General features: G+C 31.3%; 3 protein-coding genes across 4 annotated transcripts; 1 reads left to right on the plus strand and 2 right to left on the minus strand.

Moving 5' to 3' along the window:
* The first annotated feature begins 26,478 nt into the window (after nucleotides 1–26,478).
* LOC11416301 (uncharacterized protein At3g28850) lies at nucleotides 26,479–28,662 on the plus strand. Its single transcript, XM_003621128.4, has one exon. It carries the CDS (start codon nucleotides 26,964–26,966, stop codon nucleotides 28,263–28,265), a length of 1,302 nt encoding a protein of 433 aa, XP_003621176.1. The 5' UTR covers nucleotides 26,479–26,963; the 3' UTR covers nucleotides 28,266–28,662.
* A 5,221-nt stretch (nucleotides 28,663–33,883) lies between these two features.
* On the minus strand, nucleotides 33,884–38,527 carry LOC11422399 (binding partner of ACD11 1). Of its 2 annotated transcripts, XM_024769634.2 has the most exons (6): nucleotides 38,374–38,527; nucleotides 37,503–37,672; nucleotides 36,657–36,732; nucleotides 35,610–35,726; nucleotides 34,205–34,685; nucleotides 33,884–34,169 (listed from the first exon to the last, which is right to left on the minus strand). In XM_024769634.2, exons 2-5 carry the CDS (start codon nucleotides 37,616–37,618, stop codon nucleotides 34,227–34,229), a joined length of 768 nt encoding a protein of 255 aa, XP_024625402.1. In that variant the 5' UTR covers nucleotides 37,619–37,672; nucleotides 38,374–38,527; the 3' UTR covers nucleotides 33,884–34,169; nucleotides 34,205–34,226. The 2 variants fall into 2 exon arrangements, with proteins under 2 accessions (XP_024625402.1, XP_003621177.1); XM_003621129.4 differs by having other exon boundaries at nucleotides 33,884–34,685.
* A 14,570-nt stretch (nucleotides 38,528–53,097) lies between these two features.
* Nucleotides 53,098–56,155, minus strand: LOC11414165 (transcription factor PRE6). Its single transcript, XM_003621131.3, has 2 exons — nucleotides 55,710–56,155; nucleotides 53,098–53,487 (listed from the first exon to the last, which is right to left on the minus strand). The coding sequence occupies exons 1-2, from the start codon at nucleotides 55,833–55,835 to the stop codon at nucleotides 53,332–53,334; spliced, it is 282 nt and encodes a 93-aa protein (XP_003621179.1). The 5' UTR covers nucleotides 55,836–56,155; the 3' UTR covers nucleotides 53,098–53,331.
* Nucleotides 56,156–60,206: the final 4,051 nt, after the last annotated feature.

A 60,206-nucleotide genomic window follows, 5' to 3' on the forward strand; every position in this document is an offset into this window, starting at 1 on the left:
ATTATTTGATGGTATAATAGAAAAATAATATTTAGTGTTTCATTAATATTGTAAAGCGAGTTATAGTTTGAAACAAATTTTTCTCTAAAATGATCACTTATAATTTAGGATGAAGGAAATACTATATAATAAATGGGCTTTGTATGGGAAATGATTATGATGGGTTGTTTATCCATTGATGAAAAAATCATTGGGTGCACTCCCTTTTCCAATGCTGACATAAATCATTTGCAATTTCACGTTGGCTTATACGGTGGTCATGATCATCTGTAAGGATCCTCTTCATTTATAAAAATAAAAATAAATAGAGATTGTCATTTAAAAAAGAGACACACACAATAAATACTACCTCCGTTTCTAAATATAGGAGCTTTTTGCCAAAATTACGGAGATTAAGAAAGTTGGTTGTAGTATTAAATTTGTATATAATTAATATTGTTTTTACAATTTTATCCTTAAGAAAAAGAATTAATTTATGTTTTCAACATAATATTTATTATTGATTGAAGAAAAAGGTGCAAAATAAATAAGGGTATGTTTGTAAATAAATAATTAATGTATTTGGAAATATCAAATGAGTCTTTTAAAAAGGAACAAATTATTTTTTCAAAAGAGTCTTATAATTAGGGACGGATGTAGTAGATTGTAAGTCTTACTAGCAAGTGGATACTACCGTCATTAATTATTTAAATTTTATTGTGTTTTTATCTTTCTAAATAGAAGAATCTGAGAAGATTCGTAATAGAGAGGATCAAAACACCGTGATCATAATCATGAGTATAGCTAGTCTTGCATACTCACAAGATCTAATGTATAGGAAATACTAAAATATACGTTAAAAAATTTAATGTGTAAGTTTTGTCTTTAAAATTGTGTCAATTTATTTCTCAAGAAGTTGAAATTAATGTTTATCAATGAATATTTTCTATTTGTAGAAACTTTAATATGTGTACTTAAACGCATGTTAGCATTAACTAAAACAAAATTATCAAGAAAAAGTTAAATCAAATTTTATAAAAAAAAAATTAAAAACCGTTTGTTTTTTTTTTTGTTTTTGTGTTATAGTGAGTATTTTGATCCTGTGACCATGCAAAACTATGGTGGTGGAAAACTGGAAATGGTGGGGTACGAATCTATAAGAAGTTTCATTTTGTACGGGACCCATCATGTGTATTGTTTTAGCCTGGCTCTACAACAACAAAACTCTTAAAAATTGTTCACCTCACTTATGAAATTGCTCAAAAATTACGCCAGCTGCAGTAAACTTTAACTTAGCTTTTTCAAAGACGGTTAATTGCCGTTTGAGATTTTTAAAACCGATTTTAAAATTATTCATCGATAGTTAATAGTTGTTGAAAAAGTAACGTCAGTTAACTACCGCTGATGTAATTTTTGTACAAATTCAAAAATGAGATGAGCAATTTTCAAAACTCTTATAAAAAATTTGGAGTGTGACCATGTTATATTCTTTGTTTCCGATTTTTCGCTAAAATCAATTCATGAAATGAAACTGCTCTGAATCTATTCCACATGCTCCACTGCTCCCATGTGCTTATGCTTCGAATTGCATCACATCTTCTCTTCTCTTTTTATTTTAAAAGAAAATTATAGATATATTTGTCCAGATGAAATTTTGTAATATCTAATATATGTATATTGTATGATAAATTACTACCAAAATACTCAAGCTAACCGATGACTGCCTAATTGAACGATTTTAAATACTTGGGAATTTAATTATGTTTGTTTAGATGATAATATATGTGAAAATTATGAATAGAAAGATATGAAAATAGTAACGAATAAGAGATAAGAAAAAGTTATAAACCTTTTGTCAAAAAAAAAAAAAAGTTATAAACCTTCATAAAAAACAAAAAGTTAAATTTCTAGATAAATTGAAATAGGTATTTTATTACAAAGAAAAATATAATATTTTAAAAATAAAAAACATTTCTCATACAAATGGTTGTGGTAAAGTGGAACACAAGAATCATACAAATGGTTTTGGAGCAATGATATTTGTACATTCATTTTATGACAACTTTAGTGACAACCTTATTTTTCTTTCTTGTTATTGGTCAAAAGCAATGGAGAGAGAAAAAAGAAGAGAGAGGATAAAACTATCATGTGAGTATGAGAGAGAAAGTTGTACCAAAGTTGTCACAAAATGGTTGTACAAATATCATTTCTCATGGAATATAATCGAACCAACAAAAGAAAAACGAAAAGAGAGTTATTAACCAATGTACAAACACGAGAACGTGCTAAGCCACCTACCAAGATAGCCAAAAGTTTAATTGATGTATTTAGAAGAGGTCAAGCAAACACAAATCCTTTCGAAGAAATGTCCTTATGCCAAATAAGATCTTAAACGAGAGAATGAGAATGAGAAACCAAATTGACTAGCACCTGATAAGTTCCATTTACATAATAACCAAAATTGGATATAATTGTTAACGAGTGCCCCTAGGATACTCTTAAAGGATTCCAAATTTAGTAAATATTCCTCAAAAAAATCAAATATTACAAATTTCAATGCATTGATTACATAAATTTTAATAAAAATTTACTATTAAAGGTGCTTAAAGAGTACCCCGGAAGCACTCTTTAACATTTCCATTGTTCTATTGCTAAGATCACCATTGTTAACTGGAAAAATAACATTGTTAATTACACTGAAATAAGTGACATGACATAAATAAGTTAAACCTGAACGATTGAGTCGATGCATAAGCTCAATATAACACTCTTAGCACGCAAGTTTTAAGGGACAAAGCGGATTCGAGGGCTTTGATCTTTACAGACTAACCTTTACAAAGACATAATACTTAACTGCAATATTACATATTTATACCTAAATTATAATTTTCACATCTTTTTTAACAAAAAAAATAGAAACTATAGTTATAGATTGGACCGCTTGGCCCTTCCAACCTTAAGGGGTAGATATAAAACTGTAATTCTCCATTTCACTGCTCTTATTATATGCGAAATTTACCACTATAGGTTCTTTGAAAATAATTAAACACTTCGCCACATGGAATTTGATTCTCTCAAGTATACACTAAACATCCTTTTTTCTAAAAATAAGGCCTTCTAAATGCTCCAAGCAAACAATGCTCCAAGCTTGGAGATTGATGTTCCAATGCTCCAAACTTAGATACTTAGGTTATGACAGGACTTAATATTGATATTACAATCCTAATGCTTATATCTTGATATTCATATCGTGCTATTAATATCTATCTATCTAGGAAATAATTAATTAATGCTAGCGAAAGATACCGAAAGCGAGTTGACCCTAATAGTAAGTACATAGGAGGTAAGATTATTAATATTGAGTAAAATATGCTAAACATATAAGGTCACTAGTTAATAATTAAGAAAACAAGTGTCTGCTTGAAGGAAATAAGTCATAGCCTAATAGAACCATTCTCTTAGACCATTGGTAAGGTAGACGCTGATAGGGTTGCCCGTTTGTAGAACTACTAAGAGTGAGAGGGTGCGCTATGAGTGTCCTAAGATTCATAGATGAGTAAACCTATAGGAACCTTGGCCTTCATTGCCTTGGGAAATATTGGAAAGCCAATATAAATTCTATGCTTTCAATTACCTTTGAGGTGGTAAGACCCCACACGTAAGGATCATCGTGTGACCTACAGGTGTGATGACTGTGCATCAACACTAATTTTTAGCTATGTTTATGACGTTTTTATGGCATTTAGAGAGACAACTGCTTGTAAATCATGGTGAAATCAGACCAAAACAGGAACAAGAGCTCAAAGAGAAGAAACTGAGAAAAAGATGAAAAATTCTTAAGAGTGAAGCATCGTGCCACGTTGAAGGTACTTCGTGTCACGATATGAGAACGTGGGACAAAGGATTCAGCACTGGAAATTTCGTGGCACGAAGCAATATGCAATGTGTCGCGATGCGAGATTTTGTCTGCTGCCACGTAGAATTAATGAAGCCATCACGCCACGATGGGATCGTAACGTGGCACGGAGGTGGGCTTTTTGAAACCCTAAAATTCTTTCTATATAAAGCCAGCTGCGGCTAAGGATTAAGGTACCAATTTTGATTGCGATTTTGAGCATAGAAGACACCAGGAGACCGAAGAACTAGCTCTGAATCTCATACCAACTCATAGTTGGTCCGGATTTATGTATGTTCACTCTTGTTTATGCTTATAATTGTTAGCTATAATTAGTTGAACTCTTAGTCTGATTGAGCCATGATAAACCTATTGTAATATGTAAATCAGTAGTTGATACTCTCTTTATTATTAATGTTATTCAGTCTTTATTCAGAATTACTTGTGTTCATTTCTTTTTATATTGTTTTGTATGACTATTAACCCTAGCTTCTTGCAATTACATGAATTGATATTAGAAATTGAATGACTATTAACCCTAGCTTTTAATCCTGATTGATTCAACATAGGAACCTAGAGATAGGAAATTGAGGATTATGACACATGAATTAACGTTCTTTTATCGCTTCCGCGGTTATTCAATCGGTTTAAGAGATTAAAAAGTTATAACTTAGGAAAGGGTTTTGAGTCGAGAGATTGATCAAAACTACTTAGTTAATTTGTTGTAAAGATTGAATAGTAATTAGGAATAAAGGGAGGTAAACTATTCATATAAAGCAATAACGGATTCATCGGCTTAATCATTCATCTCCAATCATCTTTCGAACAAACTTATACTTACTTTTGTTACACTCAAATCTAATGCCTAGGGCAACCAAAATAACTTTTACATATCCTAAACTAATAACGTATTTGCTATAATTGGAATTAGTACAGTCATTGTGGAACAATATTTATTACTACTTCGATAGTTATTGGTACACTTGTCAATTATCTATCAAGGTGCAACCAAACATTGGAGGAATAGACATAGGTAACTAAGATAGTATAGACCCCACATGTAAGGATCATCATGTGATCTGCAGGTGCAGCTTGACGACTGGCTGGGTTAGTAACGTTTCCTCTACTGCTCTTTCTTCTGGATGTGGAGGAATTTTTAGGAACAATGATGCACATTTTCTTCTTTGCTTTGCTGAGAACACAGGTAATTCTGATGTCGTCCATGCTGAACTTCATGGAGCAATGCGTGCCATTGAGCTAGCAAGTCAATTTCATTGGAATAATTTATGGTTGGAGTGTGATTCTCCTTTGGTTATTAATGCTATTAAGAATCTATCCATTGTTCCCTAGAGATTGCGTAATAGATGGGAAAATTGCTTGCGTATCACCAGATCTATGAATTTCATTGCTACTCATGTATACAGGGAAGGAAACACTTGTGCAGATGTTTTGGCCAATTTTGGTTTAAGTGTTGCCCATCTTAGAGTTTGGCTAAACATTCCTGATTGTATTAGAGAAACTTTTGGAAAGAACAAATTAGGGTTACCTTTCTATAGGTTTTGTTAATCTTCTTGGAGGTTTAGGTTCTTGCCCCCCTCCTTTGTTTTCTTTTATCTTATTAATACATTTTGGTAGCCTAGCTCTTTGCTAGCTACTCTCCTTTTGTCTAAAAAGAAAAAAAAAATGTCCCAACGACCTCATCACTTGTATAGTCTACCTAAGATAAATAATTGTGACATTACTGTTATTTAATATCCAACAATATAAATATGGGGGATTCGAAGAATCCTAATTGATGAGATCAAGAGCTCTTGATCTCATCACTAATCGTTGCTTACTTTTTTGCAACCAAAACAGGTAATTTGATGTGTTGTAAACAGATAAAAATTGAAAATCTCTAACCCTTTAACTATTTTATTTTATCTTCAAACTAAAAATATTTAACGCGGATTATTTGGACAAAACGACAATCCATGTGGATACGATAATCTACTTAGCAGTTTATTACTTGGTAAATGATTTGGTACACTTGCCTAATCCGCACATCAAATATGTTCATAGCATCCCTATACATCTTGTCTCTACTACACTTAAGCAAACTGTTTTCAGAGGGTTCATGCATTTAAAGATTACTTGCTAGATGTTGTACTTGAAGACATGTGTGTTTATTTATAGACAATAAATTGAAAGATAATTAGAGGAGTTGTTCATGGTTTGAGAAACATTTTGTATTGTTTTCATTCCAGTTATTGTAATTCAATTTCTTCCATAATCATGCGACTTTATAGGTGTCTTAAGTCTTTTTATTGATAAATCGTGTAATTCAGAAAAAGAAGACAACAAATGAAAGATGAATGGATTTGAAGAATGAATATCAATGGAACTTAAAAAGCTTTTAAGAAAATACAAGTTAGGAAAAATTCTTCCCAAGTTCTCAGATATTTCAAGATAGAAGAACTCTCGAAAAAGAACGAAAAATGCATAATTCGCCCCCTGGATGTTGCCCAATACGCCCTTGTGCATGACAAGACTCCATAAGCTTCCTAATGTGCCCCTGCACATGCTATGGTTCACGTCGTGAATCCATGTGAAGTAAATTGCACTATTTTCTTGTTTTTGAAGCTCGGTCGGATGAAAAATCCTAGAAATCATAACTTAACCTGAAAGAAAATATACCTATAAAAAGAGGTTCTTTCACACATTTTTATTCATTCCAGGAAATAGTCAAGCATCTGGAGCTTCAAGTTAGGGTTTCTTCCTCCTCTTGTTCTCTAAGAGTATGTTTTGCTTTTCTTCTGAGAAGATGTATGTTACTATGAGTAATTAAATCTCTATTGATTAGGGATCCATGATGAACCTCTATTTCTTTGTTGGATTCAATTAATAAAATTATTTATTCAGTTTATGATCAGTCTTATATGATTAATATTTGTTGCGAGCATTGTAATGTTCTTTAACCAGGGCCGACACTATGCATAGGTCGGGGGTGCGGCGGTCTAGGGCTTATAGACTAGTGGGCCCAATTTTTTCTTATAGAGGGCGTATATATCAAGAATTGGTTTAGAGGGAGGGGGTATATATAGAAATAAGTTCAAAGAGGGCCTAAACATTTGCTTGATTTCAGCCCATCAGCCATTTCACCCATTGTTTTATAACCCAACAACATTTCATTTTCACACCCCCAACCCAATAATAGTTTTTATGGATACGATAACTTACTAATTTATTATTTGTTACAGTTTGGTGCACTCGCTAATTCATCCATCGGTTCTGATACAACATGATAACGTAAATGACACTTTGTAAGCTTTGTAGATATTTGATTGACGAATTGACAAGTGCATCAAATCGTAACAAGTAATAAAGTAGTAAGTTATCATCTCCACATGGATTGTCGTTCAACTCGGCAATTTACTAAACTTATTGATTCAAAATTATTAAAAGAGAATATAGGTTTGCAAGTTTTTAATTGTCTTTTACAATGCGAGATTAAGTTTCATTGATTCATATAAGTAACAGGATTAAGGTTACCTTATATCCCCTCCATATTTTTTGTTGGATTAATTCAAAGTACGTATTAATTAAGACATAAAGATTATATAATAAATAGTTTATTCATAGGGAGAATATCCCTACAGATGTCGGATTGCTCCATAAACTCCATAACTAAAATATGAAAGCCGTAGATATTACCTTTGAAGTCAACATCTCGTGTGCCTCCTTAATTATCATCTAAAAGAATTACACTCCATGAAGATGTCTAACCCTCATACCCTAAGGGTCGCTAATAAATTAAAGACTCTTGAAGAAAAGTCATATGTAACGATTCGGTTAATGTGCAAGAATTAGTTTATAAACCCTAACCTAGTTCGTAAAAGATTTAAATGGCTAAACATATGAAAAGCAAATATAACTCAAATCATAATGAATAAAGAAATTAATTTAATCCAACAAATCAATAGAGGTTCATATTAGAACCCTAATCTCAGAGGTTTAGTTACTTATGGTAACCGACATATATAATAAAAGAAAAGAAAAACATTCTCTAAACAACAAGAAGAGAAAGAAACCTTCCTTGAAGCTATTGATGTTTGATCCTTGCCTTGTACTACCAACTTTTTGAATGAATAAAAGTGTATTCAATGGTCTCTATTTATAGGCATCATGAAAAACAAGCTAAAAGTGAATTCTGCCCGTAAAAAAAAGCGAAGGGCGCATGGGCAGTAGCCTGGATGCAAAATCTACAGCTTTTCATCCTTTTTCGAGCGATCTTCCGTCTTGAAAAGCCTTAGAACTTGAGATGAATTTTTCTCATCATGTATTGTCTATAAACACCTTCTAATAACCATTGATCTTCATTTTTCACATCCATTGATCCATCATGAGATGTCTTGCTTTGTCGATTTACATGATTAATTTCTCACTAAAAAGGCCCAAAACACCTATGGAGTTGCATGATTTAGGATGTGAATTACAACGTCTCGAATGAATACAATACAAAATGTTCCCCAAAGCATGTACAACTCCTCTAAATGACCTCTTATTGTCTTCAAATGCAAAGAAAACAACTAAAAACATAGCCTAAAATATCATACGATGCTCCGTCATTAATGTGTCGGAAAGTTAGAAACGTAACTTTGGAAGCGATGGATAGTTGTGGAGAATACATTGATCTATATTCTAATCTCAAGGGGATTGTGACTGAAACAGATCCTGCCATCCATTATCGATTAAGGCTTAGATGGAAGAATTACGTAGGTATTGCAGACCAAGCGACTCAGTATTTAGGGTTTTATATACATATTTTGATGTTTTCATGTCATGTTTTTGTATATTGTTATTTTAAACTCTCGACACTGATATTTTGAAGGCTCAGGATCATATTAATTTGATGTTGTTTACATAATTTTATGCTATCTTCTGCAAATTTTTATGTTTCCTTCTGTCAATTTCGTTATTCTGATAATAGATTGAAGACTAACTCTTGATAGCATCGAAGACTAAATCCTAAGAGGTTTGACTCATACCTCCAGATGCTATAAAGCAAGGGAAATTTAGACTACTTGAGAGGTCTATAAACCTTAGTCACATAATTCGTGATTCGTCTTGATACGCGGTAAGGGTATGGGTTCGCGGTACGCTACATTAGAAGAATTTGGTACGTATGAGGATATAGAGCTTCGGTACGCTTCGGTTTGTAGTACTAATAATACCTAATTAAATATAATTAGATTTTTGACCCGTGCTCCGCTTGGGTTTATTGTAAAGGGATTGACATACGAATAATAAAATGCAATATATAATAGGTAACGGTGAAAAAATAACATGTGATAATCCATAGTAGACAAAATAAAACACTTCATAAAATGTATGAAATCTGAAAATATTATAAAAGAAAATTTGGTAAGCATATCAATAATTCGGGTATATATAACCAAGTTTATATGGAAATTAGGGTAGCCGAGTTTGCATGAAAATTAGGGTATTCTGTTTTTAAAACGTATTAAATAAGTGTAGAAAATATTGTAAAAAAAAAAAAAAAAAAAAAAAAAAAAAAAGGCAACATGATAGGAATGAAATAAAGGCATGAAATTGGTTTTAAAAAAAAAGTGTACAAAATATTGTAAAAAAAAATTCAAAAAAAAAAAGTATAAAATAGAAGGCGTCAAACGTGATCACTGATGTGATCATAGTTTCTAAAACAGAAAAGTATAAAATAGAAGACATCAAACGTGATCATTGATATGCTCATAGTTTTTAGAACAAACGTGCAAAATCAAATAAGTGTAGAAAATATTTTCTTCAAAAAAAACAAGGCAAGATGATAGAATAAAATTGGTGCAATGCATTTTTTTTAGATGGAATTTGTTATATTAAATAATTGCAAACCTAATAAAGCAAATGAGCTGGAAAACATTACGTTAAATTGCTGCAGACCTAACAAAATTAATAAATAAGAATAAGTTTTTTTTTTTTTTTTGGTAGATAGACGAAATGGCAAAGCCATTATAAACTCACACACACACAAGTGGAGGTATCGGGGTTCGAACTCCGGTCATGACATCCGGCCTAACAATTTCGGCATTTTGCCAGTTGAGCTAGGACTTCTGGATAATAAGGATAAGTTATCGATAAAGTTTTAACAAGAGTATTTTTTTTTACTAGAATTTTTAAACAAAACTTAAAATTTATTAGTAAAATCACTAAATATTTATAAAAGTTTATTATCCCAATAAGAGTTTTTCTCAACACTATTTCCGTTCAAATACTCAACATTTTTACATTTAAATTAATTAATTTATAGTGAGTAATAATATTTTTTTTATTAACATGCCGATAAAACTATTTTGGGAGTAGATATAGATTAGAGGTTTTTTCAAAACTTTAGTATTCAAAAAATATTATAGTAAAATGATGAAATACTTAGAATGATATTGTAATTTTTAAGATAAGTTATTATTTTTCATTTAAAGCTTACTTTTAAAAAATTCTTGTTAAAAAAATTATAGCAAAAGTATTACACTATAAAATCTATTTCTAGAACAATTGTAACTTATGGTTAAGATTGTAATTTTTTTATAAAGGGGGGAAGATTAGCAATTATAACTTCATTATATTTCCAAAAAAAGGCCCGTATATTGTCAGGCCCAATGAAAAACCAAATTTCAGAAGAATTATGCTCTTTACCCCAATCGTTTCGCTCATTCCTAAAGTAAATGTCACAAATGCCTCTGCACAACTTAACTCATGTTGCGCAAGTTATGTCACGTTGTGTGACTTAAGTCACGCTACGTGCTGCTCTTAGCCAGGCAGAACCTCATTCTGCCTCATCTTCAACCAACATTCTCAAATTATCCAACTCCAAAATTCCTTCAACTTCAAATCAAACAACACTCCAACAACAACATCAAGTAAGCTTTCACTTAAATTATGTTGGTATGCTAGATTTTTTCACTTAAGCTATAATTTTTTAGGTTTAGTGTTTTGTTAAAATTTTATTTTTTTTGCAAGAAATGATAGAATGTTACATGCAAATGACTTATAGTGCTTAATTGTTATGATGTTTAGATGTTTGCATGATTATGTTAGATTTTTACACTTAGATTAGATTTTTTTAGATATAGGGTTTGTTTAAATTTTGAATTTTTTTGCAATATGCGATTCAATGTTTCATGCAAATGACTTATATTATTTAATTATTTAGATGTTTGCATGTTTATGTTGTAGTTATCATTTTTAGGGTTTATGTATAATTTGCACTCCAAGTATTTGATGAAATGTTTGAATGAGTTTTTCATTGATTGCTTTTAATTTCTTATGGTGTAGATTTGAAGCAATGGCCGGGTGGATCGACGTTCATGCACAATTCAACGGCGGAGAACCGCAGAGGTTGAAGGTTTGATGCCTTGGTGTAATGCTAAGAGGTCTAAAGGATGAACTCACCGAATTCAACCAAGGAGTCAACCCTAGAGACACAAGGAGGGTGGAACACGTTCGGTATAAACATCCAACGCTCGAAGAGGGGAGAGTATCATTCACTTGGATGGAATTAACGAACGACAAAAATGTGACGAGCATGTTTTGGGAGAACAGCATGTTCCAATGGATCGATATGCGAGTAACGTTGTTGAGATCAACTGAAGATATCATCAAAAATTTGATTCCGCTATAAGACCGTGATTAGGTAGGGAAATGCATCTTCCAACTACAACAATTGTCTTACCTCTGAAATGGAAATTCAAACTTGCTAAACGCCAGGTCCCCAGCATTCGCCCATCATTCATTTTTTTCCTTTGAAAAAATTAAATTCTTGTTAGGCTGGTTTAGATGAATGTATTAAAGTGACAAGGAATGAACCTCATTTCATTGGCACTTGAATACCATCATCTAAAGCAAGCCTAACAAAAATTTATTCTTTTCAAAGGAAAAACATGAGTGTTGGGCGAACGTTGGAGTCCTAGCGTTTAGCAAGTTTGAATTTGTCATTTCAGAGGTAAGACAATTATATTGTTGTAGTTTGAAGGTGCAACCCGAATGTAATGTAATGATAGGACATGTTTAGGAACATGTATTATTAAGAATCATCTATATTCGAATTTATTCAAGACACTATTTTTAATCGAACTCACGTTGTCGCAATTTTTATTTGAATTCACGCCGTCGCAATTTTTATTCCAATTCACGCGGAATTTATTCTAATTTATTTATTGACTTTATTCAAATTTTTAATTCAATACACAATCATAAAATAAAGGCTAAATTGCATTTTTGATCTCTTAACTATTTAAATAGTATCACTTTGGTCCCTTAATTAAAATTTGATTTATTTTGATCCCTTAACTTCTCTCCATTACACATTTTGGTCCTTTCTGTTAGTTTTAATTCAAAAACGTTAGGTTTTCTTCATCTTCTTCTCCTCTTTTTCATCTTCATCAACCTTCAACAACAAGAATTCCTGAAAAATTCCGGAAGAAAATGAAAAAATGTAACATTTTTGAATTAAAACTAACAAAAAGGACCAAAATGTGTAACAGAGAGAAGTTAAGGGACCAAAATAAATTGAATTTTAGTTAAGGGCCCAAAACGATACTACCTAAATAGTTAAGGGACCAGAAATACAATTTAGTCTAAACTAAATGCAAAAAGTTAACAACGGCGTCTAAAAACCATTTACAATGCATTAAAATGCATGAACAACCGGCCAAAGTAGCGTGAGTCAGGTTTAACACTAGCCTGAGTTAACACACGCAAGGTTTAACACTAGCGTGAGTTAACCCACGCCCAGGTTAACACTGGCTTGAGTTAACTCACGCCAATTTGGCGGGTGGTCACAACTCAAGAACACGTTTTTTAGACTTTAGTCAAATTTAGTCAATAGACAAATTTTATTCTGATTCACGCTAAGTTAAGTGGCGCATAGTGGCTACTTTTTCAAAATTTATTTACTATATTCAAATTATTTTATTTACTTTATTCTAAATTATTTTATTTACTTTATTCTAATTATTTTATTTATACTTTTTTTTAAATTATTTTATTTACTTTATTAAAATTAATTAATTTACGTATTTACTGTATTTTAATTGTCTAATGAACTGAAAAATAAATATTGATTCGATATTATTCATTAAATAAATACAAATATAAATAAAATAAAAATGAACTAAATTGAAATGAAATGAACTAAATAAATACAAAATCACGTTAACCAATGTTCATGAGGTACCAATTAAAAATACAAAAGAAGAACATTTTGCATTGAATTTTTTTTATACTTATAGAAATTTATTTATACAAGTTTTAAGTTTTTTTTTACTATATTTATCTCCTTAACTAGTTAATATTTTCCTTAAATAATATACAGTTGAACTTTGAAGATGATCAAATGCATCACTAGTGGCCGCAATTTCAGGCCATGTGGACAAGCTGAAGACAATCACAGCTTGCAGAATTTCATCCCAAAAATTAGATTAGCTAGAGAGAATGAACCGTTGGATGTCAAATATAGATATAGTATATGTCCCACATTTCCACCAATAGTTAATTTATCTTAATATCCTACATTATCACAACGTATAATAAATTGAGTCTATAACTTTATACATATAGCAAGAGGCAGACAAACATACCGTCCAAGAATAAAATGCCACTAAACTAATTCTACCTTTTTCCAAGCATTCATGAATTATTAGTTACATAATTTCATGACATATTTTATCTGTATTTTTTCCTGTTTTGTTGGCACTGAATCATATATTAATCAGAAGATTTAGTTAAACTAATAAGGATTATGTTATGGCTATATGGGTTTCTTCTATTATCTTATATGATATTAAAATGAATAGAGACCTAAGTCTTGTCCATTTTTGAGGTCAACAAAAATGCCATTCACGTTGATATATAATAAAGCAGTAGTACTAGCGTCAGCATTATGATCGGCGCCGCAACCAAAAACAATAGTAATAGATAAATAAATTTAATTAAACTAATATCATGTCGTGTCTCTAGATAATATTTATCATTTTCCTTTCTTTATATATAGTATAGATTAATAAACTTAAAAGACTATGCACTATATAAAAAAAATTATGAAATATAGATAAGTTCTATAGTATGGTAAATTTATTGAAGAATAATTACGTGAATGGTGGTGTAGAGTCCATGGTAGCAATGACGGTTGATGATGGTGTATCTGTATATACTACGACGTTCGAGTCCATAAATAAATGAGGTTAGTGAGAGGTAAGAATGAAGCATACATTGAGGAGTATGACATAGCACTTACACAACTTCAAACACATAATAATTTTCGTTACCAAGGAGATAGTAATAGGCTTGGATCAACCCAAAATTTCACTGATAAAGGGATGCCCCCAAGTCGATTATTTGTGATGGCATGAGTAAACGACTTTTAAGCATAGTCAAAGGGGTGTTATTTTAAGATACTCATTGGCGATGAGTGGTTATAGATATTGTTTTATAGTGGTCGTTTCGTGATGGATTATGTGTTTAGATAGTGATGTTTATTTCTTTTATGGTGTATATTTTCGTGTGTTTCGCCTATATACGGCGGCGTCTGTAGTTTGTATTTTCTGAATCACCACTCTCTGTTCGTCTTGAGCAGATATCAAATCTTTATATAAAATTTGCTGTTAAAAAAAAATAATCACTTTAACTCTGTTAGCATCTTGTCATGTATGCAATTTTAATATTCGTGTAAACTAAGCTAAGTATAATGAAAGTTGTTAATTGCACAAAGAAAAATGCTATTTCTCCTGATAAAATAGTTCACGACCATACCACGACCGAATGCTTCGCTAAAAATAACACGGCTTTTGCATAAAATCGTCCAAGTTCTAAAGTGTAACCGACGTTTTCCCGGCAGTCACGTGGCCTACGGTCGTGTCCATCATTACGGGTACCCATAATGTTCTCTTTTTTTTTCTCTCTAGTTCATTTGCTCCATCATGCTTTTGGCTACGGACAAGGGACTTTTGGCTATAGCTATAGTATCATATATCTTGATCAGTTTTTAACCCTTTTTGCACTGATTTGGTCTTCGATTATCATCACGTTAACATCAAAACCTAGCCAAATGCATCAAATTCCTCGTTTTCTTCATAGTTTCTTGTTCTTATCCAAAGAAAAAGAAAACAAATAAAAAGTAATAAAATGCAACAAAAGTAATTGAAAACATTAAATTATTGATCTAAATAAGGCCATAAAAATAGATAAATTCTAGATAAATATTAAATGATGGAACCAATTTGATTAACGTAAGTTGAAATTCTTAAATAATAAAAGTCAAGGATTAATATGACAAGTAGTTACAATTTTAGAGACAAACTTGACTATAAACTCTATTTTTAAGTGAAATAAATTGTTTACTTTTGGATAGAAAATTAATTTATGTAGCCATGTTCGACATGCGGATGACCGAATAGGAATCTTGAAATCCATTGTCCTAACCAAATATGAACAAATTTGAACGGTTTAACTCGATTTTGTTCACGATCTAGAAATTTATCAAAATCAGACACTACTTTAATTTGGTTCGGACTGCGGTTTGATTTAGTTCGACCTAAATCGATGAACACCCAATTAAATTTAAGATTGAAAATCAAGTTGTATACACCCTCCGGTCACTAATATAAGCAAAAATTTGATTTTTAGATTCATTCATTAAATGACGTATGTAGTCTATAATAAAGTCCACATACGTTATTTAATAAATGAATCTAAAAATCAAATTTTTCCTTATATTAGTGACCGGAGGGTGTACTTAATAGAAAATAGTAAAAGAGAACAACAAACCAAACTATGGGCAAAACTTCTTCGACTCTTTAACTTAATTTAAAGTTTTAAATATATCACTAATCTTCTTTCATGTTAAATTAGTCATGCATCTTTAAAAATATATACATTGTTGACCCAAGTTTCTTTCTTAGTTTACTTGTGTTTTGTGAATTTGGACTCAAAATTCACACCAATACAAACTATGATGTGTGGAGCAAGTATCAATGGCAACCAACAACCAAAGTAAATCACAAGCAACAACATCAATATAGACCTAGTCTAGAAACCAAGTGCATATCAAAACCACAATTCAACCAAGGAATAAACAAGATAAAGAGAATAAAGAAAAGACACACCAAAGGTTATTGACCCAGTTCGGTTCAACTTGACCTAATCTGGGGGAGAGATTGATATCTCAAATCCACTATCAATGAGTTCTTACAAAGAGATACAAATGAGTTACAAGAAATTAGCTTCAACAAGCTCACAAAGAACAACCCTAATTTCTACCCATTTTCCCAATCTCACCAATGAACAAGACACTCATGATTTTCACTCTCCCAAGGTGTTTACAATTGTTTCCCAACTCTAGAATCTAACCTCAAAAGAGAACCAACCCTTAGCCTTTGATTTCACTAAGGATCTTCTCTTTTGGTTTCATAAGACTCACCCAAGTTGCTCACAAAAGACTCTCCACTCATGTGTTTCCCAACCCCATGAATCATCCCCAAAAGGCACCAACCCTTTTCACAAGAGCCCCCTCTTTTGATTCTTCAAGATTCACATCTTGAAGGATTGAATCTCACCCAAAGACCCTCAATCTTTAGTATCTAAAATCCTAAAAGTTCCCTCCTTTGGTTTCCATGAGATTCACTAAGCTTGCCCAACAAATGGGTCAAAGAATGCTTATAATGTGTTCAGATCTGGACAAAATCGTGACACGTTTGGTGCATACGACCAACCTTATCCTAAAAATTTGTCCAGCAAATCGAAAAATTGTGTCACGTTTCCCCAAAATCGTGTCACGATTTGGCATCCTACAAAACAGCTCTCGACATTGTAAAATCGTGTCACGATTCCAAGTTTTTTCCAAACCTTCATTTTTGAGTCACATCTCAACAACTTGTATTATTAATTGGGATAAAAACCAATTTGTTCTTTGAATAAATTAGATATTGTCATTACAATCCTTGAAGATATCATAACTGCAAAAGTATCTCTAATTATCTTTAAGTTGGCTTATGAAAAATACAAATGAGGACCAAAATGACTAAAAAGATGACAAAAATGACTAACTAAAAAGATATTTGAGGATGTGTATCAAATTTTGATACATTACACGATTATAATGACAATGTCTAACACATTATAAGTACAAAATTTTTACATATGACTAATCTTCATCTAAAAACTTGGTCAACACAAGGTTGGTTTTTCCATCATAACCGAATTTTTACTATACACAAAGTCTTATGACCATTATCACAGATTCATTGTCGGTCATAATTATATCTTATTCACAACAACAATGTCACAATCAAATAAAAACTAAAAAATATCACATTAGGCTGATGGATTAGATATCTTATTAATAGTTATTATGATTCAACTTATAAACTGTCTTGATGATCAATTGAAGATTTAAAGCCTCTTTAAAACACTTTCCAAAAATTCTTTTTAAAGTTTTTAAAAATTTAAAAATTTAAATTTTTTTTGCTAAATTATTTTTAAAATTACAGTTTTGAAAACTATTTTGAATTTTTTAGTTTTTGAGACTAAAACTAAAATAAGTAAAATGATAACTATTGTGAGAAGAAGATTTGTATATTTTAAAAACTGAAAACAAAAATTGTTTCAAACAGACTCTTAGTTTATCTTTTCAAATGATAAATTAATTTATCTTTATATCAGACAAAAATGATAACTTAATTTGGTCTGATATTGACATTTTTTAAACACAAACGATTAAAGTTGACAAAGGAAAGAAATAACTACTCCTCTAGCCATTATTATAAACAAAACATCACTTTTCATATATATATATATATATATATGAGAAATGATATATGAACAACCATTTTTTACAACTTTTGTGACAACTTTTTATTTCATACTCACATTATCTTTAGTTTTTATGTGGGAGTGTTTTAGCAAGTTATACCTTAAGGTGTATTTAACTACTTTTTAGTGATAACTTGCTAAAACACACCTAAAAAATAAGTGGGTGTATCCTAGCAAATGTCTATAGGAGTTGCTAACATACATCCACTTATTTTTTTAGAAGGTATGTTTTAGCAACATTCACCTTAAGGTGTATTTAACAATTTTTTAGTTATATCTTTGCTAAAACACAATTTAATAAAACCTAGTGGATCCTAGCAAACCCATATATATATATATATATATATATATATATATATATATATATATATATATATATATATATATATATATTGATACTTAATGTATCTAATCTATATTATAATCAGATACATTAATTATTCAATCTATTTAGAAAGTAAAGTTTTGTTTACAATAGTGACTGGAGGAAGTATATAAGAAAAATAAAGAATATCCTCAAAACTGTAAAATAATTTAAAGGAATATTAATATATTTTTAGAGATGCAACTTTTTTATTAGTAATTATGGAGATGCAATGCAACCTGTATTATTGACAACCAATTTGAGTGTACACTTTTTTCGTTTAACTAAAACTGGGAAATATTAAAAGATATAAATTGTTAAAGACGAGACAAATAAAATACCATAAAACTGAGACAAACGTGTTGTTGAACTGTAAAGGGAAATAAATGAGATGATCGATAATAGTAGGATGGATGAATGCACAATGATGAAATAGAAAATGAACGTGGGAAGCCTTTATATGCAAATTGAGGCGTTGATTAGGGGAAATTGAAGTTGCTCCCTCCACAGTTGTAATCATAATTGGACCAACAATCTTTTAAGTTGAAAGGAAACCATCAAAGCAAGATCTATGTCCACCTGCACCCACGTGTAACATTTGATGCCAAATCAGATTAATCAAACTCTGCTTAAGTGTGCAATGCAAATAGCTGGCATTCCTCTATTGGGATATTAGAAGTGATAACAATATATATATTCACTCTGGTCTTAAATGTAATCAAAAAATCAAATGAATTTGATTCAAATTAATGGATTCTTTATTTATATTTAAGGTCGGAGAGAGTACTCTATATTAGTGGTAAAGCTCGCACATGTTAAATATAGAGAAGCATTGCAGGTTTAAAATGTGTCTCAATATATTAAATGTATGTCTCTTCAATTTTTTATTTTCTTCCACCTACTTGTGGAATCTATAATATAGTTTTGTTAACATTTTCTTTTTCATTTAAATACTCTTTTTAACCAAATGATTGTGTTCAGATGGTTAATTATCTACGTCAAGAACGAATTGTTTGAAAGAACTTGAGCTTTGGTTAAAATAATAATTGGTCTTACTTTACTTATTATCCGACCAAAATCTGAATTACTAGCGGCCTTTTTCCCTGTGAGATTGGGTTAGTGCTTGTAAAATTGGAGAGCAAGATGGGCTTTGTGCCCTAGGAGATCTTATCTTAGATGGATATGGTATATAATGATACAATAATTTACGGCCGTATGTACAGAATAATATAAAGCTAATAGTGTTCCCCAACAGCATAGAGCTTGGGAAGCTCGGACCCGGTCAAGATCCGAACAACAAGGAGCACTCCACTACTAGTCTAGTCGTTTTTTTCTATTAGTTGTGATGCGAACAGGCGTTTACTTATGAGATTCGTTGAGTAGGTTTGCTTGAGTTGTCTGCTATAAGATAGCTAGTTTTGGGGCTTTCGACATAAAGAAAAAACCCTATCCGGCTTGGCTTCGCTATCGCTCATGACTTGTATTGTAAGAACCGCGAAGTTAACATAAAAAAAAATTAAAAAAAAAAAAACCTCTCTTTCTAACTTTAACTACTTTTCCTCGAAGTTATGTAGACTTTGAAAAGTTCTATGACTTAGTAGATTGGGGATTTTTAGACTATATGTTTAGTATGTTTGACTTTAGTGAGAAATGGAAGTTGTGCATGTGTGTGTATTTATGGGGAACATGTCTATTCTTTTCAATGGTAGTCCAACTGATGAAATTAATATTTAAAAAGATTTAAAGCAAGAGGGATTACTGGCTCCTCTCTCGTTTGTTGAAGTATGCCCTAATAGCAATCTATATTGATTGAATTTGGCTTTGTATTATGATATATATATATATATATATATATATATGTCATTTCTAAATTGTATTGTTATGTTTCAAAATAATAAAGTCTCTAGAATAATTAGTCTTTCTAATGGAACATTAAGTGTGGCTTAATCGTGAGAACCCATTAAACTAAATGACATTATTCTTAAAATATTCGTAGTCAACCTTATTGTGAAATGAGATAACATTAAAACATAGAGACTATCATGTGGGTCGACTGATGATCACATCTCACATATATAAAAAGTTAAACAAATCTCCACATTGTGTCAAAAAAAAAAAAAAAATCTCCACATAGATATCAATATTAGGAGTAATATTTACATTGGATTGACCCACCATGAAAATGCTACATAGGAAGTTATGTAAATGTCATAAGTTATTCTCATTGTGATAAGTGGTGTATTTCACCATTCGACCTAAAGCCACTATGTACCCTAGACCTTGGAGTCAAGTACTTTGTTGTCGTACAAACGTCGTCCGTAACAGATTGACTATAAAGTCGGTTGATGAGTGCTCAACGAATCATGTTGAGGGACATGAGTGTCATAGATGGAATTTACCCCTCCTACATAACAAGAGATATGTCTAAGGGCCCAATATTGAAATGGACAAGGGTGACATACTAATACATAAATATCTCACTATAGTCAACCAAGTCGCGGAGAACTCATGGATACATTGATAATAGAATACATTGAACAAGGAAAACTCCCAACTGACACCATCGAGGCTAGGTTTGTGAAGAAAAGGGCAAGTAAGCATACATTCATAGTGGCAAGGTTGTTCCATAAAGGGTTCTCCACTCCCTTATTGGGTAAGGACGACTTCATCTTTGTCTAGACATTTCAATAAGGGAGTGGAGAACCCTCTCTTGAACAACCTTCCCACTATGATTGTATGCTTACTTACCATTTTCTTCACCAACCTAGCCTCGATGGTGTCTGCTAAGAGTTTTCCTTGTTCGGTGTATTATATTAATTGTGTCATCCATCAGTTCTCTGCGGCTTGGTTAACGCCAGGACACCAACACCAATGTTTTCTCGTAGCTTGGCTTCTCAAGGGTCTCTTGAATGAATGAATGGTTAATACCTGTCGAGTGTGTGCAAGCCAGCTTGAAGAAGACGTCTGCTCTTTGGGAACGTGAGCAACTTCGTAATAGTTATAGGTGGCTAGCTTGTCTTTGACAATAGCGAGATATTTCTGTAGTAGCAGGTCTTCTACTTGTACCTCTCCTTTGAGTTGGTTTTGAACTATATGTTAATTGTGTTGCGAATGAAAAATGCAGGAAACTGTGCATTAGAATTTGTACTATATTAAATGGACCAACAATACCCATATTTTCTGCATTTTTCGTGTTAAATTTTCATCGTTAAACTATTAGGAAAAAAAAAAAGGAAAAAGATGCGTAGATTTTAACATAATATGAAAGAAGGAATGCAATTGAAACTTCTCTCAAGAAATAAACTTAGTTGTCCCGTGAGTATAACTCAGTTGATAGGACAATGCATTATTATATGCAGGGGTCGGGGTTCGAACTCTAGACACCCCACTTATTCACCTTATAAGGTGAATTCTAGCCATTAGGCTACCTGACTAAAAAAAAAAAAAAAACTTAATTTTCTCAATTTTTTGACATAAGAGTAAAAGGGAAAGGAATTGTATATTTTCATTTTGAAATTAAGGGGCTGTTTGGTTTGAAGGAAGGTGAATGGATTGATAGGAGGAAGGATAGAAAGTTTATTGAAATGTTTCTTTCCACCCTTTGGTTGCAATGTCAGAGGAAAGAAAGAAGAATCTTTGTGGGTCCCATGTCCAAAATCATTCTCTTCTAATATGCGCAGAAAGTATGAAGAAAGTATATGAAGTGCACATTCATTTTCCATAAATTTACATAAAACCCTTACTTTGAAGACTACCAATTTATTTGCTTCTCACGTAACATGGCTTTAGGCTAACAATATTCAACATTACACAATTAATATTTTTTATATTATATTCCAAAGTGTGTATAATTATTGTGTTATTTGTTATGTATAATATATATCATTTTAATTTTAATACAAGGGCATTTATGTCAAATAATAAAATTAGGACTTTCTTTCCTCTCACTTTCTTTTCACTTTCATTCTAATCAAACACCTAAAAAATCATCTCACTTTCATCTTACTTTCCATTCACTTTCATCCCTTCAACAATCATTCCTTTTAGTTTCTTTCCCTTCACTTTCCTTTCTCATCCAATCAAAGCCTAAAGGATTGGTGTGCAATTTACTTAAAATTTATTAGAGAAGGATTGATAATTTACTCTAAAATTATTATTTTTTCAATACAAAATTTATCTTTTAATTATTTTTAACTCTTTAACTTGTGCCGACTTAGCATAAGATAATTACCAAAGAAAATTACTTAAGGCGCAAGGCAACGGTTAGAATAAGAATCAACATTTCACCTAGTTTTTTTTTTGTTTGAAGGGCAGTAACCTTTGTTATAACAGTAAAAAATTAATAAATACAGTATATTATTTTGAAAACAATAACGAATTAATAGTTTTTGTTTCATGATTTGAATTTAAATATAATAACGTGCAAGGAGGTTTAAAAATACTAAAATAGTATTGATTTGTGTTGGAGAGAGAAAGTGAGAGAGTGAATCAAGCAATAATCCTCGCATTCGCTTATTTTATCCTATCACAATTTTTTTCTTATTTTCTTGACTTGTTTTTTTTCCCTTTTCTTAATCAAAGCAATAAACTCACAATTTCCATAAAAATTAAAATTAATTATCGACTTAATCCTAATTAAGACACACTTTTTTTAAGGGTCCTTAAGACACATGTTTGGTGAGGATCAAACTTAGTCTCTCATGCATATATAAGATAAGTTAGGGTAGTTGAAAAAATTCAGACTCATCTATGAATAAATGTCTGCTATAGATACAATACAAGTCATGTATGTAGCTTAACATATACTTGTACGTAAAATAAATGATTTCTTGAAAGATGGTATTGTCGAAGGTTAAGGTACTTTTTTTTTTAAAGAGAGGGTTAAGGTACAATTTTTTTTTTTGAAATACCTGCGAGTATTCGTGCACTATTGACTTTTTAAAAAATATACTGTTTCAAAAAAAATATATATATATATATATATAGTTTCATTATTGTATTATTGTCAAAACATGATTTATTGATATTATGATATTTTTTTATAGTATCAATCTATTAGTATATTTGAACCAATAAATCTTTTAGTTATTTATTTAGTTGGTTGGCAATAGCAATTAATGTATGAAGAAACAAATAATTTTATCAAAATCGATTTTACAAAATAATTTAATCATACTCGTGGACTTGGATACTTGCAGACACCACAAAATTCAATTATGGAGTACTTGTATATATACGAGATAGACACGGGTTCCATATTTATGAAGGCCAGTTATGGACCTGTGCAAGCATACCTTTCCGACCTGTAATCACTTAATTACACTTAATGACATGTAAACGATCTAAATTACATCAATTTTTTCATACATTTTGAAAAATTACATAATCTTACCTAAACGGTAAAAATTAACCAAATTTATTGTTAAATTACATAAACAAAAATTCATCAACAATACGAACACAAATTCGAACAAATTACGATATTACATGTTAATAAATATTATATTTCAATGGATCGGACATAAATATGTAACAAAGAACCTAGCCCTCTTTTTCACATCTGCATAACGAACATGAAGTTTAACTGGATCTTGTGCATCTTCAGACATGTTTCACTTCACAAAATATAATGAAAAACAAATATGAGAGAAATAAGATAAAATAAATCATTGAATAATTAGAGACAAAAAAATGCGAGCAATAATTGGCGTGACATAACAGGTCGCAAAATAAAAATTTACTTCATATATTTATATAATATATATAATATTAGTTACATATTGGCCACAAATATCCAAATTACATGACCGGCCACCAAAAAATACGTCGGGGTGTAATACCACCAAAAAATAGGACGAACACCGACCGACCAAAAAGTGTATTAAACGGACAATCAAATTTCCTTGAGCCCGTGCCTTCAAGCTTTGGTTTCTTCCTCGTCTTAGGTGGCTTGTATTCACCACTCTTTTCACATTTCATCGTCATATATGGCCTTATTGTACTAGATTTATCTATAGAAATAGTAAATTCAGCCCTTGCTGTTTGTCGACGGACCCAACGATCTCTCCATCTTTAATTTGTTGTAAAAAATGACATGGTATTTTCTTCAATAATATGAACACCGGTAGGTACCGGTTTAGACTTTTCTTCAAAGTTACCGGTAGGTATCGGTTTAGGTTTTACTTGGTTGTCACCAATGTGAGCTTGAAAGAGAACTTTCACTTTAAACTTCACATCTTTGGTTGGTTTGACATCACTGGATGTTACGCCGAAACCTACGCCTACACCGGAAGCTTTGATTTTGGCCGGTTTTGGTTCAACGCCATCCTCCACCACATTTTCAACCATATCACTCTATGTCTATTGAATAAAAAAATAACAAGGAAAAAATAAATAAATAATTTGTGCAGCAAGCAAAGCAAGGAAAAAAAGTGGCGCGAAAATTCAAATTTTGGGCATCACAGTAGCGTGACTTCAGTCACGCTAGTGTTAACTTCCTGCGTGAGTCAACGTTTCACACATCCCATACAACTAGCATGAGTTCACTCACACTGAGCCCTACCACCTAGTTCAAAAAAATGACGAACCTTGCAGAAAAACAGCAAAAAACGATTGAGTTTTGAGGATACATTACCTGTTCTTTGATGCTTGATGAGTGTAGAAACTTGCTTCATGACGATTTGCAATGATTTGGAATGAAGATTTTGACCCAAAAATTCACACTTTTTGGGTTTTTAGAGGTGGAGGGAAAGAAAAAATGGAGTTGTGTGGTTGCCTGCTGAGTTTTGTTCGAAAATAGTACTCAACGTGAGTTAACTCACGCAGCGTGTTTTTTGTCGGGCTGGATCTTTAGTACACCTTGTACTGAGGAGTTTCCAGCGTCGTTGTTAATATAATTCCATTTTGATTTCTTAAAAAAAAAAACTCACGCAGCGTAACTTAACTCACATAGGGGCAAAATAGTCAATTCACTTAGGAGGGAGCAATTTTTGTTGGGTAAAGAGCAGAATTCAGATCTAAATTGTAGTAATAATTTTCAAGCCCAAAGTTTTTGCTCAAATTTTGAGGGTCCAAATCTTAAAATCATAACAGAGGATCTAAAGTGTTTAAGATGACCCTTATATTTAGCCAATTGAGCAAGTAACAAGTTGTTGAAACATGGATATCTATTAAGATCATAGCTGTTAAAACGGGCGGCCCGACCCATTTAGGGCTGGCCCTAACGGGCTTCGAGCTTTATCGGGTTGGGCCAAAAAGCCCGGTTGTAAAACGGGTTTGAAATATACTACCCGAGCCGCGGGCTAAACGGGTCGGCTCGTATTAAAAATTACATTTTTTTTATAAAAAATAGTACTATAAAATACTCCTATAATTTGTTTTATAAATAATATTTTTAATATGTTTAAATAATTGCGTAACGCAAAAATAAATTGTAAACATTTTCGTACAAACGTCGTAAACTAAAACGGCGAGGAAAGAAATTTTAAATAAATTAGATATGTTATGGTTAGAAATATTTATATATTCGATCTTTAAATTATAAATAATAAAACGAGTAAATATAATTTTATATTACATTTATATTTGTTTTAATTCATTGAATTTTCACTTTTATTTTTTACTTTGATAATCAACTAAGTAAAGAATTATTTGAAAAATATATATAATTTACAGGATTTTTTTTTGTTTTGCAGGCTAGGGCGCTACCCGCGGCTCGTTCGGGCTAGCCCTAACGAGTACCGGACTTTTTAGGGCCGAGCTAAAAAGCCCTATTAAAATTCAGGCTCAATATTTAAGACCCAAACCCTATAATTAATCGGGTTAAACGAACCATCTCATACGGCCCGACCCATTTTGACAGCTCTAATTAAGATCAATGTTTTAGAAATTGAATCAGACGGTCCAACCGATTGAACCTTAAACCAATCTATACTACGGTTCAATTATTTTGACGATTCAATCACAAATTCATCCAAACTCAAGATTTAATACAATCAAATCATAAACTACAAGTCTCGTCGGTTCGACATTATCCAATTTTTAAAAGATTGATTGAGATCCCTAAGCTCAATGTAAATTGCCACTACCCAAGAGTGCTTAGATGAGATGACACGGTTCTCTTCTAGATTGACTAAGGTCCTGAATTCGAATTCAGGCTTAGGAATGCAGCAGCGTTAAAACTCGAGTTTGCCGCTCATTTAGGTCCTATAATATTCGAGAATTAGTCTCCACAATTGCGCACGGAGGATATCAATTCACAATAAAAAAAAAAAAATGTAAGTTGCCACTTGACATATTTTGGTTCTTTTCCATTTATTTTTTTGTTTAACAAAATTATTTATGTTTCCTATTCAACCGTATAAATCAAACAAACTAAACTGAAATGACATTCTTAATATTTTGCAACTGTGGTTGGTTCTTTGAAGACTTTGTCGTTTCTCTCTCTAAAAAATTCTAAAGAGAGAAGAAGAGCGTGTGAGATCATCAGAGTGGAGACCACAGTTTGCTTGATCAATGAATTCTTTCTTTCATCTCTCAGCCTCCATCTTTTGACTTTTCTAAATTTCTTCATTTTTCATTTCACTTTCTGAATTTCTTATCCTTTTCACACGTACAACTTGTTCCTTAATTCTGATCTCAAACTGTTTCAAACATCCTTGTACCTTTGTTCTTGTTCTTTTTTTCTGTCACATAAAAAAAACCAAAATTTGATCTAGAATTTTTTTGTTACATTTTCTCATATCCAAAATTGACATAAGTGAATTTTGATTCTATTTCAGATTCATATATTTATGACCCACAAATTTAAATCATCAAAGTTTGGAAATTTATCATTGATCAAATCAAAATTTTCAGTTTCCATTGATAATGGGTTGTGCAAATTCCAAGCAAAAGCGATGTAGACATTGCAACAATACTTATTCACCTGTTCCAAGAAGCTATTCAATGCATGTTCATCACCCACCTCAATCTGATGAAGACAGTTATCATGTTGTTGCACTCACATCAACCACATTAGGTACTCTCAAACCACTCAATTCTTCTTCTTCAAATCAAAAGATTGTTCCTAGTGTTAATGGTGTTCATGATTTCAAGTTTTGTAATGGGAAAGTTAAAGAGAGTGAAAGTTTTAGGTTTGATAGAGAAAGTTTAATGCAAAAACTAAAGAAAGAAAAGGAAAATGAGAGAAGGGAGAAAGAGAAGAAGGAAGAAGCATTGGAAAGTGATGAGAAAGTGAAAGAATTTTCAATGGGGTTGATTGAGGCAAAAACTTGGTCTAACATGATTGAAGAAAAGTTAACAAAAGTTGTTCCTAAGACACCAACAAGAACACCACCTGGTGAACCAGAAACAATCAACACATGGGAATTAATGGAAGGTCTTGAAGATATTAGTCCTTTTCGATCGCCGAATCACTTCAAAAGCTTTTCTTTTGATGTCAATGGTGGTGGTGAAGGTGTTGATCCTCCAAAACCAATGTGGCTTCAAATTACTGAGGAAGAATCAAAGCTCAACCAGGTTGATTTTGATCCTGAAGTGATTTCATCGTTTCGAAAATCCTTACAAGAACAATCTCAAGATAGTCCTTTTTACCTTAAACAAACATCAATTGATGAAGAGGAAATGAAAGATGATGTTTTTGTAGATGTTAAGATTGGTGGAAAGGAAAAGGTTGTGTTCTACTTCACAAGCTTAAGAGGGGTGAGAAAGACTTATGAAGATTGTTGCCAAGTAAGGATGATTTTGAGAGGGTTAGGAGTGAGAGTTGATGAGAGAGATGTATCAATGCATTTAGGATTCAAGGAGGAGCTAAGAGAGCTTTTAGGTGATTTGTATGGGGGAGGAGGATTACCAAGGGTTTTTGTTGGTAAGAATTACATTGGTGGAGTTGAGGAAATTGAGAAACTTCATGAAGATGGAAAACTTGAGAAATTGTTGGAATGTTGTGAGAAAATTGAGGATAGTTGTGGTGGATGTGAGAATTGTGGTGATATAAGGTTTGTTCCTTGTGAAACTTGTTTTGGAAGTTGTAAAATCTACTATGAAGATGGTGATGACGACGAGGAAGAATATGATGATCATGGTCGTGAAGAAGGCAAGTTTGGATTCCAACGTTGTCCGGATTGTAATGAAAATGGACTAATTCGCTGCCCCGTGTGCTGCTACTAGTTACATCTTCCAGGTGATGTTTACTACATGTTTCGATTATCTGTGAGTTTGTCAGAATCATAATGTGTTACCGTGATTTTATCAAACTCATTGTGATTTCAGACATGTACTAATAGCACTGGTTTATACCAAATTTTGAGTTTTATCATTCAGGGTCATTTTGTATTTTTTTGTGAGATTTTTGTTGTATAGTTGAGTCTTTAATATGGTGGATAGAGTGAATAACATGTTCTAATCACTTCCTCTGCATAACCAATGTAGTTTGCTGCAAAGTGTATACTTTTTATTTTACAGAAAAAGATAGAAAGGTATATATACAATTTCCTTTCATGTAAAATTCAAGAAAGTTGCAAAAGAAAATTACAAATACAAAGATAGGTAATATTACTTAGTAGTATTTGCTTTCTTCCACTTAACAATGTGTTATCTTTTCTGCAATTTTATAACTGTAATATTTGGATGTCATTATACTCTGGAATTAATTGAAATTGAATCTGCAAAGGGAAACTTGCACAATGCATTTGTTTGTTTATGAAACACGAACACCGATAACACATTAACACGGATAGATCGACACAGATAATCATTCGAAAAAATGAAATAATTGAATGTAATCAATCATGTTCATATGTATCAATGTTGTGTAAGTGTCAAACACCTACATGAATCAGAGAACAAATACATCTTCAATATAAAGTGTCGATGTTACATAACTTTTGTATATTTTAGGTTTATGTGCTCAATGCAATTTCCACTATGCTTGTCCATCTTTATGCTACCAACTGTTGGCCACTTTACAAGTTATGATGATTAGTAGTTAGCACATAGCACAACTTTTCTAGCACTTTATTTTTTTTATTGGATTAGAATTATTACTACAATTCCTTGGTTACTAAAAATGAATAAATCAAGTAATTTTTAAATGAAAGTGTTTTATAAATTCCATGCCTTACATATTTCATTTTATATTTGTTTTCAACTTAATATAATTTAAAGAAACATTCCACATTTTATTTGTTTTTTTATAAATTCAGGTTAAGTTGGACACAAGTAGCATTTTAGGTAGACATTGTCTTTGGTCAACTTCGGCTAAGAGACTTGTGATTGAGTCAAATAAATGTATCTTTGGATTGAAAAGCTATGTATTGTTAATGTTCTCCACTACTCTTCCTAAAATTATATAATAATAATAACTTTTTGTTTGTTTCTTTTTCCTTTTCTAAACATGGCTTTGAAGATTACTTTAATAAAGTAGATGATTACTTGTCAAAAATATATACTTATGTATGGTAAACAATTTCTCATAAAACCTAGTCAACAATTGAAAAGCACATGAAATATTATTCTCAAATTTCTTGTCTGTTTTTATAATTGAAAAATGTTAGTGTATTAGTTTGTTTACAAAAGATTAGTCTATTAGTTATTATCTTAGCATTTTTGCTTTTATCAAGATTTAAATTTCGGTTTTTTTAACTCTTTTAATCTTTAACTCAAATCAGTTCAGTTACCTAATTCTTCAAATCATACAGCAATTATAAATGAAGCATTCTCATACAATGTAAAAATATTGTTGGAATACAACGTCGATTTTTTGATATTTAAATAACATCGTTCTTTTTCTTTTGACGATCCTAGCTTATATAGTTACTTGCTAGTAGATGAGTTTTTTTTTTCGCAATTTGTAATAGTTGAGAAATAATTACTCTTTTTTATTGTTAATAAGAGATTAATTACTCAAATATGTAAACACAAGTAAAAAAAACAAAACGGCATTGATATCTTCCGTTAGTAAATTTTTCAACACACTTTAGTGTCGAAATCAAACTTTTTAATTAGAAGAATCTGAAACCCCTAATTTGAATTTGTGATCTTCTAGGAAGGAAAACAACACATTTTAAATTAGATGGTCCACAACATATAGATTTGAAAAATCACCAATTTTGACTTCAGGTATTACACACACCGGCCATAACTCACTCTTTCAAATGGGAACTTGAATTTTGAAAGAGGTTTTCAAACTTTTCATTAACATTTTTATTGTTCATTAAAGGGAGTACCACATTTGTGTTACCTAGTTTTTATTTTATTTTTGAAAGAGTTTTATCTAGCTAGTTATATGAAATTAATATTTTTGATTAACATAAGTATTGACGTGTCCGTTTGTCCGTTTTTTTTTTTTGAATGAAAATTATAGTTGGCTACTATCATAGGATAAATTAAACATTCCTTCAAAAAAAAAAGGATAAATTAAACATGAAATTGTAGAATGAATTATGCTATATATTAATTATCATTTTTATTTTAAATACTAATATTTAATTCAAATTTTAATGATAATTAGTTTAGATTTTATTTGTTATTGATTAGTCGTTTAAGTTTTAGATAAGGTTTAATTTAAAGTTTAAATTAGAATTAAATTTGATTTAGATTAAATTAAATTTGTTTAAATTTTGAAATTTGAACAAAATTCAATTATTTAACTTGGTAAAAAATGATAAAATTATAAATCAAAGAGTTTAAATTTAAATTAGAATAAAAAAGCTACACCAAAATTTGATTATATATATTCATAAAATGTAGGACTATAAACCAATGTCGTGCCATTTACTAAAGAATACACAACTAAGGAACATAAGAAATGATACAAATGATTTGTGACAAAAAGAAGCAAACTATTTTTCCTTACCTACTTTGTGTCTTTTTTTAATCATCTTCATGAGTTTATGTATTGAATGGACCTAGCTAGAGGCAAGAAATTCTCAATAGGCTACACGTCCCTTGTCGTCCAATCAAAATCATAATCCATTTAGGTGGTTGGTTGTAGATGACAATTACAGTTCTTAAATGCTAGAAGTGTCAATTGCTTATATTTATTTGGAGGATAGTGTTAGATGTAGAATACTCAATACGTTAAGGCTTCAACAATAAAAAAGATGTAGAATACTCAAAATGTTAATCCTTAGCAAAAAAAATCCTTATGTATTGCTTTTGAAGAAATTCTTAGAAATTGTGGTTTGGTCTAACAAAACCTCATAAAATTGACTTGTGAGATGAAAATTGTTCTCACTTATAATTACATGTTCAACCATATTTTATCTGATGTGAGACTCTTTAAGACACTCCCTCCTAACCAGCATTATTGGGCTTGGTCGTGAACATAGATGGTGGATGACCCGATAGTGGAAACTTGATAGCATGCGGTCGAATGGATATTAACGGAGGTTCTGATACCATATTAAAAATCGTGGTTTGACCTAATACAACCCCACTAAACCGACTTGTGAGATGGGGATTATCCTCACTCATAAACACATGTTAAAACCATATTTTATCTGATGTGAGATTTTTTGACGTAGATAATGATCGCATGTTCAAAAATTAACAATAATTAAACTTTTCACAAAGACCAAAGTTAATATTTATCCGATTTAATGGGGACTAAAAAGTAAAAATATGCTTTTCTAAGCTATCATCTTATCTTTATGTAGCAATAAAATCTATACATCATTACTATGTTAGAAAGAAGTTAAATAATGCCCGTCTAGAGGAATGAAACCAACCATGAAAATGTAGAAACTTTCACCACATTTGAAAGAGAGGAAGAAAAAAAAAACTACTAATTTTGTGTTCTATGAAAAATGTACTCTTGATAACTTATGGCTTCTGAAAGTGCACTTATAAAAAAGTGTGTATGATAGAAATTAACCTTAAATAAATTGATCGTCAAGTAAAACTGATTCTGATTAAAAGTGAATAAAATGTTAAATGATTTATGATTTGATACGTTCATATAAAAGCGGGTTGAAAAATAAATTCAAATATAAAAATCAAATGTAGAGACAAAAAGGCATAATTCTAACTTTTGTTTAGAAATGAAATCAAACATACGCGAAAAAGTAGTGTCCAAAATACAATGGATTGCAAGTGGATATTGTTTTAACTTGAATTCTGCTCTTCTCCCATCACATTTTGCTCGCTTCAAACCAAACTTCCCAAAATACCCCTGCGTGAGTTAACTCACGCAAATGTTATACTCAGCATGAGTTAACTCACGTAGCGTGAGTTAACTCAAGTGGGGTGTTTTTTCATGCTTTACACCTGCGTGAGTTAACTCAAACAGATGTTTTTTCATGTTTAACTCCTACGCGAGTTAACTCAAGCAGATGTTATACGCAACGTGAGTTAAACCAGTCCGCGTGAGTTAACTCACACATGAGGATTTTTGGAAGTTTGGTTGGGAGTGAGATTTTTTGTTAGGAGAAGAGCATTTTTCTTTTAACTTTTATTATGGATATAAAAGGGATTGACCACACTACTCTACTCATTCAGCAGGACAAGCCCATAGATGCTTTGTAATCAACATGACTTTTCGTAGAAAAACTTACAAATTATGATGATTATGAAGGACAATGAGTGAAAGAAACATTCAAATAATCTTATATATCAATCCATGTAACTTTTTATTATTGAACAAAAATAAGTTGGTCACGGCAAAAAAGTGGTTGGGTTGTAAAGGGAATGATAAAAAAAAGTTAGGAATGAAATAATATTGGCTATGATGCCTCTGAAAAGCAAAACAATATAGTTGGCAAAGAATCGGTTGAAACATTAAAATATTAGAAAGTAGTTAGCATGTTATTATGTAAATCAATGTCAGCTTATGTTGAAACTAAGTAACAACCAAGTGTGTTGGCAGCATGAAAGTGTGTTTGATGCAACTAAGTAATCTGACATAAGTTAAGTGATTTTGGAGGTACTATTTTTCTTGTTTCAAAGGCTTCCATATTAAGTTCAATAATTGTATTGGGATGGTGGCAAATAGATGTTTGAATCCAGACCTGAGCAGAGAGGTGTGTACATTTAATGTCTGACTATGTATCGGATAGAATTATCTCTTGTGGCGAGAACCTAAGAAACCAAAAAAATTGCATTGGGATGACCTCGCGGCCTTCAATCAAGTCTGGCCTTCAATCAAGTCTAATCACCAGAACAAGTGGATAAGAAAGTGAGAATAAAGACCTTATCCTTTACAACAAACTCTTATCGCATGTGTTTGCGAAAAATTCAATTCCACGGTCACAAAACAGAAAACACGTTATATTTGAAGCTACTATGTGGAGCTTCTAAAAATCACATTGGTTTTTTGCATCGGGACGCGATAATTACAAGTCTAGCGCTAAACCAAACATAGAAATCATCTTATCACGACGATGAATGCCATCTAGAAAATAGCGTTAGAGTGTCTTTGCAGGCACATCTCCCTCATTGGAGTACCAATGGAGGAATCATCAAGGAGAGACTCATCACCAACAAGGTGATAATCACTGTATTTCAAGGCAGAAACAATCACAATGCATGATAGTGTAAACAATTTCAAGCTGAGGTTCAATCATATATCTCACCATAACGGGACATAGATTGCCTGCACTAGCAGGTTCACGCAGTTACACGCTATAAGTAATCTTTGTTTCTAATTTAAGATCAGATGGTTCGTATTATACGGTCAATAATTAACTTTAAATAATCTCGAGTCTCGACCATTAGTTATTCATCAGAAAACCGAGATCTATAACTACGTCAGGGAACCAAATCCATCATAATGTCATGTGGCAATACTATTTCCTAAATCTTGAATTATCTGCACAAATATTTGTATTATAAAATATGACTGGATGTTTATCAGCAGTACATAGCAAATAAATTGAACAAAACTAGTGAATAGAAAAATAAACAAGAAATTATCCCAATACATACAAATATAAACTCAATCAGAGTTTCTGATTTCTATAAAGATACATACACAAACCAGCTGCTGCTCATCATGGATTCTCCAGAACTAATGATATCAACATTTGCACCAGATAAGTAGCCGATTACGGTATACCAATACAGTATCGCCAAACAATTGTTGTTTTTTGCTTGTGTACAACAGCCAAACATTTTAGTGTATGTTTTGGAGTTTCATTTGTTTTGATGATGACCCAAATCAGCGGTTGATTTCGCCGCACGAGATAACATATCTGAAACCCAAAGAGCTCCTTTCGCGAAGTAGCTGCTATTGGCTATAGCACTACCAGCAGCCATAGCTGCTCTCCCGGTAACTGTTGCCACAACTATAGCGGTCGTCCCAGTTACCGTTGCAGCTGATTTGGTTATATCTGTAACATGATACTTCTCATCAACAGATTTAAATGTTTCAATGCCTGAATTTATGGTTTCAGTCAACCCGATTTTGTTGCTGAGTTCAGCAACCTTGTTTGCTGCTGTAGATGATACACTGCGCGACTCGTCAAAAGCTTTTGCCATCACAAATGCATCTTTGCTCAGCACAAATCCTTTCGCTACCATTGTTTTGACAACCTGTTGTGCCATAGTCAGTGCTTCTCCAGGGGAAGAAACAAACTTATCCATGTGCATATCCTGTGGAAGAAAAAAATGTTGAAACAAGTTGATAAATAAAGTTAAAACTACTAACTGTAAGCATTAATAATTAGATTAATTAATTAATTAATTATCATGAATCGTGTGAAATTATGTTTTGAGCCATTATGCAATTTAATTAAGTAACAGGCCTAAGGATTTAGTGTCAGAAGTTGAAAACTTCCTATAACTGTAAATAACGAACAGGATCAAGGATTTTATCTCTCCCATAAGGTTTCTTTGTCATGAGTCATGCCTATCGGGTACAATTCGGTGGCGCCATTTAGGTGTATCAGTGCTTCATAGGTCATGAGTCATCAATATCAGGTCTTGAGAAAGAACGAACGAGTAATGGTTAGATTGCGATTAGGACGATGATTACTTCTACTCTCTACCATCATACCATCATGGAAGAAGGTATGTGTCTTTTATGTTGTGGGAATCATAAATTCTGAAGTATTTATGATTATGGCAGGTTTCTTGACTACAGATTACACTAACAACAAGAAACGGCGAATCAAGATAGAAGTTCACAAGCCAACTACAAAAGGCCAACGAAAAAATAGATTGTGAAACAATTGACTAAGGCCTTATTTGGATAAACAACTTAATTAAGCGCTTATAACATAAAATATTCAAATTGTTTTTATATCAGCTATAAGCAATTTTTCATAAGCTATCCTGGAGATTTATGGCTTTCCAATTTTCCAAACCATAAATTTCCCACATTCTGAACATTGAATTATATTCAAATAACTTTAATTTCTGTGCTATATACTTGAACATGTGTATTCATTCCAACGGTATCAAAACAGTGATCTCAAATTGTTAAACCATGGTTTATGAATATCTCCGAAAATGTAAAGAAAAAAAAAAGACTTTTCTCTATAAGTAAGAGCATTCTAGGAAGGATTTTATGCATACTTGTGAGTATGTAATACTGTCTTCATGGTTTGGAGTAAGATTGTTCCAGTTATTGCTGTCATCTGTATAAGTTTCCCAGCGTGAAATAGAAATGCATCGGTCCAAAATCATTGATCCCTGAAACAGCATTGGACCAAAATCAAGATGAATTGAATTGAACAGACACAAATATCACAATATATTAAGTAAAACAAAATTCTCTAATGTAATGCAATTGAAATTTCATATATATTTATCGTTTGTCGCCCATAGTAGAATTATATTTGGAAAGGACAGAAAGCAATGAAGCTATCTATCACTATTTAGATGCTGAACTTAAACAATCCATAAACAAAATACAGTCATTTTCTTCATCAACGTTGTTCCGGAGTGGGCCAAGACCCAATCAGGGTGAAATCATAAGTGGAGTCTATTTCCCTAAGCGTACGACGGAAGCCACTTATCCTAACTGGGTGATTCATCTGACATTGACTCAGCAATGACGCCATATCATCATCCACTCTGCCTACTCAAAACCAATGGTATTTCCCACAAAAAGCTACGCGTCTATTCTTTACCTATATATATCTCACCTCATTTACATATTGACTCTAGAAATAGAGTACTTGCCGGAAACCACCCTGCCAACATACTCGTGCAACTATATGCTGCCTAACACACACGTTTTCTACTCACTCCGACCATTCTCTCGGCCCACATTTGGATCAAAAAGTAAAACAAACTATAAAAAGATTTCAAATCTATCTCATACATTTCAGTAAGAAAGCATATAGCGACACTCCATCACAAACTATGTACCATGGCATTGTAATAGACATGAAACTTGAAACAACACGACACGGAAGCACAGCCATAACATTGGTGTGTCAGACAAAATGATGTAGATCACATGTCTGATACAGAAGCCCACGACACCAAAACTTTCATGCTTTATAGATTTACAAATATCTAAGTAGCACACAATTAATTGAAAGTTGAAAAGAACAAGGAAATTCAATATGTATTCAATTTTTCCATGATATCCAACAAAGTTGATAAAAGCCTTACATTCAGCAACAATGCAGTTTCCAGGGCATAAGCATCCCTAAAAGTCACATATGCAGTAGACTCATAATCACTGGACCTGTATCATTATTAAGAAAAAAAAGTCATTTTTTCAATTAGTTCCAAGAACTCTTCACAGATACTATGAAGTAAACTAACATTTCTACCATATAGACCTTCCAACTTACAACATGCAATCTTTCTATTCAAGTCAACGAACAAATTATAGAACATTTTTTAAATAATATTCTATATCAGCATCCTAGCAATTATTAAACTTTGTCAAATTTTGATGACATGGATAAGCATGCTAATTGTTATTGATTACAAAAACTAATTATTATGGCAATGACATTTAAGAAGATAATTTTACAGCTTCATTAAATAGTTTTTACAACTCACTACCAAAAAAAAGACTATCACTACCAAAAAAAAAAAGGTTTTTACAACTATTAGATAATGAGTAAAAGTGTTTAACAAGAAACATTATGAAAAGTTAAGCTGAGATAAGCTAGAGTCTATTCTACTCTATACGATAAAACAACAATCTAAGTGGTTACATCAGTTCAAATAGGTCGTTAATTACGTTCAGTAGATGATTAATATATATCAAGTGTCAAAACTCATTAACCATAAACGCAGTTTCATTAACTATGAATTTGAAAGTCATCGACCACGGTTTTTAAGTGTCCAAATCCCGATGTAGGGAAACACCTGAAAGTTATAGTTAACTGCGTCCAAATTCTTGGTTAATGAAGTTACGTGTGACATTGAACTCAAACCTAGAAGCAAAAGGTTTCATTTTTACTAGAACAAAATTTACCAATAAACAGTGTTATGTAACATTACCTGATTACATCAACACGCTCGATTACACCACAGTATCCAAAAAAGTTCTGCACATCATTCTCTGTCGCTCTCGGGGTTAAGTTTGTGATTTCAGCAGTATAACCACCAGGATACATTATCAAGCGATCGCAAGATATCAAAATGGGAAAACAGAAACAGATTCCACAAACCTGCAGAAATCAAAGCAAGTCAAAACTTTGACACCAAATTAGAACAAAAGAGAGTGATCTTGCAAGGAACATTTAAGTCACTTCAGAACTCTTTGGTTGCTCCATTTTTGAGACTATACAATGCAATGTTAGAGCAAACAATGAAGATAAAGTAGTAGACCAACATTAAATATAGCATTTTAATTTATGTAGCACCAACATTCCATATTTAAGGTGTGTCCGATGTTTGACACGTGTCAATGTCCGATACTGACACATGTGGTTATTATATTCAATCACTCTCATTTATACAGATTATCAGTGGTGTCTAATTATCAATGTCGTGTTTGGTGTCTGTATCTATGTTACTGTATCTATGTGACGGTGTTTCATAGCCTATAAATATATCATTTAGGAGCATTCAATTTAATCTACTACATTCAAAATATGCAATAGTCCCTGATAAATTTAATGTTCCTAATCACATAACTAAATTATTTCAATAATTCAATTATTGAAATAAGAATGAAGAGTGCCAAGATCACAAATACTATATATTGGCACTCTGTTCTAACAAAATCCAACTCAATTAAGTTCTTACATCTCAATATAAAAATATTGATTAATATAAATAAAACAAGATTGATTAAAACAAAAACAAAGAAAACAACATAAAAATGACAAAGTGACAAAAACAAACATGAGAAAACAAAGTAAAGTACCTTGAAAGAGTGAAGCAATATTGAAAATTGTGAAAAAGGATAAGTACTTTTATATGTAAATTTGTATTTGAAGTGAAACAGAGGAGAATAGAAGAGAAGAAAAACAGAGAAGGGAAAGTGAAAGTGTGTGACCACAAGAGATAGGGGCCTATATCAATTATGGTATGGTTATGATTATGGGAAGAAAAAAATTAGTTATTGTTGAATCCCACGCGCGCTCGCCCTTTGTTTTTTGCATTGTTTCTTTTTCTATTTTAATAATTGTTGTATATGTGGATCATTCTGGTTGGGAGGCTTCCAACCACAATATATTACATCAATATATAATTATTTATACATTCATTCAATGATGTGTTCACACGTTAATTAATAAATATAAAAATAAATAAATTGTCATATCCATTAATTAATGTGGAAATACATCGTTAAATTCATGTGTAAGCTAATCATACACCGAGAAAATATACTAATTAAACTCAGTTTTTATATTAGCCTGGTGACCAAATAGATACTCAAATAAACATACAAAATAGACAATGTGTGATGGCGACTAGTTCAACTTAAAACCGCATATAAAATATACTCTCAACAAAACATTAAGATTGCACGTACAAAAAGAGGGATGTGATTTCTCGGGTGAAGTTGGCTTAAGGTCTTCGAGTCTGTTTTTCTCAACGTTTCAAGTTTGACTCTTCAGAGTGTCGATTTCGATGGGTTAGTTTGTCTTTTTAGAAAAATGAGGACAATAATTTGCATATTTGCAACAAAACTATTTTAACATAAATGTTCTTTTCATTTTTTTTTTTATCAAATAGCCCCGTGGCTAAAAATTCACATTTTTAGATGAATAAGTGGAGAGTATGAAGTTCGAACTCTGACACTTACATATATAATGTGAGGTCTCTACCAATTGAGCTAAACTTATATGAGCGTTCTTTTCAAGTTTCCAGTTTCACATTAGGGCGATACACTTAATGTGTTTGGGTATCGGCTAGCTTTGTTTTGTTGTTCCTCAATGAACATGTATGTTTAATAGTCTTTTTGGCACACCTTATGCTGAAGGGACTGTTGTGGTTTTGTTGATATAATTCATTTTGACTTGTTCAGAAAAAAAAATATAATATAAATTGGATTCCTTTTAAAAGAAAAATCGATTGACTATTAATTATTTAATGTTTACTTATAAAATTAATAATAAATAGTAAAGCTAGTCAAAATTATTTAATGTTTACTTTTTAATATCACTTTGACTCAAATGATAAGAGACTCATACTTTTTGTCAAAAAAAAAAAAAAATCGTACAAAAAAGTAAATGATTAATTATTCGTTGATCGACAATTTTATAGAGAAAATAGATGACAGTGACTAACCAAAAAAATGTCAGTGTAGCAAAAGTGTGAATAATCATATTCACTTCTCGTCTAATAAACCTAATCTCAAAGTTGAAAGAAATTGAATCCCAACACATGTATATATCGTACAATTTTCTTATCAATCGAGCAAAGATTACGGAACTTTAATAATCTTTTTCTAATCAAAATAAGAAAATGAACATTTATCAATTACTATGTTTAATCACATTGGCGCGTGATGCGATTTTCTTTGCTAAAGAGCGTGTTCCAAAGCGAAATTTATTAATTCCTGGGGATGGAGATTTCTTGAATTGGATTGGCTAGGAATCTAGTTGATGCCAAGATTTTGTTGGAAGCAAAGAAAGTTTAGTAGTAAAACGGTAGTTTTCTGCTGCGTTTCATGTTCATTAGTTAGTGCTAGTACTATTTTAGGAATGTGTAAAATATAACTCAAAAATCTTTTACACGTTCAGATTGACCAATCTGAAGATATAAAATGCATATCTCTTTTACAACTATTAAATGATCAATTCGAGAGTCTAAAATGCATACTTCAAATTTTTAAACATTTGAATCCAAAGAGTCAAAATTGAAAAAAATTTAAAAAATTGTTTTGGAGGCTTTTAAAAACTATAGATAAAAATAAGCTCTCTCTTTGGTAGAATTAAGTTGTCCATTGCTTCCTGAAACAATCTATCTCTAGATAGAGTACATAATGCATTAATGGAATGCCTTTTTACCAGGCTTACTGTGAAAGTATGATACTTTTTGAAAATGTGTACCATAATTTGTTTACAATATATTGAAAGTAAAGAAAATATGTATCTTAAAATTATAGTTTATTTAAAATTAAAATATTCATTGTTAATATAATGATGTGGAGTGTCGATAATACTTCTATTTTGGTTTCTATTATAAGAGAAAGTTCACTTTGATTCAATAAATAATTTATCTATTCTATATTAAATATCAGATACACCATTTATTAAATGAATTAAAAAAATGAATTTTCTTTTGTAATAAAGTTCGAAAGGGGGTATTTCCATGAACTTTACTCAGTTGATAGGTATATTATATATTATACGTAGAGGTCAGCGTTCAAACTCCGGATACTCCACTTCTCTACATTTACAATGTGTGAGTTCTAATCACTAATAAAAAAAAGTCATAAAGGAGTAACAAATTTATTTAATCTGCAAGTTAGGGCTAGGTGTTTTAATGGTCCAGCCTATTGATTAACGGTAGGTTATGGTGATGTTCATGTAGATTGTAGACCTGCTATGCATATATATGGTTCTTAAAAGCTTTGAATTTCTTTTAGTCGATTTTGACTCTCTTGCTTATATATATATATATATATATATATATTAACTAATACTAATCCGAACTTAGATTTGTCTAGGTTGGCCAATCAGGACCTTCCAAAAATTAGAATTGATAAAGCTATACTTCTCAATCACATGAAATTTCCTGTTCAATCCTATCATCCATAAACTATATTAGCATGAGTTCATTCGCATGAAATCTCATCTAGTTTTTCAATGTCATGTTTCTTATGCCCTTATACTACTATGAAACCTTTTTTTTTTTAACAGCAAAAAAAGTTATTAGAAAAAGAAAGAAATATAAAGAGTACTCAACTCAGAACTCAAAAAGTATAAGAATACTCAAGCCATAAAAGAAACAAACACCGAATTAATAATTAAGACATCGAAGCGGGTTCAAAAACCATTCAAAAAACATACATCCCCTCCCCTCTAATTCGAACATAAAAGTAAGAAGATTCGCTAAATTTGAAGGTAAAACAAACTTCCGCCCCAACCACCTAAAAGAATCACCCTCCCACCCATATTAACATATTACTCCACGAGCTCAGACGAGTTACCACAGTATCCAACAAAGGCTGACAAAATCTCATAGAATTAGCCCCAATCGAAAGACCCAAATACTTAAAAGGCAATGAACCAACACTATAATGGAGAAAATTTGCAGCCAGACCTAGGAAAGACGCATCAACATTACTTCCCATGATATAACTCAGCAAAATTAACTCAAAGACCTAAGGCAAGCTCGAAATGCCTTGAAAAGTCTTGATGGCCTAAAGGTTCTCAATCGCAACATTTCCTATAAAAATAGTATTACCAAAATATTGAAGGTACGTCACAAACAACTCTGATCTCCCAACTTTAAAACATGTAAACATCGTTAATGCAACTGTCTTCCTAACAAACATACTTAACACCTTTGCAACTAGAAGAAAAGGAAAATGAGCTAGAGGATTACCCTGCTTAAGCCCTCACTAAATATTAATTTTCTGGGTTGGATACCCATTCACAAGCAAAGAGAGATTGCCCGCAAATACACATGCGCATCCAAGCACACCACTTATCATCAAAACCAAATCTCTTCAATAGATATTCGAAAAAACTTCAGCTCATCGAATGATAAGCATTCTCAAAGTCCACTTTAAAAATGAGGCAACTCTGTTTAGTTTTTTTGGCTAGATCCACAACCTCATTTACCGCCACTACTCCATCCACCAATTGCCTACCTTTAAAAAAAGTTAATTGATTGGACGGGATGATTTTATCCATCACAGAGGCCACATATGATTCATAAAAGGCGAGTGTTTATTCATATTGCAAGGTTATTTGTTGGTGTATGAAAATTTATCGTGGTGTGTACAAAACACAATCATGAGATGGCAAAAATAAATTACTAGGTCATCCTTATGTAACGCCCTAGTTGTTATATTTAAATTATTTTGATTTATGTGGAGTCTATATATATATTTATATATATGATTTTTGGGTGATTTATGTGGTGTATTATTTTATTATATGGTTTATTTAATAATCATTAAACTGAGTATGAAGTAATAATTATTTTGGATTTTGTGGAATTAATAGGAGTTAATAGAAATTATGGGGAGTTAAATGTAAATAGAAGGAAGTTACAAGTAAGTGGGAAGTTAAGACAGAGAGGTTAGAAAACCAGTTTCACGTAGAACAAGTTTTGGGAGAAAAGCAAGAGAGAACCAAGGAAGAACCAAGAGTTGATTTTGTTGTGCATTTATTCTGCAAATTTAAAGTAAGGGTGAGGTTTACTTCAATAGTGTAGATTTTAATTTCTGATTTTGAGTTTAACAGGTTTTGAAGTGAAATTGAGGAATTGGGTATAAGTTGAATTAATGGTTTTTGGGGTAGATATTGTTGTTCTGATGTTAGAATTGGGTTGTGGTTGCATAGAAACATTCATTTTTCATCTGTAAACTAATTTGGGGAGGGATTTGAAGAAAAATGGGATTTTGGGGAAAAACCTGTTTTCTGCCCGTACAGAAGTTCATCGCTCGCCTCGCGAGTAGCTATGCTCGCCATGGCGAGTGAGCAACTTCATAGCTCGCCTCGCGAGCAGATCAACTCGCCGTGGCGAGCAAGCCAGTTCAAAACTTGATTTTTCAAAAGTTGTTATAAGATGTTTTGGGGATGGTTTAAGGTACCTAGATGATATTAATGATGACTGGAACAAGTTTTAGGTTAAAAAGATGAGTAGGGAGCTTAGAATTGAGGTTTGAGTGAGAAAATATCATTTTTCCCGAGAGCACCTAATTTTCACTCGCCTCGAGTTCGCCTTGAACTCGCCATGGCGAGCAAGTGGTTTTGTGAACTCGCCATAGCGAGCAGATGTGCTCGCGAGGCGAGCTGTGCATTGTTGAGTGATGCTTTGCTTGCATGAATTGTAGTGATTGAGTGTTGTTGTTTGAGCATAGTTATATTTAATTATGCATATTTCTGGATGGTTGAGTCTCTATTGGTTGTTGATTGTTGTTGAGGACTGAAATGTATGTTTTAACTATTAACCATACATGTTGTTTGTATGCATGGTCAGTTGTATGTAGATATACACAAGTAGGTCCATTGCATATGCATAAACAGCAGAGAGGACTCATGTTCTGGAGCACTAGTTGCTCAACAGCGGTGAGGGCTTCGGTCCTGATGAATGCTTTAACCATTCAAAAGCGGTGAGGGCTTCGGTCCTGGTTGGTACCACATGCATATTTGCATATTTGAGGAGTCTAAGGTGTTGTCTTAGCAGTGTTGTCATGTCCATTGCATGAGTCTTATTTGTTGGTTGTAGATGCCACTTGATGTTGTTGATGAATATATGTAAATATTATATACATATGGTGATGTGTGGATATTGATGATGGTTGTTGTTGCTTGTGAACTATTATGTTTATATTTGTAAGATGATGTATTTGATGTTTAGGGTGTTAGATTCAATTGAAGATTTGATATCTATATTTATTGTTGTGAATCTCACCCCTTCTGCTTGAAAATGTTGCCCTTCCTATGAGTAACTTGCAGGTGATCCTGAGTAGTCGGTGGTGGCTCAATGTCGTGTCTAGGGCTCTGATACGTGGGATGGGAATTACTATTTATATTATTGTTGTTTTTCCTTCCTATGTTTCAATTTTTGGAACTTGATGATGTGGCCCTTTGTTGGTTGATATTGTTGTTAGGCTTTATGCCAAGATACTATTTGGAGGATTTTAACCGTTGTTGTGGTTATTTGAAATGCAAACTTTCCGCTGCATAATTTTTGAGGTTATGAATGATGTCGATTTAAATAGTTTTATTTTCTATTTAAGGAATTTTGAATTTGCAATGTAGCATGCCCGTTTGGTGCTTAACTCTGATGAATAATTGTTATTTAATTACTTTTGGGTAACGGGGTGTTACACTTATGCAAGCTATCAATGTGAGTAAGAGAGGGAACTTGTTGGTTAGATGACACAAACATGTTCCCCAAAAAAAATATTATTGAGTAATGGCAAGAAAGAAAGCCCGACAATGAGAGTACTCTGAAGCATATTTACAATACAAGTCATAAATGTAATAGATATCTAAATGGTCGAGGATTAGAAATGTAACATCTAATTTAATTGCAACTTGATGAGAAAAATGTGTATAGATTTATGTTGAGATGTGACTCAAAAATGGTTTTGGGAAAAGTTCATAATCGTGACACAATTTATGAACCGTGGCACGATTTTCTAGACAGTGAGCATGGTTTTTAGGGTGTCCAATCGTGACACGATTTTGAGAAAATGTGACACGATTTTCAGCTTGCTGGGAACGTTTTCAGGATAAGGTTGGTCGTACCTTGGATCGTACACACCAAACGTGTCACGATTTTGTCCGGATCTGAACACAATGTAAGCATTCTTTGACCCATTTGTTGAAAAAAAAAAAAAAAACTTGGTGAATCTCATGGAAACCAAAGGAGGAAACTTTTAGGGTTTTAGATACTAAAGGTTGAGGGTCTTTGGGTGAGGTTCAAAGCTTCAAGATGTGAATCTTGGAAAACCAAAAGAGGGGGCTATTGCGAAAAGGGTTGGTGGCTTTTGGGGAAGATTCATGGGGTTGGAAAACACATGAGTGGATAGTCTTTTGTGAGCAACTTGGGTGAGTCTTGTGAAACCAAAAGAGAAGATCCTTAGTGAAATCAAAGGCTAAGGGTTGGTTCTCTTTTGGGGGTTAGATTCTAGAGTTGGGAAACAATTGTAAACACCTTGGGAGAGCGAAAATCATAAGTGTCTTGTTCATTGGTGAAATTCGAAAAATGGGTAGAAATTAGGGTTGTTCTTTGTGAGCTTGTTGAAGCTAATTTCTTGTAACCCATTTGTATCTCTTTGTAATAACTCATATATAGTGGATTGGAGAGATCAATCTCTCCTCCAGAGTAGGTCAAGTTGGACCGAACTAGGTGAATAATCTCTTGGTGTTGTTGTTTATTTTTCTCTACTCTCTTTATCTTGTTTATCCTTTTGTTGGATTGTGGTTTTGCTATACATTTGTTTTCTAGATTAGATCTAGATTGTTGTTATTGATTGTGGTTATTTACATTTGGTTATTGGTTGTCATTGATACTTGCTCCACTAATCTAAATTTCATTGATGTGAGGTTTGGATTTGAATCCGAATTCACAACAATTTAAGAGTGTTATGAACACTCTTTTTAACATTGTATCTTACATTCACTCTTAATTGGTAATCCTTAAAATATACTTTGGATAACTCGCTAGGAAAACTTTTATTTTTAATTAATCATTACATTATCATAACGAGAACAAAAAAAAACTATCATATCCTTTTATACACTTTTTTTTATACTCAAATTCGAAGTACTCTCCCAGATAGGATCATAGGATGCATTTTTTTTCTTCTCATTCTACATTTCTACTTTTTTTCATCTTGCAACTAAACATTAAGTAATATCTATTATTTCCTTTTTGTACATATATTGATATTAATAATAATTCAGAGTCTCCGTGAACTTAGCTCAGTTGGTAAGAACAATGCATAATATATACAAGATCCGGGGTTCGAACCCAACCCTGAACACCACCACCACCAAAAATAATAATAATTCACACTTTCGATATATATTGATGAAATATAAAACGAATGGGAGTACCAGAAACACATACTGACAATGTTTTTGACTGACAATGTTAATTTGATTTCAGCAGAGGATCAAACATACATGTGTGGATCATATACCTCAAATGATAAGATCTTGTGGAAACGTTAAGTCCCTTTCTTCTATTGTAGGCCTAACGGCTAGCAGTATTTGCAGGACCTGTTTATTATCAACTTAGCGTGTTGTTGCAACAATTCAAACAACTTGCAAAATAAAGCCAGAGTCGGCAGCAAGATACATGATCTTGTTTATGATAAAAGTATCCGGTTATAATAATTTATGATCTAGCATACACTAGCAAGTTTTTGGGTTGAAAAATGATATTTTGATGACATCAAATTAAACTACAAATTGGAAGGTGGGTAACTCAACTAATTTGAATAAATGGATTGAAGAAGTGAAAGAGTTAAAAGGTTTAGGCCATTACTTTTTTCATCCTATGAGTTTCTCGCGCGCACTATTTGGATTCTAAAATCCGAAATATTTCAACATATTTTTTAAGGTCTTGTGGGGTTTTTATGCAGTTTAGATTCTAAAATTTGAACTGCATAAGACGGGTGAGAACCTCATAGGATGGGAAAAGAACCGTTTTTTTCGCTTAAAAGATTATACAAAAAACTTCAAATACTCTTGATCATGTGTCCAAATCTTAGACTCTACAAAATTTATTTATTTTATTTAATTAAAAGATATTATTTTTAAAGGTCTCATTAAAAAATTTGGTGTAAGCTCTAAATTATTAACCTAACAATTAAAATACTAACATATATTTGCCATTTAAGCTATATAATTTATAAACATTTGTGTTCAAAATAATATGACAAAGTTCACATCTTATTAACCATCCACTTGACATAATTTTAAACTTTATTAACCACAGTTTTCAACTATTATTAGAAGACAAAATATTGCTGGTGAATAACATGTATATTTGAAAAACTAAAAATCATGTATTTTTGAACATAATTTAAATGATTAATGTTAGGTTTATAGATTATAGTTGGCCGCATTTTGTTAAAACAAGAGTTCTAACAAGATATCGGACAAGATGTTTTGACATGTTGGTGCGACATCATAGCTTGTCTTGTTCCGCTTTCTTGGAGATTGTTTTTAAACCTGAGAGTCCTAAAGATTCTATGAAGATATGATTCACGTGAAGAGTTGACCAAGAAGCGTGTAGTTTCAAGAAGCAGTAATAGGCGGTTTATCTGTGCCGTGTTTCTTAAGTGTGATGTTGTAACATTTAAGAAAACATTTGATCTACTTCAGAATATTGTGCTGAAGACCGTGTGATTCAGCTGGATGTTTGACCCGATTTGTGCATCAAGCTCATTCTGCATTTAGGCTATATAAAGGAAGACTCAAGACCTAATTCACTACTGAAGTTATCATTTACAAAAGTGTCATTTAGGGTTTTAGCTTGTCCTTGTTATTTTTTAGCCTCTCTTCTATCACGTTGATACTAGAGTTGGACTGTTAGTTGAGTTGTAAACCCTGAATCACTCATAAGCTTGTAAGCGAGTAGATTCTACTTCCTAGGAGTGTGTCTCCATTTCTGTTATAATTGTTGGGTCAATCACTGAGATTGTGGTTGAGAGGAAGTGAGAGGGAGATCTCATATCTAGAAGAGTGTTAGATAGAAATTACACAGGTAGTGATTAGGTGTGAAGCTAGTAGACTTGAGATAGTTTTTGTGTATGTTTCAAACTAATACTATTATAGTGAATTTCATTCTTAGCTTGGTAGCCCTCAAACGTAGGTGACGTTGCACCGAACTGGATTAACAAACAACTTATGCATTTTACTTCCTGCCTTTATTATTAAAGTTGTTGTTTGTTATTTGTGTTGTCACAATGTCTTGACTTCTTTCTTGACATCTCGCTTGTCATGACATCGTGTTCAACATCTTTAATGTGCGCCAGAATTTCAATTAATATTTATATGTGTATATTTAAACAATTTAAAATTGTGGTTAACCTTTCAAAAAAAAATGTGGTTAATGACATTTAAAATCGTGAATGATCATTTACTATAACAACTTTGTTAATTTAAGTTGACAGAGTAATTTAGTGAAAATAGATTGCATTACATGTAAATGCAATCTAAACAAGCTACATTGCATGTAAATAGGAAGAAAATGACTTACTTGTGATTTACTTGAACAAATTAGCATGATTTTTGTGCAAATGAGGTTTGGGTGATTTTTGATTGAATTTGAGTAGGTTTTTTTTTTCTTTCTTAAAACTGAAAATGAAGCTTCTGTTCTGGTTTAATTTCAGGTCGCATCGATAGTTAACTACCGTTTGACTCAATGGTAGTTAACTGCTGCCGATTTTTTTTAAGTCTGAACGGTATTTATTGCCGGGGAAATGGGAAAATAACATACTTTTGAAATGTATTACCAAAAGAGAAAGACTTTTTATTTCTTGGTCAAAAAAGAAAAATACTTTTGAAATGTCAAATTTAAAACAAGAACCTTGGACTACAACTGCCCCATATTTAGTTTCTTTTTTTAAGGAACTTCCCCAAATTCAGTTTGGGCGTTATTATATCCATTGATTCATGGACCACCCATTACCGACACAATGCCCAATTTCCCACTCTCATCTTTGAACCAAATAAATATAATTTGAACACTTAATTGAAAAAAATTCCATCAAAAAATATATAAGCATAATTTTACTTTTTATCCTCCAATTATCATAATCGTGCGACTTTTGTAGCCAACTATGACATTCATCTCTCATAGTAAGTTCTTTAGAATTAAACATTAAAAACACCAAAATTGTCAAATAGTTTGAAATCCTAATTAAGAATTTTATTCGCTCTAACGTGTACGAGTTGATTTTTAATGTATTTTATTCTTAACTTTAAAAAAAGGAGCAATGGGCATGAGAGTTGGATGTCATGTAAATTTTAGAGAAAAGTGAGAGCGTGACTACCAAATCACAAATAAGGAATACATAATGGGTCAGAAATAAGGAATTCATAATATTTATAATAGTTTCATCCAAAAAAAATTAGAATTTTTTAACAAAACATGAATTAAATATGAATTTTTATATTATTAATAGTTAAAAATTCATATATAATTTATGTTTACTTAAAGAATTCTAATCTTTTTTTAGGAAATGTTTTTACAATATTCTACACATTTCTGTACAATTTCATTAAAAAATACTAAAATTTACTAGTCACTGGACTACTTGATAAAAAAAAAGTTATACTATTATTTTATTCTTAAACATTTTTAAACTATTTTTATAAAACTTCAAGAGGTTAAGGGTAAATTTTAAAATATAGAAAAGGGAGACTGATTTGCAGAAATTTAAAATTCGCGGACCAATTTATAATGATTTGAGAATTAATAAGGACCAATTTTCAAGATTTGGAAAATATAGGGACCACGAGTAAAATTCAAAAGAATTATAAAACCCAATTTGAGATTTACATTGTAAAGAGAAAGATTGCAATTTCAAATTCTAAAATTTTTTAGTTGGCATGTGAAACTCTTTAAATTTAACTTTGACAAAATATTATATAATCCATTTATTTTGAAAATTCTTCAAATTTATCATCGGATGGTATAATTTACATAGAAGGAAATTATACCATTTCGATAAGGAAATTTATTTTATTTTACTGCTCTTCTAGATTTGGTTTATATTCTATAAGTTTTTTGTATATTTTAATTTTTTTTAATAAATATTTAGCTTAAAAATTAACTCTATCCAGACAAAAAGTTTTAAAATGAAGGGAGTTCAATTAAAATATTTTAATTGATTAGAATAATTCTAATTTATATACATTTTTTCACTTACTTCATCACCAAACACACTTTGTCATACTAACTTAGTTTGTTAGACATCAGTTAAGAAACTCAAAGAAATTAAAAGTTATTTTTTGTTTTTGGAAGAGCCGAAATACAATATATTAAACAACACAATCACAACATAAGTAACGTTAAGATTGAAAAACTACAATAGTTTAATATTACATAAAAGACATTAAAACAACAAATCAAAATGAAAAATGATAATCAATTAGAAGGTAAAACCACTCATAAACATCGGAGTAGTTGAATCCTTCATTGGTAGTAATCATTAGAAAATTAACTTTAGGATTAGTCTATGATCATACCAATAGTTTAACCATGTCAAAAGATGAATCTGATAGACGATCCTGATTACAAAAATCACATGGTTAAGATGCTTTCAAATTAACCACCTACTTGTTATCCAAATCAAATGAAGATATCCCTTTATTTGTTTTCCTTGAGATATCAAACCTATAAACTATACGGTATAAGAACAACTATCGTTTTTCAACCTACAATTGATCCTAACGAAGATCGAACATTTGACCATAACTTAGCGGCAAAAAGACAACCAAAAAACATATGTTTGGAGGTTTAATTTCAGTCAAGTTGCATCCACGTGTAGACCTTCTTTACGCATGGTTTGACTATAACCACACCATACCAACCTATATAATTTTAAAAAGAATATTGATGCTGCTAATTTTTTTTTATCTATAGGGACTGAAATTTTGGTCGCTAAAGCATAGAAACCAATCACTCACTTATTTAGCGACCAAAATAGAGACCACTGATTGCTCGTTATTTCAGTCACCTTTAAATATAATTATAAATATGGTCGACATTTCAGTCACAAATATTAGACTTCTTTTTTATGACAATTTCCTTTTGTTGGTATTCAGAAAATAAACCAAGTAACTTTGAATAAAATATTAAACACACTTTGTTTATTCTTGAATCTTGACTAATGTTTCTTACTTCCTTTTGACCAAAACTAATGCTTTTTTCTATAAATAAGTTAATATTATTATAATATTCTCATATATACAATAAATTAAGGCTTTAGTTCATAGTCAAGAGAATAGTCGAAATTCACAAGGCTTTACATCATGTATCGTGTGTGTGTGTATATATAGGGTGGAGATATTTTGACTCCAAGAGTAAGTGTAATATCTTACTCCAAATCTTGACTTTTAATTCTAATATTGGTTAATGGCTTAGATTAATTGATATGATAGACTTTAATTCCATTTTCTATTGTAGTTAACACTTATCACTACAAAATAACAAAACAATAAATATCTTTTAATTACATGATTTTTTTTCTTCTTCTATTGTTTTTTTTTATTTCACGCAAAAATATTTTTTGAGGGTTAAATTAAAATCTTTTCCTTGAAATAAAAATTAAACATGATTAATACATGTGTAGGTAAGTGTTCTTACATTTGTATATGTTGTCTTTATTATTTAATTTAAATTAATGATTAAAATAACTAATTTTACTTATGTTACGTTGAATTCACGTGTTTTTAGTTTTTTTTTTTTTTTTTATGTTATGTTGAATTCTTGAGCTCTTTCTCAAATAACATCAACATCTATGTATGTTAGTGACAACAAAAACTAATTACGATGGAGATGATTATTTTAATTTTTTGATATTTATATAAGAAAATACCCAATTTTTTTTTATGCAATTATTGTAAATGAATTAGATATAAGAAAAGACTAGGGTTACTTCCTCTATCATCTTTTTTTTCGTGACAGATTAGTACAAAAATGTGTGTTTACAAAAAAAAAAAACATAAGAAAAGATCATGATTATAATGAAGAAATAAAAAAAAATATGTCGTATAAAAAATAGTAACGGGAGAAAGAATAAATATGCAATTCTTTGAATTTTACAATTGTTTTCTTTAAAAAAAAAATATATGCAATTTTTTTAGCGTAAAAAAAGTAAAGGGAGAAGAAAAAAAATTCTTTTAGCGTAAAAAAATATATGCAATTTTTTTTTTCTTATGCAATTTTTTTGAAGGAATAGAATAGAATGAGTGAATCTTGAAATTTTTATTTCAAGGAAAGGATTTTAATTTAACCCTCAAAAAATATTTTTGTGTGAAAAAATATCATGCAATTAAAAGAAATTTATTGTTTTGTTATTTTGTGGTGATAAGTGTTGACTACAATAGAAAATGAAATTAAAGCCTATCATATCAATTAATCTAAGCCATTAACCAATATTAGAATTAAAGGTCAAGATTTGGAGTAAGATATTACACTTACTCTTGGAGTCAAAATATCCCCACCCATATATATATATATATATATATATATATATATATATATATATATATATATATATATATATATTATAAGACTGTAATTCACATGCTCTATGATATATGTTTTTTGATACAATAATTACAATTATCGGTGTTTAAATAATCGTCTTGTAACGTATATAGAAAACTATGTTCTTGAAACAGTTAGAAATGATCTTATTTTATCTCATTATCAATAAATGGGTAATAAACTATTCTCGTTGTAAATTTAGTTGTAACCGCTATGTTATTTTTAATATGAGTTACGTCGCCAAAAATTTTACCCTCACTAAAAATTGATTTTTTGGTCCGTTTGTGGTTACATCCTTCCACATACAAAGACAATGTTAAATTTTGCACCCCTCAATGGATTAAATAAATTTTTGTTTGAAGGTGATCATTTAACGAAATAAAAGAAATCTGTGATGAAACCAAATTGTTTTAAGCAAAAATACTTTGCAGGATAAAGCGAAAGATATTTGGATTTCGAACCTTAATACTAACGTCTATTTTCTATAAAAGAGACTTATGGGTTGCATATATTTAATTAAGGGTCATGCTAACCAAAAAAAGAAAGTTTTAAGTTCAAAATACCACTTTTTAGACTTTTGAGAAGTTGAATGCATAATTCTCGTACTAGATTACTATATTTGCTTTCTTAACCGGTGCCTTCAAAGCACTGGTTAACATTTTCCTTTAATTAATTGTGATTGCTGAACAACAAATAAATATTTACACAAACCGTAACAAAATTAAACTCAAAAACAAATTAACTTAATAGATAATATGTATGACTTACAAATCTAATCTGATCTTAAACCTCTAGCCAACTGAAGTCATTACACTATCACAAAATTGAGAACATTAATAAATCAAACAAGTGCTACATTTTTGGCCTTCAAAAAGAGGCACATATTATAGGTAGCAAATACTAACTTCTTATTGAAAATTAAAATCGTACTTTAATTAAGAAACTAATTAATTCATCATTGGTTAAGTAAGCTCCTAATGATTGAAGCTTCAGCACTATCAGAATCAATTGTGGCCAACAACTGAGACAATCTCAGGCTTAAATCATCAACCTCTCTTTGTAAGTTTCTGATATAGTTGCAGGTTTCTTGTAGGACCTTAGAAGCTGGTACCTGCATGCATCCACTATGTCAGTATCGGTTACCTACACATGCCGTACTTTGCATATGAAATTAATTAAAGTGTGGTAACTATAGTTGAAATGTGAGGGAAAAAACATCACACATGGTCACCTAAAAACATGTTGGTCAAAATTAACCATTTGATCCTTATTATTACTGTACTACCTCCTCCCTATGTATTGAATCTCGACGAAGAAAAAAAGACTTGGATTAGTCTGGTGGTATTTACTTGGAACCTTGGAGCATGTTTCTCTCAAGATTTCAAGTTTAATTCTTCCTAACGTCATATATGTTGACAATTTATCTTGTTCTATATAACTTTACTGTTTCTTGTCAAGAAAAAATATAACTTTACTATCTGGAGGACATAATTAATACAAATGAAAATTTAAAATGTCTTATTATAAAAAGGGATAAGAATAAAGTTCAAGAAGGTTTATATTTAAGGATAAAGAAGCAGCATGTATTAGATTATTTTTTTTAACGAATGTATATGCATATATATATTCATTGTTTCGGTTTTTTAATCATGCATATGTCTGTCTATGTGTGTGAATGTGAATATATATATACACCAATCAATGTAAACCCTTTAAAGTTATGGACATAGATTTTGGTATTGTACTTTTGGAATATCTTCTTCAATTCATGGGGTCTGTTTCTGAGTATATATATATATATATATATATATATATATATATATATATATATATATATCATATAGTCGATGCAGTGTCTACTTTTTTTTTAATCATACATATCTCTGCATATTGCGCAGACTATTCTTACGAGTCTGTGTACAACATAGTTACATAGAGACTAATTTCAAGATTCATACCATTATCATAATCTGTTGCTTAAGTAAAAGTACAATTAATATTTTGTTTATGTGATTTTATAACTATATATATTGTGTGTGCACACACGAGACTACACATGCTTTATATATGACCTAGTTTCTCCATGAGGTGTCCTTATAACTTTAAGCGACAAAGTTGAAATTCCTTTAAAGATGATTGTTAAATGATCATTAGTGTCATTATAATTAATAATAATTTTCTCGTTATGTAATTTTAAAACCAATGACCTAGTCACCCAACCAACTTGAGCCTAGGTTTGATATGTGCTACATCGTTACATATTTTATTAGCAAAATAAAAATGTCCCAAATAAGTGTGCTATTTTTTGTAAAAAAAAAAAAAAAATGAAAAAGTGTGTTATTTTATGTCCCAAAAAAATTTACTAAAATACTCTATCCGGTCACATTTATAAGCAAAAAACAACTTTCTAAGTACATTGAATAGTTAATGTATCTAACTTATAAATGTGACCGGATACATTAATTATTCAATATACTTAAAAAGTTATTTTTTATTTATAAATATGACAGGAGGGAGTAACTCTTATATATCAAATTCATTAAGTTTGATTGTATATTTACGACAATGTTGACCACTCTCATTGGTTATTTATATCATTTGTTATAATAGTTGTTATGTTAGTACTCTCTCTCTGATCTTATTTATAAGAAACATTTGACTTTTTTGATTCATTGTATAAATGATGTATTTAATCTATATTTTAGACTAGATACATCAATTATTCAACGAACCTAAAAAGTCAAACATTTTTTTATAAATAGGACTGGAGGGAGAATTTTTTTTTCCTTCACCAACGTTTGAACTCAAGACAATTTGACTATTTCAACTTTTTTAATCTTTAGTTCAAGCCAAATTGAGATTTAAACCCCTTACTATCATTGGTTATTAATAACAATAATTTTTTAGGGTACTCCACACATCAAGATAGTATTATTTTAGGGCATTGTACATCAAATATACTCCCTCCGTCCCTAAATAAATGACCTAGTTGACTCTGACACATATACCAATGCATATGTTTTATCTTTGATATCTTCCATTCTCTACTAAAAAATATTATAAAAATTTAATATTTTAAAAATACTCATCGAGACGAATCCAACAACATCTTACATGATATTATTTATCTTTGTGAATTAGTAGAAAAGTATGGTCAAAGTATATAAAGTCAATAATGCATATTGTCAACTATATCATTTATTAAGGGACGGAGGAAGTATAACTTTAACATCCTATAACTTTAACATCCTTTAACTCAAAAAAAAAAAAAAAAAACTTTAACATCCTTATGAATAGTGTGTATCTATAGAGTGATTGAAATAGCTATAGTACCTTGTCAGAGCGCCTATTACGAATCTCAGGAACAAGTTGGCGCAATTTGCAAACAAGGTCGATGATTTGGTCATCAGAGATCCGAGTAGACCCTCCTGATTGTTGCCTTGACCTTCGACTAGACATATCCTTAATTAAGCTAGTTGTCTAAATTAGTGTAATGGGTTCTTCAAAGTGCAAGTACTTTAATTATTGTTCCTAGCTATAACATATGTAATAGCTATATATAGAGGATTGAGACGACACAAGCTATATATATAGTGGAAGGAGAATGGAAGGACTAGAAAAAGAAGTGTAAGATATGATATATGGTATGCAAAAATGGAGAAAGGGGTGAAAGAGATATAAGGAAGGAAAAGGATGGACCACAATAGAGAGAGTACAGTAAGGTAGACAACAATGTTGGAAGGGAAGAAAACATTTGGCCAATTTGCTTTGGAAAAGGTGTGGACATGCTTTCCTAGCTATGAATTTTTTTAGAGAGGAGAAATTATTAACCAAACTCTCAAATCAATTTTGTTGCCTATACTTCGTCTTGTTTGATGTTAAGCCCAAGCACGATTTTTAAGATGATATCAAAACCTCTTTTCAGATGCGTTTTCGTTATCGGACCACCGACCATTTATGTCCACGTTCCAGATATCCAGTCCTGGGTATGAGGGGTGTGTTAAAGAGTTTCACATCGGATAAGAGGCGGTCTGACAATGTGTTTATAAGTGTGGACAATCTTCACTTCACAAGTCGATTTTGTGAGATTGTGTTAGGCTCAACCACGATTTTTAAACTAAAATTTTATTCATGAACTTATTCGATATATTAACCCTAAATATGGTAATAGACCAAATTCGTACTTCAACCAATTTTACTATTTTCCCTAAATACATGGGTTATCAAATGAAGGAGCAAACCTTTCAATAAAAAAAAAATGAAGAACAAACCTTGATATATTTAATATTTTTATCGGTACATTTAGATTTCTACCAAAAAAAAAAGTAATTTAGATCCAATCAGTACATCCAAACATGAATTAATTAACATTTCTTCTTCTTCTTCTTGTTCTTTTTATAGTTTATTTTTTATTACATTTTTTTTATAGTTTAACCAAGCATAAATCATTATATGTTAATTTTAAAAAAGTAAATATATCAAGGTTTATTATTAGTCAGGGGCATACTAGCAAATACTCTAATGATATCTGAAAACAAAAAAGGAAATAAAAGAAAAAAATTATATGGAAAAGATAAATTTTTGAAATTTCAAGGTATTGGATGCCCTATTCTTAAGATTATATTTTCACATTTAGTTTTTAACAAATGCCATAGGACTACTTGTTAGCATTTTTCTATTAGTTACTGCCTCTGTCTCATGATAAATGCATTTTTGTATTTTTCTTTCTCTCTCATAAGAAAGTGAATTCTTAAAAACCATAAAGTTTGGTTAGATACCAATACACCGTAGCCAAAACTCATTTAAAATGTGATTTTATTATAAAATAAATTAATATAAAAATATAACATATATATATAAACGTTTGAAATGTTAGGTTGCAGGTTGAACCCACGATATTTCACTTATCTTCACATTTAGTATGTGTGAATTGTGATCTTCACCGCTAAACTTACAACCGAAGAAAGATTAATTGTTGATATAGGTGTGTTTTTTTTTTTTTTTTTATATATAAACCAAAACCAAATTCCTTAAAAAATAAAAAGCTAAACAAAAACCAAATATCATGTGCATCAAAAAACATTATAATTAATAATTCAAGGTAAGTATAAAGGTAACTATTTTTATGTTTCTTTTTCTTCCTCCTGCAATAGAATTAGAAATGGTAGAGACAATGCATAATATATGCAACGTCTGGAGTTTAAACTCGGACCACCACAGATGTCGATTTCAGACTTGATTCAAAAAAATGGATGACTATTTCATAAAGATAGCATACATATTATGGAATTCGACATTATTATGGAGGTGGTTTCTAGGATAAGGGTTTTATCAAGTCCCTCACCGGGGAACACCAACAAAATACCGTCAGATTTAATCAAGGGTACAAAGTTCCTAAAAATAAAATTGAAAATATCTACATATGTCCACACACAATCCTGCCTGTATTTCTTCCCAACTCACTGAAATTCTGCAGAGAACGGTTGTTTTGCATTCATCTAATTAACATATAACATACACGTATGCACCATGGAAACGATGTGATATGGCTCATTGCCATCTAAATTTGGCTCTATAATCTTCCAATTTATGCAATCATCAACTAAAAAGATGAAAATTGGTCGTTGTTGGCGTGACTTTCATTAAAACATGAATTTTATTTATATATGAATAATTTGATTGATTTCAAAACGTATAAGTACTTTTATAATTCCATAAAGATGATGTACATTTTATTTGGGTTAAACGTATATTTACTTTTTAATGAGGTTTGCTTGTTTCTTTTTTGAATAAATAACGGTCTAAAAGAAAATAAACAAGTGGTTGTTGATCTCTAATCAAGAAGTTTTCCCCAACATGGAGGCTATTTTGATCAGTGTGGGTGTATGTGTGTATACATACAAATTGGGGAGTGTAGAAAATTACCACGAGCTTTTGATTTTCGTAAACAACTTTCTGCATATTTTGTGATTGGAAGATGATGAATACTAGAGAGATAGGGATGCATATGAGGAAGGAGATAGGGGCACTATTGTGTGTGGAAATCTATATATGTTTTTACTTTAATTTATAACATATCTAGACCATCCATTAAATCCAAAGGTGATTTTTTGATGTTTCACCGGTGAGGGACTTAGTTGAACCCTCATCCTAGAATTCACCTATTATAGAAGCATGTAAACATAATTGTAATTTATTTTTTGAAAATGATCATGTTGAATTTATTCAGAAGCAAATAAATAAGGTCGCTTATGCTAGTAGAGATAGCCACATTTTGAGGTAACTCCCACACTTATCTTGATGTACCGCCATATATCACTGTTTTCATATCAAATCAAATGTTAAAAACTTTCTCTTCTAAAAAACAGTAAGCTTGCAATTAAAATCTGAAACTTTATAGATTGGACTAGTTGATGTTGAACACTTACCTAAAACTTTTCTAGGTATAGGTTTCTTCTTCCGTGTGTGTTCCCAAATTGGGGTTAGATCTTGAGTGCGATTATAACAGCGTGCTTGTTTTTAACCTAACAAAGTGGACCTTCATGTAATCTTATCAAAAAATTTAAAAATTTAAAAAAAAGTGGACCTTCATGTACGTGTTTCTATAAGCACAACCATGTGACTCCAAAAAACTGACCCTCGTCTATACAATGCAGGGACTACATGTAAATATTTCACTCCATAAATCACAGAATTCCATGTGATTGTACTTTAAACCTCTAACTACCATGAGATAACAAGTTACTGTCTTGATACTCGTTACTCTCCTTTCAAACATGCATGTTGCTGTTAGCTAGCATGGTCAAGCAAAAGAACTTTAAGGTGATCTCTTTGTAAAATAAACCTCTTAGAAATTGTGGTTGGGCCTAACACAACCCTTAAAAACCGACTTGTGGGGTTAGGATTGCCCCCACTTATAAACACATTGTCAGTCCATCTCCTAACCGATGTGGGACTCTTAACACACCTCTCACGACCAGCACTATTGCGCTTGGTTCGTGGACATAAACGGTAGGTGGTCCAATAGCGGAAACCTGATAGCAGGTGACCCAATGGATTTCGAAGAGGCTCTGATACCATCTTAGAAATCGTGGTTGAGCTTAACACAGCCCTATAAAACCGACTTGTGGGGTGAGGATTGCCCCTACTTATAAACACATTGTCAGTCCGTCTCCTATCCGACGTGGGACTCTTAACAAAAATAGTGAATAATCAATAAGATAGTGTATAAAAAATGAGTTTATATCGGATAGTTTATAACCGATAGTGGATAAGTTAGCATATTAAATTTATAGTATTTAGTAAAGTTAACGGTTAGACTAACTAATAAATATGAAATGATATAAAAGTGATATATTTAATGAATATTTAACTTTTCTCAATTAAGATTACAAGGATAAAATTGAGGTACATGATGATAAACTATAAGCTTTAAGCTAAAAATTACTCGGATTAACTTATAAAAAATGCCATAAGCTCAAGGACGGATCTGGGAGGGAATTATTAGTGTGGCTAATTATTTTAGTGAAGCAAATTACGCTAAAATAACAAATATTGTTCATATTTTATTGGAATTTAACCTTTTTTAATTGTAACTTAAATAATATTATAAATAAGGTTAAATATTTTAAAGGAATGCCAAATTCGAAGTAAAAAATCTAACCCAAAATGGTTATCCTCTTTATATATTTTTATTGATTATGTATGAGTGAGTTACAAACATTATATAACATAAATCTAAAAAAGAACCTAACGAATCAAACTCACCACATAAATTTCAAATAATAACTCATCAAACACTGGACTATAGTTTATTAACTTCTGATTTAG

The sequence above is a fragment of the Medicago truncatula genome, chromosome 7 (assembly GCF_003473485.1).
Source record: "Medicago truncatula cultivar Jemalong A17 chromosome 7, MtrunA17r5.0-ANR, whole genome shotgun sequence".
NCBI lineage: Eukaryota > Viridiplantae > Streptophyta > Magnoliopsida > Fabales > Fabaceae > Medicago > Medicago truncatula.

Excerpts from the sequence above, each read along its gene's own strand:
- LOC11416301 (XM_003621128.4), top strand. The coding sequence starts at position 26,964 with ATGGGTTGTGCAAATTCCAAGCAAAAGCGATGTAGACATTGCAACAAT.
- LOC11422399 (XM_024769634.2), bottom strand. The coding sequence starts at position 37,618 with ATGTATCCTGGTGGTTATACTGCTGAAATCACAAACTTAACCCCGAGA. Across the intron at positions 35,727-36,656 it reads AAACTGCATTGTTGCTGAAT|GGATCAATGATTTTGGACCG; the intron begins GTAAGGCTTTTA and ends ATGCTGTTTCAG. Across the intron at positions 34,686-35,609 it reads ACAGTATTACATACTCACAA|GATATGCACATGGATAAGTT; the intron begins GTATGCATAAAA and ends TTTCTTCCACAG.
- LOC11414165 (XM_003621131.3), bottom strand. The coding sequence starts at position 55,835 with ATGTCTAGTCGAAGGTCAAGGCAACAATCAGGAGGGTCTACTCGGATC. Across the intron at positions 53,488-55,709 it reads GTAATAGGCGCTCTGACAAG|GTACCAGCTTCTAAGGTCCT; the intron begins GTACTATAGCTA and ends GGATGCATGCAG.